Source organism: Archocentrus centrarchus, chromosome 24 (genome assembly GCF_007364275.1).
Source record: "Archocentrus centrarchus isolate MPI-CPG fArcCen1 chromosome 24, fArcCen1, whole genome shotgun sequence".
NCBI classification, from domain to species: Eukaryota; Metazoa; Chordata; class Actinopteri; order Cichliformes; family Cichlidae; genus Archocentrus; species Archocentrus centrarchus.
Window position 1 is genome coordinate 28,167,215 of NC_044369.1, and position 72,089 is coordinate 28,239,303.

Consider the following 72,089-nt stretch of genomic DNA (forward strand, 5'->3'; position numbering starts at 1 on the left):
ATCTCAGCCTAACCAAGGGCTCTGTCTTTAGACCCAATTCATCCATCACTATCAGACCTCACACAGGTTCAGAGCCAGCCTTCACATTTTCAAAGGAAGCTGAGGCTGAGAGCAGCTCAACATGAAAGGAAGTTGAACTTCAAGAAGAAAAGAGTAGTTTTGTTGAAACAATTTTTTATATAGTCAGAGACATCATCATTGCATTAATAGTCAGTTGCTATTGAACTCTAACATTTGTCCACAGTATTTGAAATAGCCCTATGAGTTTGTATTACCTGTATAAAACATATAATCAGAATGAAATAGCTCAACAATTATTGGATGAATTTACCTAACTACTACTACTACTTCTTCTTCTTTGAATCAGCCATTCATGGTCCCCAGGGGATGAAGACTGTAATGACTAACTACTCCTGAGGCATCCCCATGATGTTCTTGGTTTTCAGTGAAATATCTCTACCACCGTTCAAGAGGTTTTTGTTAAAATTGTACAGATGTCCATTTTCACAGGGGATAATCCTGCTGATTTTGGTGGTCCTTTGCCTTTCCTGTAGTATCACCCGTACATCAAAATTCTCAGTTGGTAAAATATCTCAACATTAACCCAGTCAACATTAATCCATGTCAGCATCATGGAGCACAGCAAAATAATTACAAAATTGACCATAGCATTGGGGTCTTGCTGCTGCTTTCTATGCCTTTTACATTATACATATGCCTATGGAAGAGAGCCCAGAACAGAACCATGCTGCCACATATATGAATTACTGCAGATGGAAACATTAATCTTTTGATTATAGTGGTCTTGACTGAACCACAATATTGGTACTGAGAATCCATGCTACGTATCTATCATGTCTATAGCAGCCGTTTATTGCTGTTATTATGTCTTCTTTTCTCATTATTACTTCTTCTTGGCACACAGCTTGACATCAGCTTAATACTGGCAATAGTCTTACTCATGGTCCTCCCATAGCATTTACTTGAGCAATTGTCCTTTTAACTGAAAAACCACTCTGCCAGTCAACAGAGGGAAACAGGCTGATTTAAAGGTCTGGATCCAGGCAAGATTCATTCACCCTCGACCGGATACCACGATCAGGTCTAAATTGTAAATTGGACAGCATTTTGGTCCAAACATTTCAGCTCACGAGCTTCGTGTTAAACCACGAAACCATGCTAAAGATGGTTCTCATTGAAATTGTTAACATTTATTTCAAAAAAACTTTTTTGTCAGATTACAATCTCCCAGTCATTTTAATGGCAGAGTGACTTACTGTAAACCCATCACAGCACACCCACCGAGGGGCGCTCGCTGGACTGTTTTAATCCAGGACTTTTCCCGCCAGAGTCCTTGCTCATTCAAGTTATTGTGATCATCGTATATCTGCTACTTCCCATCAGCATCGCTTCCATTTTCCTTTTTACATTTAACTAAACAACTCAACATGTATTTTTCAAACATGAAGAACTGAGAAAGCTTTCAGCACTTGTGTGACAAACTTTATACTCCAGCCTCAAATATCTGCCATGACTCATACTTAACCTGTCTCTAGGCCCTGATTGACCGCATGCTCTGTCCACTGACTGCTCCACACTGGTCATTGTTCCATAATATAATATACTGTTCTATTCAGGCAAGGCCCCGGTGCCAACAACAAAAGTCTTGTTGTTTTACTCTTTTCCAGCTTAGACAACCTTATCGACCCATGACCTTCTCTCTTCATCTACGCTGCTTTTCTAACTCATAGTCATCTCACATTTCCAGAATAAACATCTTATTTAAAGTGCCGTTGTCTCCCGACCTTGGCAGCAAGTTGATGTCGAGGTTGTGGGTTTTATGGACACCTTAGACGGAGAGCTTCTGGATAAATCTTATGATGATGCATATTTTTAGAGGCTCAATGAAGACGAAATTGGTGTCGTAGGCAATGCCTTCTACGTCAGTGCGGGCCAACCGTTTGTGTGTATGTCTGCAGGTTTGTGCGTAAGAGAATGGGGGAATCCACCCCTCTCTCTAGCTTTCTGTGGTGATGTGAGTGGTGATATACAGGAGAAGGGAGGGAGGGGGGAGAACTGGAGGGTTGAGCCAGGAGGGAAGGGGTGTGCCATTATAAGAAGCCTCAGAGGAGGCATGCATTCATTCGTTGAAACCCTTAGCCTAAGGATACGAGCTGAGCCACCCAAACTCTCCTGTAGCCACAGAAGGGAAGACTCAGAGACATCTTTACACACACAGGTAAGGAAGTGCTCAAGTGTGACTTTTTTATGTGTGTGTGAGCCTACCTGTGTGGAGAGATTGTGTTGTTACATTGCCTGGATTAAAGAGGATGAGAAAAGATGCTTTTTCAGGGGAGAAAATAGTTAATTAGGAAAGGACTTGCCTCTTTCACGCACAATCTACTGTGCATTAATCCCAGGGGAGTGTCATTGTTTAAAGGCAACCACTGCTAGCATTCACCCTCTTTATCCCCCCCTTTTCATTTCTACTTTGTCTCTCTCTGGCGCCGTGATTTTGATTTTGACCCGAGAGGTAATTCTGTAAATAACCCCCCTTCACCTGGAGGATTCTCTTCTTTCTTTCCATTACCCAGTTTGTGTCCCTGTGGCTCTAAAGGTATCACAGTCACCGTCAGCAGTAAAGGTACCACACCTGATTACTACTTAATTAACAAGAGAGAGAGTCCCAGATCGTGCAGGGAAAGCAGTTAGTCACTCAGCTGCACTTTGCATCGGGCTGAGGTGTGTGTGATTTTTTTTAACCTAACACAGATCGAGTAAACAATATAACGTAGAAGTAAGGTGGTAAAATCGATCTGAGATGCAGATTATTTAAACTGTAAAGAAATCATTAAACTCTTTTTTTCTTGTTTATTTTTTGAAGAGAGCACCAGCTGACACTCCAAAATCAGCTTCAGGTTGATCTTCTGACTGATGGGGAAGTTTTACTCCATCACATTAAACACAAAAGCTCAAGTGAAGCATCAACAGAGGCTTTCTGGAGTGGGTCCAAAGTCAACCCATACCAGAGAAAAACCTCAAGAAAAATCAGCTGAACGCGGTTATTATGCCAAGCGCGTGATAATGATGATTTTAATGATAATGGTAATGAATGTGCATAATCTTTGCCTATTATCAGTAAAGACGATACTTGCAGAGACAGGGAGAAAATGGGTGGTTAATGTGCCATTTCCAGATAAATGGCTGCACACTAGGGGAATGTTTTATGACAAATGGTTACAGGACAGAGGCAGTGTTTTAGAGGCACATCAGCCCTGCTGAACTAACAGGTTAAATGCTTTGATTCCTGTTGCTTTTTACCTCCCCCAGATCTCTGTTTATACACTTTGTATCTCAGTATTTTCTTGTTCAAAGATTGTGCAGAAGTCCATGAAAAGTAATCCCATTTCTAAACCTGATGCCACATTTCTTTAAATCTGAGACAGGTTTAATCTACACCTTGTTTTACTGCCAAAGGATGTCACGATTTCATTTGCAATTAATGTTTTTTTTGTTGTTGTTGTTTTTTTTTTAAATGAAGCACCTTCTTGCCAGGGCATCACAAGCATTCTCTCTGTAATCATCTGAAACAGCTTTTAGGATTTCTGCTGCCTACACTAAAGATTGAACTGATTACATGATATTTAGGTGTTTTTTTTTTTTAATTTTATTTCTTGCACTTTTTCATATATAAATATCCCTTCTGATCTGATAAAAACAGCAGGATTACCTGTTATCTGTTGCTCCCACGCTGCTTCTACAACTATTTTGCAGTTCAACACTTTTTTTCTTTTTTGGCCTCACTGTCATCACTTGGACAAAAGTAAGGAGCTTGTCCGGCCGTGCTAGATTGCTTTCCAGGGCTCCATGTCCAATGGATTTGTGCAGGTGTCAGCGCAGCTTAACAGCGACCAGATCAATGATGACACAATGTCATCTGCACAACACTCTGAAGAATTTCAGCTGTACAGTCAGAGCCAGCGAGGAATTAATACTGCAGAACTGAGTGCATCGTTAAAGGCGTAATGTCCCCTTTGTGTGAAAACCTCTTGTTTTCCAATTTTCGAGAGCTGATTCAGCTTTGTGAATTCATTTGATGTTTTCAAATAACTTTTCGAGCGTGTCCATGATTCTTGGGTTGCATCAAACTAAATAACCTGTGCAAGTTTGGGGAACAGAGCGTCCAGGTTTCTTTCCACCTCCCAAAGACTCCCACACATCTAATCCTGCATCAGTCTCAGCCTCCGTGTTGGCTCATCAGCCAAGTGAACAGCCGATGCATGTGCACTACGCTCTGTTCTGCACCGGCATAATATTCTTTCCAGGCTATTAATGCACCTTGATGGAGGCTAAATGAGATGATTGCAGGTGTGATTTCTTTCCCCCACTATGACGGACAAATCTGATGCAGAGACTGATTGCTGGAGAGATGTCACCCAAGTGAGCGTTTACCCCCAGGTGCAAATATATTTCCAATTAAAAGAAACCCTGCTTGAGCGATTGATGGAACAGTAGTAATGATATGCTCAGTTGATGTGATGTGATGGTGCCTGGAAAGAAACCAATAATGAATGTAAGGGGTGCAAGATTCCCCACTTAATATTTGGGAGAATGTTAGTGTAGTCCGTGCAGGATATAAGGAGAAAAAAAAAGCACTGTGATTTATTAATCATTTCTGCTCAACCTGAATGCACTGCAGTCTGCATTAGATAAGATTTCCTGAAGAATAGAAGCAATGAGAGATAAAAATCATGTTGTTTTCCAGCAGCAGGAGTTCTGATTCTTCCAGCAGATGTGAAGAAGCAGAGATTAAGACAAGGAGTATTTCAAAGATAAAATGAAATCTCGAGCGCACGGAGTGGCGCGTCATTACAGAGGAAGCTGCACTCGCAGGATCATCACGACCCTAACGCCCCTTACCCTCATGGGCGGGAGGGGTTAGGGTGGTACTGCACCCTCCTCGTACTCTCCCACGTGACGTCATATCACCGCAGCCACGGGTGTAAAATACAGGGGGAACAAGGTGGTCTGGGACTCTTTCTTTTGGGAAAAACAATGTTGTCTTCATCGGTGCGTCATTGTATGCATTACTAGATCATTTTAAATCATAATGTGCCCACCTTCCTTAACATAAATATATATCTTATTATAATGAGAAAAAGAGGGGTTTTTTTGATAATGTTTTTCACAAGGATGACTGTTTAATGTAAGTGTCCTGACACACACACCTGTTGTTGTCTCCTTCCTCTGTCTCTGCTGTTGCCCTCCTCTTCTCTCCAGGGAGCTCTCTTTGTCTGTCTGCCTCTCTGATGAGCTCCTCCTCGTTTTCCCTTCTTTCATACCACAGGCTACTCTATTATGCTAATTATATCATTCTGTTATGATTAAAAAAAAAAACACACATTTTCCTGTGAAATAAAAGCTTGAAGACCAAAAAGAGAGAAGAGAAAATATTGTTACAGGGCAGCCATTGAGGCAGGATGTTTGTCCACAGTTGAAATTATTACAACCTGCTGATTTTTAACCGACTGTTAAGCGGTCTTGGAGAATTTAATGATTTCTCACAGCCCTCATCGGTCGGTTCTTGCTTCCTCCCCATGCCACCCCATTTAAAAGGTCCTACAAATGCCCCTGCTTACTCTTGACCCCTTTATGTTTCCCATAACCAGTCGAATCTTTTATCTGTGTCACAAAAACATTACTTAAATGGTGCAACGGGCCAGGTAATAGTTCCAATCCTGAAATCTGCTGCAGCCGTGGCAGAAAGTCCAAATCGGATTAAAAGCATTTCCTCAGATTAGTCATTTTAGGATCCGGAAAGGCACAACTGCAAGCACACCTTCTGCGCCTCCTGGTTGTCGGAACGGTCCGCTGAGTCACACGCAGTTTATCTGTGGCTGCGCAGGCTGGATTTTCACGGTTGATGATCCCGTGGCTCCGTGTGTGTGTAAATCCTCCACGATCTGAAGGTTTTTTGGAAGAGGAACTTGTTATCAGTGTTTTAACAGGACAGTGGGGAGCCTTATTTGGTGTTTATTTCAGCGGTATTGCATTATTGTTTGTGGGGGCTTTGGGAGGTTTTTTTTTGAGTTTGGAGTTGGACCAGTACAGCGGAGTGACTCGATTGAAGGGGCCCTTCAGTTTAATTGTTTAACTATTTCATCAACATTTTGTCTTTTCACACCTGAAAATTTGATGCTTTTTCTTCATTTTACATCACAGTATATAGTAAACATTGGCTGAACCAATAGGAAATCATTTTCATTAAGTGAGCCTGGTTTGAATGGGTGCAACTGATAGCACTGGCCAGATTAAAAGCCCTTTGTAGTGTGGGTTTAGTTGTGCAATTGTGGTGTCAAAAGTGGGGGAGTTGTACTTTAAATGGAACCAATGTTCATTTCCACCTCCATATTTTTATTTTTGGATTCCACTAGAGTAGGTTTTCACAATTCATGGCTTTAAAAAAATCTTTACATTATACTGGCCCATGATGAATCCCTCCACAGTTTTAGCTCCTCTGACTCCCTTTAAGCAAGCTTTCTTCTGATTGGCTGCCCCTCTTAAACAGAAGGTTTGAGCAACAAGTGGATGCATGTGAGACTCCACGCAGCTGTTTATTTAACATCAAGATCACTACATGACAGTAAACCACCGTCAACAAGTACTTGGTCTGTAATGCCAAATGCATATGACCATATATCATTACAAAAACTCACACTGAAAGTTAGAAAAACTAAAAGCATTTTTTAAAAGATAAAAACTAAAGTGAAACTAATCTGAACAAAACTGAAAATAAGAAGGAAAAACAAAAGAATGAAAAATAAAAAACTATGGTACTTTTGCTCCAAGGTTTTTATCTGCTGTTTCACGTATAATCAGCTCAACACAACCAAGGTTAAGGACAGTTTGTGCTTCTGATCTAATCTGAAATAGGAAATATGTCCTCAAAGTAACAACAGACTTTAAACAAGTGCCATTAAACCATAAAAAAGTTGACTCGTGTTTTGGTACGAGCTGATCTCATATTGTCACTTTGTATGTTGGTGGGAAGATGAATATAATAAAATGACGTTACGTTCGGTGTAGATAGTTTGCAGCTCGGCAGACACATTTGTAACCAGCTTCTTTTTATGATCAGAAAAATGTCATTCCGGTGACATTTTTATCTCAGCCTCTTTCCTCTATCAGGTCATTCAGATTAGAAAAAAATCCCACTTATCTGCAGCACCATGCAGATAGCACGGCTTTTATTTGCTCAGGTTTTGAGATACACATCTTCACCCTTAATGCCGCCGCCTCGCTACAGAGGAGGTGAATGGCAGTCAATTTGTTGCCTTCACAGGAGGGACATTTGAAAAAGTCAACAGAGGCCTCTCTTTCCAAGATTTTTTTTTTTTAAACTTTCCATTTAAGTATTTGAATTATGATTCTGGATCATCTGGAGCAGCTGACTCACAACTTCTGCTGTTGAATTTGTTTCATGTTTAAAAGTTTCATTCGCCTCAGGTGTAACTGACTACAGGCAGAAATCTCAAAGCTTATAAAAGTCTGTTTTTATATTTAAGCAAAGTGACACTTTAAAATAATAGTTTTTTTTTGTCCAGTTGTTCACAGGCATCCAAAGACATGTATCAGAAGTGAATTTTGAACCAGCATCTTTGTCTTTTCCGGTCTGTGTGCACACACCAAACACACTTTACTGGCTCATTATCTCAGATCAACACATTTTCCAGAAATGATTGCAGAGTGTAAGGTGATAAAACAGTCATGAATCTCGGGGACATGAAGAACGAACCCACTTTCATTAATGGCCCATGAGATTTAATAGGCAGAGAAGAAATTTTAATCATCTTCCCTCTTTTAAGTGACCGCATCTTCATGCAATCCATCTTTGGCGGCTTCTGGCTCCAGGTTGGTCTTAATGACCGGCAGTTACGATCTCAAACCAATGGAAAAGACTGGAAACCTCTGCAATATGTCTCTAGAGATAGCGGATCAGCTATAACTTATAAATGTGGGAAAGGAGAGACAGTGGGAGGTGAGAGGCGGAAGAAGGGGAGTAGCGAAAACTGGAAAGTGGAGAAGATGCAAAAGAGGGAGCAAGAGGGAAACTGAGAGCGAGGGACCCCTGGGTTATCTACGCATTAGCAGACTCCTTTGTGCGCTGCAGCTTTATGCAGACACCTAATGGATGAGATGGAGTGAGTCAGAGCTTTGTCAGAGGAGCGTGGAGCTTTTCTTCCACCCCACTCACATTTATGACACTTTGGACTCTTCTCCGCCCTTCATTAAAGCTGCTAATGCTAAATTATCCCACTGTTAGCTTATTAATTCAGCTCACTTTGCACCTTTGTACACAAATGTACAGGATAAAGCCCCTCTCTGGACGTTCAATGTTTTTTAGAGACTGTATTAAAAGTATTAGCATAAGGAGAAAGGCTGCATTATAGCCGGGTGTCTGAGGGAGTGGTTCTCAGCCGGGAAAGGCCGACGTGCCCACTCTGAGTTGGGAAAAGTTCCTGGGTGATCTACATTCCTGCCCTCACCCCACCCTCACTTATGGCCATGAGATGTGGGTAGTGATCAAAAGATTAAAACTGTGGATACAAGCAGTGGAAAATAACTTCCTTTGAAGGGTCTTAAGAGACAAGGTGAGACACCAGACCTGGTGATATTCTGGTGCATTCAACCCTTGAATTGCTAGTTAACTAGTCTGAAGTGGACTATTGTCTATGTGTGAAAATGGCTCTTGACTTGGAAAACTGTGTCATTCCCTTGCTCATCCTTGTTAGTAAAGTCTATCAGTGAATAAGACTAAAGTACCGTGACTGCATTTTTCTCTTTAGATAAGACTAAAAACACCTTCATGACCTGTTTTTGCCCCTTCACATAAAACGTTTCATAACACACTAAAATAAAAATATATCTGGGATGACAAAAAGTTGAAAGGCACTTGCCTGCGCTCTGAAAAAATTAGATTAGCCTTCCTTCAACAAAAAGGAAAAACAGATCACTCTCCTGTTTCTGACCTCCCCGCTGCCCTTAATAATTTTCATTCAGTTTCTTTAAGGACAGTAAACTGGTGGAAAATTACTGCAGATTTTTCTGCTCTTGCGTATTTTCGGCTCTGACAAGAAACGTACTCAGATAACAAAAGTAAATGCACGAGAGCGTTGGCCCTTTTATGAGTGTTCTGATTGCTTCCTCTCTGATTCAAAGGGAAGAACATTTCTCTTGAGAACACGTAAGACTTTCAGGGTCTTAGTTAACTCTAATGGAAGCACAAGACAATATATTTGTTTTGGAAAGAACTGGGTAAAAGCATTCATTTCAGCAAGACGGAAAGAATCATCTGAAAACGAAGGATGCCAGGCTCCTTCGTTGAAGCCCATTTTTCTTTTTGCTTTTATGTCAGAGTTCATTAAGAACGCCAAGGTTTTCTTTTTTATATTTACGTATGATGAAGCTTTATTTTTGAATGCAACGCCCTGACCAGGCTCCGGTGGTGTTGGGGAAAAGCCTAGCGTGTAGGGGCATACCCTCCTAGCGATAAACATTTCATATATCATCACCCTGCATCCAGTCAACTGCCTTCTCTGTCGGATACATTATGGAAATGATACGAAGTGTTAAGGATAACTGATATGCTATTCAGATTTATAGGTGGCTAAAATGGACCAGAGGCAATATCAAGACAGAGAACTGAATCATTCAAGGAGATAGGGCAGAGAGAGGAGTGTGTAGGGCCATGGCTCAAAGTGTCACGCAAATTGAATTTGATGTGATTGAGAGATCCGGACAAGTTGTGACTCTTCTGGCCCTTGTGCATGATGGCAGGTCCATGTGGTAAGCCACACATGCCAGAGAAAGAGTGATAACCTAGAAATGTTTTAATGTCGGCCGTTGCAGATTATTTACCTGCTTCAATGATCAACTACTGGTGTCTTTTTAAGTGGTCCACAACTGAGTGTTGCTCACTCTGTTGCCAGTAAATGAACAGTTCATTTTGCCAACAAACATTTTAGTGCACGTTATTGGTGCTCATAACTTTAATGGTGTATTATCTTTGTGAGGTTCTTGACCCTGATTTAGGTGCCAAAAGATTTTCTGCTGTTTATCTGGCTGCAGGTTGTGGAGCCACCTTACCCCAGCCACCTCCTCCAGCTGTCTCCTTTCAGTGTGGAGGAGTGGCAGCTCTACTCTGAGCTTCTCAGCATTTCTCTAAAGAAGAGTCGAGACACCCTTTGAAAAAAGCTCACTTCTGCTGCTTGTACCCACAGCTCGTGGCCATAAGTGAAAGTAGGAACACACTATATTGCCAAAAGTATTCGCTCATCTGCCTTCACACACATATGAAATTGAGTGACATCCCATTCTTAATCCAGAGGGTTTAATATGATGTCGGCCCACCCTTGGCAGCTATAACAGCTTCAGCTCTTCTGGGAAGGCTTTCCACAAGGTTTAGGAGTGTTTAGGGAATTTTTGACCATTCTTCCAGAAGCACATCTGTGAGGTTGGATACTGATGTTGGATGAGAAGGCCTGGCTCACAGTCTCCACTCTAATTCATCCCAAAGGTGTTCTATCAGGTTGAGGTCAGGACTCTGTGCAGGCTCGTCCATGTCTTTATGGACCGGCTTTGTGCACTGGTGTGCAGTCATGTTGGAACAGGAAGGAGCCATCCCCAAACTGTTCCCACAAAGTTGGGAGCATGAAGTTGTCCAAAATGTCTTGGTATGCTGAAGCATTAAGAGTTCCTTTCACTGGAACTAAGGGGCCGAGCCCAACTCCTGAAAAACAACCCCACACCATAATCCCCCCCCCTCCACCAAACTTTATACTTGGCACAATGCAGTCAGACAAGTATCGTTCTCCTGGCAATCACCAAACCCAGACTCATCCATCGGACATCCAGATGGAGAAACATCACTTCAGAGAACACGTCTCCACTGCTCTAGAGTCCAGAGGCGGCGTGGTTTACACTACTGCATCCAAAACTTTGCATTGTACTTGGTGATCTAAGGCTTGGATGCAGCTGCTTGGCCATGGAAACCCATTCCATGAAGCTCTCTACACACTGAATGAAGGCCACATGAAGTTTGGAGGTCTGTAGTGATTGACTCTGCAGAAAGTTGGTGACCTCTGTGCACTATGAGCCTCAGCATCCACTGACCTGCTCTGTGATTTTACGTGGCCTACCACTGTGGCTGAGTTGCTGTCATTCCCAATCATTTCCACTTTATTATAATACCACCAACAGCTGACTGTGGAATATTTAATAGTGAGGAAATTTCACAACTGGACTTGTTGCACAGGTATCATCCTATCAGGGCACCACGCTGCTCCTGAGAGCGACCCATTCTTTCACAAATGTGTGTAGAAGCAGTCTGCATGCCGAGGTGCTTCATTTATACACCTGCAGCTATGGAAGTGACTGGAACACCTGAATTCAATGATTTGGATGGGTGAGTGAATACTTTTGCAATATGGTGTAGATCGACTAGTAGTCTGACAGTTTGTTGCTATTAGATTTAATACATAGACCCACACCACATTGTTACCCAAAGATAAAAATAATAAAATTGCTGTTCAGGCTTGTGTGCAGCTCGGTGGCTCGGTACAGATATTTTACATGAAAAGGTTTTGCTGCACAAGTGTTTAAACATAATTTTGTGTTGAATAACTGTTTTCGTTTATGTAAAAGCTGCAATCCTAATGAAGTAGCCTAATAGTACAAAGGTTTCACTCTTAAAATATATTCGAGGTATATAGAGTAAAAGCTACATTTCATCACAGGTCCTATTCATGTTCTCAGTCAGTGGTATTGGGCATTGTAAGATTAATTGGCCCAATGTCTGGGGGGAGGGGGGGGGGGGGTCCTCTACCCTTCACTGTTTCCAGTGAGCAGAGCTCAGTTAATTATGAAAAGTACATTTTGTATTAAATTTGCATTACTATTATTACAAGCCTCGATCCTAGCTTCTTCATCTTCATTTGAATGGGCCGTTTTATGGTGACGTATTGCAAAGTAATTTGTGATTATAAGACAAAACATATTTATTCATTAATCCTTACATTCATTTATAATAAATCAGATTGCTGTATAGTCAGGGCTTAGGCATAAGCTCTGAGGTTCTAGAGAGGGCAGCTAGACTCACAGAGCTGAGCTCACTCTTTGGCTCTGTGTGCATTTGCACACGGCTGCACCAGATCTGTATTTGCTGAAATATTAAGTGCTGATGATTTTATGCCAAAATGAAGAAACAAAAAATTGCACATGAATTATGTCCTACCACAGCACTGGTGTCAATTCAGAAACATACAACATGAAAATGACCACAGAATGGAAATAAAAAAAACAAAACGCCACACTTTGTAGCATATACAATGTGTGTGTTTTCTACCTAACATGGTCAGTGAAGCAAATAATAGCACTGGACTCTCTGTTAATGGGATCAATTACAGGGGCGTGAAAGGGTGTGTGTGAGGGGAGAAAAGAGGTATCCAAGTGATGTAAGAAACATTGACCAACAGCAATCACTTCATCCCTTCTGTGACAACAGGTTGACCAGCACAAATCTTTACAACCAGCTCACTATTATACCGACTATACAAATCTCAAGGCCACAGACTGATGACAGCATAGTCTATTAACTGTTAATATTCACATAGATTGCTTTTTTATAATGGCTTTCATTCAAAATGGCCACAGCAGCAAGCAGTGGCTTTGATCATTTATTCCCTTTAGGGCCTTTAGAAAGAAATCATCATTGCCAATTTATCAACAGACAGGTGCAGCAAAAGGACAAACAATTGTAATCTTGAAAATTTGTTCAAACTCCAGATAAATATTGATTTTAAATATTTCTGTATGATTTTAAATAATCAAGACTAAGTCAAGGTTTGTGGATGAAAACATCCTGTGGTATTCATCATCAGGATAGTTCAAAATGTCTTTGCTGTGTCCACTCATGAGTATCTGGGTAATTCCCTGAAATCCCACATCCTGGGTGGTGCAGAAACATTCATCACATCAACTTTTCAGAATCCCTCATGTGAAATAAGCTGAAATAGCTTCTCTTAGGCTGTAAATGTCTTTGTCAGAGTAGCAGCTTGTCTCTGACTGTAAACGGCTGCTTCACAAAATGCATTTTCAAGGCTTTTTAAATCAGTTTGAAATGTCTTGACTTAAATGAGTGACGCCCCCCCCCCACCCCCCCACCCCCACAGCTTCATGAAAGGATGACTGGCGCTCAAATGAAACTCATTAGAGAAGTTTACCTTATCCAACAATGTCCTAACAACATGATGAAAACACGGAAAACTGTTTGGTGAAATGGAAGTTCTAAAGCTTTATGGGGGTATATTGGATATCTGCATGACACTAATGCTGCACCTCTCTGGCTCAGAGATATTCATGGATCAGTCCCATATTGTTCAGCTAAAAGCCTAAATCACAATATGAGCCTTTGAATGTGTGGAGGCCAACAAATGGAGGTCCATTGTCTAGTTACTAAAACATTTTAATAATTTTATTATTAATGATGTTGATAAAAATGGCCTTAATAGTATGCTCATATTAACACACTGGTAGAATACCATTAATGTGTGAAAGGTGGACCTTTGTGATTCTGGAGCCTATCCAGGGGCTACACCATCACTTACATTTTGCTTGTTTACTCATTTGTTCAACTTACTTAGCAAAAGCCACTTACAGGAGACTCTAACTATCTGAAATGGACTTAGTCAGCAGGTTACCAAATGATCATTGCAAAGCAAACAAACAGGTCCCCTAATGATTTCCCATGAAACCATTTATACTTCTGTAAATGGGTTGGAGTCACACCTGACATGTTTCATATGCTATTGGCTATGAGTGGTAATGTAACAAAATGGAAATGATCATGTTATGCTAGTTTTGGCCTATTTAAAACCCAATTCCTCCCCAAAAAAGCTGGGACGCTGTATAAAATGTAAGTAAAAACAGAATGCAATGTTTTGAAAATTTCATAAAGCCATATTTTATTAACAATAGAAAATAGAATCATATCAAATGTTGTAATGAAGAAATTGTACCATTTTAAGAAAAAATATTAGGCCATTTTGAATTCTGACATTAAAGTCAGAATTCTCGCCCCCCTTTTTTTCCCCAATGGTCCTAATCCTCTTCTGTAGAGAACTGGAAAGCAGCTGCTGGACTTTTGGGAGAACAATATTGTCCCATTTGTGTCTGATAGAGTAGTCTAGCTGCTCAACAGTCCTAGATCTTCTGGGTTGTGTTTTTTCATCCATCCATCCATCCATCCATCCATCCATCCATCCATCCATCCATCCATCCATCCATCCATCCATCCATCCATCCATCCATCCATCCATCCATCCATTTTCTTCCACGGGGTTGCGGGAGCAGCAGCCTAAGTAGAGAAGCCCAGCCACCTCCTCCAGCTCATCCGGGGGGGAACCCAAGGTGTTCCCAGGGCAGCCGAGAGATATAATCTCTCCAGTGTGTCCTGGGTCTGCCCCAGGGCCTCCTCTCGGTAGGACATGCCCAGAACACCTCACCCAGGAAGCATCGTAATCAGATGCCTGAACCACCTCAACTGGCTCCTTTCGATGTGGAGGCTCTACTTTGAGCCCCTCCCGAATGCACTCCTCACCCTATCTCTAAGGGAGAGGCCAGCCACCCTTTGGAGGAAACTCATTTCTGTTGCTTGTATTCACAATCTCATTCTTTCTGTCACTACCCAAAGGTCATGACCATAGGTGAGGGTAGGGATGTAGATTGACCTGTAAATCACGCTCAGCTCCCTCTTCACCACGACAGACTGATGTAGTGTCCACATCACTACAGACGCAGCCCCAATCCATCTCTCAATCTCCCGTTCCCTTTTCCTGTCACTCCTGAACAAGACCCTGAGATATTTGAACTCCCCCACTTGGGGCAGCAACTCGTCCCTGAGCCTGAGTGGGCACTCCATCCTTTTCTGGCTGACGACCATGCCCTCAGCCTTAGAGGTGGTAATTCTCATGCTAGCCGTTTCACACTCAGCTGTGAACCGTTCCACTGTGAGCTGGAGGCCATCAGCTGATGAAGTCAACAGGACCGCATCATCCGCAAAGAGCAGAGATGAGATTCTGAGGCCACCAAGGTGGAAGCCTTCCTTTGTTTCATTCCTTAGTTTGTTGCATGGGGCAGCAACTCTCACTCAACTCAGAGGAAGAAATCTGGCATTTTCTGACAGAACCACAGCCTCAGACTTGGTGGTGCTGCCTGCTGCGTAACCTGTGGACATGTTCTCATTCTGGATCTTGGAAGCATTGTTGCATTATGAAGTGTAGCTATCACTGTGCAGAAATCCCTATTTTTACACAATCCTCAGGTGAAATGACTGTGCAATGTGTAGTTTATAGTGACTGTTGCTCAACAAATCTCTAGTTTTATTCAAATTTTGAAGATTTTTATTACATTGGTTTGTGGCCTTTATCTTACATTTTTTCTCACTTCCATTAGGATTTTTAAATTTTTAATTCAATTCAATTCAATTTTATCTATATAGCACAAAATCACAACAAACAGTTGCCTCAAGGCACTTTGTATTGTAGGTAAAGACCCTACAATAATACAGAGAAAAACCCAACAGTCAAACGACCCCCTATGAGCAACCACTTGGCGACAGTGGGAAGGAAAAACTCCCTTTTAACAGGAAGAAACCTCCAGCAGAACCAGGCTCAGGGAGGGACAGTCATCTGTCACGACTGGCTGGGGCTGAGGGGAGGGAGACAGAACAAAAGACATGCTGTCAAAGAGAGCCAGAGATTAATAATAATTAATGATTAAATACAGAGCGAAGTATAAACAAAGTAAATAAGGTGAATGAAAAGAAACAGTGAATTATGGGAACCCCCCGGCAGCCCAGGCCTATAGCAGCATAACTAAGGGCTGGTTCAAGATCACCTGATCCAGCCCTAACTATAAGCTTTATCATAAAGGAAAGTTTTAAGCCTAATCTTAAAAATAGAGAGGGTGTCTGTCTCCCGAATCCAAGCTGGGAGCTGGTTCCACTGAAGAGGGGCCTGAAAGCTGAAGGCTCTGCCTCCCATTCTACTCTTAAGTATCCTAGGAACCACAAGTAAGCCAGCAGTCTGAGAGCAAAGTGCTCTATTGGGGTGATATGGGACTATGAGGTCTTTGAGATAAGATGGGGTCTGATTATTCAAACCCTAACAGCACTGCAAATAGCTAGATAGAGTTACTGTAAGTATTTTAGCTACTAACTGGAGTTACTAATACCTAAAATTGAAAGGAGACTGAATATTGGACTTTACATTGGCCAGATGGAGAGTGCCTCCATAAAGTTGTGAATAACAGTATTGCCTTGCATACAAAACGTTGCTGGTTTGATTCCAGCTGGAGAAACATATTCCCCTTGGGGCTGCACTAGGAAGGGTATCTGGTGTAAAACTGCCAAATCAAACATGCTGTGGCGACCCGTTGTGATAAGGGAGCAGCTGAAACTAGCTTGCCTATCGCTCAGATGGAAAGAAATTTGAGGAATCAATGGAACATGTTTTTTATGAGATGGATGCAATAATCAACAATCTCAAGCATTTTGGTGTTATATTGATTTTTTTTTTAACTACTCCCCAAAAAAGGAAAAACTGTTTCCTAACTATTCCTTAGCTAACAGGACCATAAGTTCCTTAGGTATATTGCTTTATGTCTGCAGATACAACGTGACATATTTCTAGTGAGGCAGCAGTCGCTGAGCAGAAGCAATCTATGGTGTTCTGCGAGACCATTTTTTCTTTGTTATCTCTGTTATTGGGTGATACAGTGGTGAGTGACAGGATAAATGGGGGTCAGGGAGTGCAGGTCAAATAACACACACTGTGCACCTGGCTCACAAATTTGTGGTTAGAGCCCCAGACACCAGGGTCCTCTAGAGTTTGTTTATCCCACCAGTAATTCTTCCCCAGCTCATGCACACATCTTTTGACACATTTCTACACCACTGGTATATTATTGTTACAACTGGAATTTTTTTTTTTTACTTCAACATTGACCTCGGTTATCATTCTCCGATCAGACTGTTGTGTGTGGATTTGTTGCTGCCACAGGATATGACCCATGTTGTAGTTTCAAGCTAATCTGTTGAAGCACATATCAGCTCTTACTAATCTCCAGCCTCTGGTGTATGATTTGAATCTGCCATCCAATCCTCCAGCCTGCACAGGATGATTCCTGGCCACTAGAAATTACCCATTTTATCATTTATTGCCTCAGGTTGTGCTCTCTCTCTCTGTCCCACCTACACTGTCCATTTCCTGTTATTTGATGAACACTCTCCCACCACCAACGCTTCGACTGTCCGCCCAAATCCGCCCGACTATCCCTATGAATTGGAATTGATGCAATATTCCTGTCAATCTATCTGCTCTCTCCCTGTAGGCTGGACCCAGATCCCATAAGTTTTACCTCCCAGATCCTCCAGCTGTTGACTCCTTATTTTAATCTCTTCTACTTGCTGGGCTCCTCTTTGTCCCTGCCTGTCTGGGTGTGCTGAGCGATGAAGATCCCTCTGTGGTGCCTGGTGGTGCTGCTGGCATGTCTCTTCACCCCTGGACGCAGTGACTGTCAGGGGCAATGTATGGCCTGTGGACTGCTCCTGCAGCAACAGCAGCTGGAACAAACCTTCAACACCATGGTGAGTACGTGTGCGGATCATTGTTAGTCTACGTGAGTCACTGTGGATAAAAACACCCACTGAATGCCGTGCTAACACTGCAGTGTGCGTATCTGGCTGGGTGCAGCTGCAACGAGCTGTCAGCACCCTGATGGGGCCATGATTGCGATCGCCCGAGCGAGTTATTGATAAGGGTGTCTGTGTAATGCATTGTGTGCAGTCTGATAGTCCCCTGTGTATTTTCTTTGCTAGTGTGTAATTAGTTACATTTTCATTTTGTCTGCTGGTCCAGGGGCTGTCAGTGTGCATACCAATAAACCTCTGTGTGCCATCAACCATTCACACGATAAACTTCAAACATTGGAAGGAGGATAGAAAATATGTCTCTTTTTACAAGAATTCAAGTATAAATGATTTTCTAATAAGTCACTAAAAGATTATATAGTTACTAATGTAGGACAGGATAGTGGCGTCAACTTTTTGACACAATAATTGAGAGTAGTAGAAATACAGATTTCATGTCCCAAAGGGATCTACTAGGAATGTGCATTTGCATGATTTTGACTGGCTGATGCAGAGTCTTGATGAAGGACACCATGTTGTACTGCAGCAAAACCTGATTTGTGTTCAGCTTTTTATAATGCAGTCATTAGAGATGTTCTTGGTGACTACTTTACTACCTGGATAGATGAGAGGATAAAAAGTAGACATATCAAAAGTGAGGGAAGGGAGGCACAGGGAGCAAGACGGTTTTGCAGTGGTTATCACTGTCAGAGGATCCTTGGTTGGGACCTTGCGTTTGCTGGGTCCTTTTTGTGTTCTCCTGCTAGATTAACTTGCGATGTGGTTGTGTGACTCAGTGGTTTCCTGTCTCTCAGTGGTAGCCTCTTTATGGACTGGTGGCATGTCCCAAGTGTAACTGAATCAGAATCAGAATCAGAATCTTTATTGTCATTGTACACAGAAGTTGCACAACGAAATTTAAAATGCATTCCTTTTAGGTGCCTCAGACAATAAATAATAAAATAATAAAAATATGAGTGATAAAAATGATTACTAAAATACAGTGCACAATAGTAAATTAAGACGAATCTAGCCCCAATACACACACCAACGCACGCACACAGTCAGCACTACCACCCCACATCACTGTCCAAACCACACAGAGTTCAGTTCAATGATAGCCCTGGCATAAAAGCTGTTCCTCAGTCTGTTTGTTCTGGCCTTCATTGTCCTGAAACGTCTGCCTGATGGCAGTAGCTGAAACAAGGAGTGTCCAGGGTGTGAGGGGTCCTGGAGGATGTTCTGTGCCCTCCTCTGGCAGCGGGCATTGAACAGTTCCTGGAGGGAGGGCAGGGGACAGCCTATGATCTTTTGAGCCGTGTTGATGATTCGCTGGAGTGTTTTCCTGTCTGCTGCTGTGCAGCTGTTGAACCACACGCACAGACAGTACGTCAGGATGCTCTCTACAGAGCAACGGTAGAAGGACACCAGCAGATTCTGGGTCAGATGGTTGCTCCTAAGAACCCTCAGGAAATGCAGTCTCTGTTGGGCCTTCCTGACAATGCTGGTTGTATTGATACTCCAGGTCAAATCATCCTGCAGATGTACTCCCAGGAACCTAAAATCTGAAACCAGCTCCACTTCATCCCCCTCGATGAACAGAGGTTGAATGACATGTGTTGTCCTCCTAAAGTCTACTACCATCTCCTTTGTCTTAGTGGTGTTCAGGATCAAGTTATTCTCACTGCACCACCTTGACAGCCGCTGCACCTCGTCCCGGTATGCTGACTCATCCCCGCCTGATATGAGCCCCACCACAGTGGTGTCATCCGCAAACTTAATGATGCAGTTACTGGCATGTATGGAGGTGCAGTCATGTGTGTAGAGGGTGAAGAGTAGGGGACTCAGCACACAGCCCTGTGGAGAGCCGGTGCTGAGGCTGATGGCTGAAGAGAGGTGGGGACCTACTCTTACCCTCTGGGAACGGTCTGTCAGGAAGTCCTTGATCCAAAGACAGGTGGAGCGTGGTATCCCCAGATCTGACAGTTTAGTCACCAGTCTGCCAGGAAGGATGGTGTTAAACGCCGAGCTGAAGTCCACAAAGAGCAGCCGAGCGTAGTTCCCCCCCTGCTCCAGGTGAGAGAAGGCAGAGTGGAGGGCCGTGGCAATGGCGTCCTCTGTGGACCGGTTGGCTCTGTAGGCAAACTGGTGGGGGTCTAGTCTGGGGGAGAGACTGGAGATGACGTGAGCCCGGACAAGCTTTTCAAAGCACTTCATAACAATTGGTGTGAGTGCTACTGGCCTGTAGTCATTCAAACCTCTGATAGTGTTCTTCTTGGGGATGGGGACGATAATGGAGGACTTCAGGCAGGAAGGGACAGCAGCCTGGCTCAGGGACTGGTTAAAAATGCTGGTAAAAATACCAGCCAGCTGAGCCGCACAGACCTTCAGTATCCGTCCAGAGACACCATCGGGCCCCACAGCTTTCCTGGGGTTCACAGTTTCCAGCATACGCCTCACCTCTTGCTCTTGCAGCCTGAGGATGCTGCTGCTGCCTGCTGAGGGATGTTGGATGGCTGTCTCTGGTTGCTGTACCTCAAAGCGTGCAAAGAAGCTGGCTCCTCTGCCAGATTGATGTTACGCTGATCAACTAACAGGCTGGGTTTGTAGTTCAAAATATGCCGAACCCCTTGCCACACCTGCCTGAAGTCGTGGCTCTGGAAACAGTCCTCAATCCTCCTCTTATACACAGCCTTGGCCTCCCTGATGCCCCTCTTCAGGTTGGCTCTGGCAGCGCTGTAAAGCGCCCCATCACCAGCTCTGAAGGCGATGTTCCTCTCTCTGAGTAAGCTCTGCACCTTTCCATTCATCCATGGCTTTCTATTTGGAAAAACCCGGATATTCTTGTCCACAGTTACAGTGTCGGTGCAGAACTTGATGTAGTCCAGAACAGCCGAGGTGTACTGCTCCAGGTCCTGGTGCTTGAATACGTCCCAGTCAGTTGTTTCAAAGCAGTCCTGCAGCTGTTGAGAGGCACCTTCAGGCCAGGTCTGAACAGTCTTAGATGTAGAAAGAGCAGTTTTGCTGAGGGGGGTGTATGCTGGAATCATAAGCAGGGACAGATGGTCTGACTGGCCCAGATGTGGCAGTGGCACAGCCCTGAAACCCAGCTTGATGTTAGAGTAGACTTTATCCAGTGTGCTGTTCCCTCTTGTAGGGCATTTAACATGCTGATGGAACTTGGGTAGAACAGTCTTTAAATCGACATGGTTAAAGTCTCCTGCAATGATGTGTACAGCCTCAGGATATCTGCTCTGTTGACTGCAAACCGTGTCATGTAAGAGACTAACAGCCGAGTTAGCATTAGCATCAGGGGGAAGATAAACAACAGTGATCAAAACAGCTGTAAACTCACGGGGCAGATAGATGGGCCTGCATTTAACAGTCATGTACTCCAGGTCCGGAGAGCAGTGGCTGTTCACAGTCATACTGTCTGTACACCAGCTGTTGTTTACATACAAGCACACACCCCCTCCTCTGCTCTTACCGGAGGTCCGCATTCTGTCATGCCGGTGCGTTGTCCTGCCGGCTAGCTCGATGGCTGCATCAGGAATGGATGAATGAAGCCAGGTCTCAGTGAAGAGCAAAACGCAGCAGTCCTTCACGGTCCTGTTTGTAGCCACCAGCAGTCTCAACTCATCCATTTTATTCGGGAGTGATCTTACATTGGCGAGGAAAACACTGGGTAACGGAGGTCTATGAGGCCGTTTACGTAGCCTCTCCAAAACGCCAGCTCTGCCGCCTCTTTTCTGCCTCCTTTCTCTGCGCCGTCTCCGTCTGCGACCCCCCCCTCACAGGGATGATGAACCACAAAGAGCCAGGTGGTCTGGCGATGTCCACCGGGATGTTGTGAGAGTGGAGGAAGTCAGCCGTAACCGCCTGCTCACTTTGTGCTCCTATATGTAGGAGTTCGTGCCGTCTGTATGTTATAATGTCCGCCCGACATAATGGTGATGTGTTGAGCCACAGTTGAAGCACACATAACAACATACACAATTTCACAGAGCACCGAAAAGGAGAGCACTGAGCCGCTGCGACTATGCGCGCCGCCATCTTGTGTGTTCACAGTTTGATTCACTGTATGTGTCATTTGATAGGTGGTTAGGAAAATGGACAGATGAACATCAGGAGATCACCAAAGTTCTTGCAAATCATGATGTGGGGATGGAAAGTCTGTAAAAACAAACAAACAAAAAAACCCCAGGAGATTTCAAGACATCCATCAATCCATCCCTTTCCTTTCAATTATCCAGTTCAGGTACACTCTGGACAAGTTGCCAGTCTATCACAGGGCCAAGACATAGAGACAGACAACTCACATTCACATTTATGGCCAATTTATCACTGGTTAACACGAATGCTTTAGAATGGAGTATGCAGAGAGAACCCACGCAGACACAGAAAGAACATGCAAATTCCACAAAGAAAGGTCCCAACTTCCTGGTAGTTTCAAACACAGAACCAGCATGCTGACCTGACCCAGTGGTCAAAAAAATCAGTCATCCAGCCTGCAAAGCTATAAGCATAAAACTTTACAGATGATTTCTAATCCAACAGTATATCCTGCGGTAGGGGCGATATGATGGCATGCTGGAGATACATACTTTCATACAGAAGGAATTGGTGTTGTTTCTTTGTGATTTTATTTGAGCCTATGAGTATCTACAGCACTTGTGCAATTCTTGGTGGCCAACGTGAAATGCCAGCCTCTGCTCTGAGAGGCTGTGATTGCGCTCCAAAAGGAACCCAAAAACTTCCACATGGCACAGAATCTCATTTTCAAACCGTTCGAGAAACATCAGTTGGTAAAAATAGTCCGTGGGTGTCCATGAATAGCCATAGGACGGCTAATTTAGCTGATAATGATGCAGAGAAAGACAGCTGGGACCTTTTGGGGAGTTGTAATAGAACTATGTAATTGACTGCCTCTCGGTATCATCAGCCTGGACTTACATCAGTGACTGACACATTTTATCAGTACCTCATTGTGTTTGCCGCCATCCCATTGAGCCACAGATGGAATCCACTGAGCAATTCCATTGTCTCCCACTCCAGACAGAGAGTGTGTGAGGCTGCTGTTTGTTATAATGTCAGGACCCATTGATTTATTTGTGTGCACACCTACACACACACACACACACACACACACACACACACACACACACACACACACACACGTTCTACCATTCTCTGACTGCATTCATTACTTACTGTTATTTTTATAAATGCCAGCTTTTGTTTACATATGTGCTAATTATCTATGATGTGGCTCTTAGTCACACAGTTTCTTGCCTGCTTTCATTTGTTGTTCTGTGATTCTTTATCAGTTTATAAAGGTGAGAGTGTAACCAGTGTTGGTTTTTCTGTGCTTGACATTAGCTGCCAGAAGAGACTTATGCCCAATTAAAACCATTACCCTGACTCACTGCTCCCTACATGTGTGGACATTAGGTATAAATATAAATGCTTCCCTTATGATTATGGGCTGGCAAACAATCACAGCTCAGCTGGATCCTGATACATGCTGGATTGATTATTGCACTTTTAAGCTACCAGCACAGATGTGTTATGAGACTTTGGGCCCCATGGTGAAAACTGCTAAAGGTCCCACACTCCCCAACAGTTTAAACTGGACCATTAGCTAAATTAGCCTCGAAAACCTTTCACTGGTTTTTGCACTTTTAAAAATCAGCCAGCACGGGTTGGTATAAGTAAAGAAGGTTACGAAAGTAAAAAGAACCAGGCATATAATGATTTAACAGTTTACCTTCAGTTGGTCAGCTGATAGGTCTCCTCTGGCCTTGCACTAGCAGTGGTTTATATGAAGTCTGATGTAGTGAGAGCTGTGCCTTCACAGCACAGCTGTTCTGACTTTGACACACAGCATGTGGTGTCCCAGGTTGGTTAAGAAACAAATAGCCATCAATAGTGCTGCTTTTTCATAATGGAAAATACATTTTTACTTAAAAAAATGAAATTATATGAAAATATTTTACATTTTCTGTGATAATTTTACTCTCTAGATATGATGTGAATCTATTTTTATCTCACTGGTCCATTGGTACCCCTTTGCGGCCATTTGTGTCATCGTCTCATCTTTTTGCATCTCTTTATAGTTTGTAAATTGTGAATATCTTAACCAAGAAAATAAAGCGGGGCAGTGGGCCTCATTTATTAACAGTGCCTACGCACAAATCAGTGTGAAAACTGTGCATACATTATTTTCACGCACAAATGAGTGATTTATCAATATTTTTATACCGGAATTTAATAATTATAATCATTATTATTGCCATTTGTTCATTCTTCACAGTTTTAAAAATACTGTAAAACACAAAATGTTCAAAATTAAATTGAATTTAAATTTAATTTTTTAAATTTTAAATTTAATTATATGTAAATAAAACAAATACTAATAGAAAGGTCAAGGTTTAATCTTATCTTGCCGGAGAATCTGAATTTTTTTTTATTGCAGTGGGTTTCTCATCTGGGGCTGACAGATCACATGCTCCTTAACTACTACCTGTTTTCTTCTTTTTCTTGTACTCTGTAAATCTTTTTCACATAAACTTTGATGTCCAAACTTTTCTTTCTTGAGCCATAGTAGCATCTCAGAGGAAATGATATTCAGAACTTCGGCCATTTCAACCTCGTTTTCTTTTCTTTTCTCTTTTTAAAACATTGTCACTCTGGTGGAAACAGTTTGGAAAGCTGTACCATTTCTGGCTTCCTCTTTGGAAACAATTGTTTCAGTTTCTCCCGTTTCTGACTTTCTCCTGCTTTCTTGCCTTAGAGGTGCAGGCTTCTTTCTTGCAACATTGAATTGGTCTCTTTAGCTCTCTGCCATGTACACTCTTTTCAGTCACTTTTCACATGAATAACATTTTGGATGTTTTCAAAGATAGTTTGTGAACATAACCTGATTCATAACATGGCCTTTGGTCTAATGGAAGGCATAAAGTTGGGCCTGAACCTCTGATCTGTCCACTCCAAGATATCAGTAGATAAATAGAGGCTTTTGTGCACTCTGATTTAACAGTTCAAACAAGTTAGTACATCAAAATCTCAACACTGCATTTAAGAGCCAACCCTGACCTACCTCCTCTGTGAAAATTAAGCCTTTGAAGCAAGCTCCTCTTAGAGAATTTTCTCAACCATTTTATCTTCTTGTCCTCACAAGTATATAAATGCTGGACTGTGTGCATGCACACATCTCCTCTCACTCATAAACTCCTTTAGATTGCTCCATTGATCCGCTGAGGAGAATCCCCTGGTGTGCTCATTTCATTTACGATGGATAATTAATTTCCGTTGATAGATTCACAGCGGAACTCCCTCTTCTCTCCTTCCTTTGATGTGAGCAGGTTTCTGATAACAATGCAGTTTATCTCGTTTGAGCGAGATTTGACGAGTAAATGGGATTTGCTTCTTACCTCAAACTCAAATCAGTGGGCTCGGGAGTTTAGGAAAGGAGAGAAAGGAGAGCTGTGAATACATAAATCTATGTGGTGTAGCAGCTGTAGCCTATTTTCAGTTATATATGGATGCAAATATAAATAATGAACAATATATAACGAACAAATATAAATAATGAATAATGAACTGGATGATACATTTATGTATGGTTTATTAAAGAATAAAAGGTATCGATGCATTCCAAAAGAAAATTAAAAAATCCTTCTAAAAAAGTCTTAAATGCACTTCGAGTGTTCTTTATATGTCCTTGAAGTCAGACTATCAAGTGTCACGGTGAGGACAGGAAAGTCATTAAGACTTTGCAATGAGGCCGTGATTCAGCACTGACAAAATTCATTCTATATAGAAAGGTTCAATTCCAAAACATCATAGGTGTCATTTTTAAGAGCAGAAACATAATTTCTTGAAGTTGAAGAGTCATTCAGAAATAAATAGTTGTCAGCAAAGGACATAATTTACCCGCTGCCCTTCAGACTGCTTCGCAGTTTTCTTCAATTTTGTGCTGTCAATCATTTTGCAATAGTAGATGTCACATTTGTCAAATTATGGATGTGTCACACTGGCACATAACTTTCCGTATATGCTGAACACAGCAGGAACAAGGCTCATTAACTTTTGTGACACCCAAGTCATCAAGGTTAAAAGACGTCTTTTTCAGCTGGGGTCAAGTACTGTACAAATGTATTAAAGTGTGGTGTAATTGCATGCCATAAAATTACATTTTTTGAAAAATGTGTGGATATTTGACTAGAAGAAAAGATATTTTATTAAAACAATTGGCCAGCCTTTATATTTTGCTTCCTAATTGGCTATAAGCTCATGCCATATTTTTACAATTGACTATTGAGCAAAGAAAAGGTAATTAGTATCATTAAGGCTGCACTAGACAATTTTTTCATATGAGAAATACTTGAATTCACTAGATGTAATATGAACCGTTTCCCTTGTATTCAAAACCCACAGATAATTAGCACGTGACTCCCAGTTATATGGAACTTCTTAGTATTTTTATCCCTGTGTGTGGGCCACATAATGTTCTGTCTCATAAATTTAACTTCAGTTTCTTTTTTTTTTTCAGTAAAAACATTCAGTGAGTGTTATATTCATAGGTAGTATAAAAGATGGATGCAGCCACTGTGGCTTCTCCCTCGGGATTTGGACTCCTCCTTTTCACGCTTCAACATTAGCGTTTTGGCCACTATCGTGTTGATCTTTTTGGAGCCAGAGGTTACCTTATATCAGGGATGTCAAATGCAATCACAGGATGGGCCAAAATTGCAATTACAGAGGCCAGACATTTCCTGTAATTCTTGACCAAATTTGCACACACTGCAGCAGGGATTTTGGTCCACTCCTCCATACACATCTTCTCCAGATCTCCAGGTTTCGGGGCTGTTGCTGGGCAACATTGAGTTTCAGCTCCCTCCAAAGATTTTCTAAAGGGTTCAGATCTAGACACTGGCTAGGCCACTCCAGGACCTTGAAATGCTTCTCACGGAGCCACTCCTTAGTTGCCCTGGCTGTGTATTTCGGGTCATTGTCAAACTCGAAGACTCAGCCATGACCCATCTTCAATGCCCTTACTGAGGGAAGAAGGTTGTTGGCCAAAATCTCACGATACATGACCCAATCCATCCTCCCTTCAATATGGTGCAGTCATCCTATCCTCTTTGCAGAAAAGCACCCCCAAAGTATGATGTTTCCACCCCCATGCTTCACAGTTGGGATGGTGTTCTTGGGGTTGTACTCATGCTTCTTTGTCCACCAAACACAGCGAGTGAAGTTGATACCAAAAAAGCTCTATTTTGGTCTCATCTGGCCACATGACCTTCTCCCATACCTCCTCTGGATCATCCAGATGGTCATTGGTGAACTTCAAACGGGCCTGGACATTTGTTGGTGTAAGCAAGGGGACCTTGTGTGCCTTGCAGGATTTTAATCCATGACATTACAGTGTGTTACTAACACTCATCTTTGAGACTGAAGTGAGATCTTGCATGGAGCCCCAGACCAAGGAAATTTGGCAGTCATCTTGTGTTTCTTCCATTTTCTAATAATTGTGCCAACAGTTATTGCCTTCTCACTAAGCTGCTTGCCTATTGTCCTATAATTAATGCAAATTAATTATTTCAAAATCATACAATGTGATTTTCTATATTTTTTTTTAGATTCTGTCTGTCACAGTTGGAATGTACCTGCTATAAAAATTACAGACCTCTCAATTCTTTGTAGGTTGGAAAACTCGCAAAATCGGCAGTGTATCAAATACTTATTCTCCCCACACACTCTGCCTGCCACACCACCCGTTTTATGACACTAACCTGCTGCACATCCTTTCCAGTTTGATCCCTCTGCCAAACCAATCGATACAAATCCCTTTCTCCTTCCTTAGTGTCCAACCTCACTATAAGCCTTTTCCTTTCCCACCTCTTTCTTTTTTTCCCGGGCCTCCCAGTAGTCCTGTCCACTTTTTTCATCTCCCTGACTATCCCACTTTTCCTGTGTACCTTCCTTTGAATAATTTCCTGCACTTCCTCATTCCACCACCAAGTCTCTCTCTTACCAGAAGATACACCAAATACCTTCTTGGCAGTTTCCCCTCAGCACTACACTGTACTTTGCCAGTCATGTGGTAGCTCTTCCATACCACCCAGAGCCTTTCTCAGCTCCTCCCTGAACTCTGTGCAACATTCTTCCTTCTTCAACTTCCACCATTCAATCCTTGCCTCTGCCGTTCTTTACTTCCACTTCTTGATGTATAAAGTCTTCCTACAGGCTGCCATCCAATGCTACCTAGCTACATTCTCCCCTGACACCACCTTGCAGTCTCCTAGCTATTTCAGATTACACCTTCTGCATAGGATGTAGTCTACCTGTGTGCATCTTCCTCCTCTCTTATACATCAGCCAATGTTGCTCTCTCTTCTTGAAATACATGTTCACCACCACCAAAGTCCACCACCATCTGTCCTTCCACATCTCTCCTTAACACCATACCTCCTCATCACCTCCTCATTACCTCTGTTCCCTTCACCTACACGTCCATTCAAGTCCACTCCAGTCACCAACCCCCCCGTCTGACACTCTTTTCACCTCTACAACCCTTCCTGACCCAACAAGCCAGTTATACTGCAGGGTGTGTAAAAAATGTCAAACATTTTGCTAACATGTTAGTCATATGACCTTGATAAGTTCATGCCAAATATAGGTATTTGATTCAGTTTGTTGTGAGAACCAGACTTGTAGCTGGCCTTGGAAACATGCATGCAGTGTTAATAAATATAATAATGTGAGGTTGATGCTGCTCCTAACTCCAGCTGCTAGAAACTATAACAGCAGTGTTTGTTCTTTGAAGAGCAAATCAGAACTATCACACTGCTGTGGTTTGCTAAGCAGCACTCTAATGTAAAATGTGCAAACCAAACAGTAAGATATCAATGGGAATATTTACATATTCTGTCAAAAACAACACGCACATGTTCAGTTAGACAGCTAGTTTATGTGTGCTAGACACTTTTTTAAGACTTAAAATATGCAATAATAATAATAATAATACATTTTATTTATAGGGGCCTTTCAGGGCACTCAAGGTCGCCTACAGGTAAAAAACAATCAAAATGAAAAAATGAAAACAGCAAAAGAGAAAGCACAATTACAATTACACAATAAACAAAAATTGAAGAAAAACAAAACAATAGTTAAGACCAGGATAAAATCCAAGAACCCACCGAGTCATAGGCCGAAAGCTTGTTTGAACAGATGGGTTTTTAAAAAGAGATAAGCTGTTTATGACCTTTAATGGTTGCGGTAGAGCATTCCAGAGATGGGGTGCAATATGACAAAAGGCTCTAGACCCCATAGTTGCTAAACGGACAGAAGGTATAGTGAGGAGCAGTGACAAAGAAGAACGAAGTAGGCGTGAGGGAGTATAGTAATGGATTAGAGCAGCAATGTAGGGGGGAGCAAGGTTATGAAGAGATTTGAAGGTGAGAAGAAGAATCTTGTATTTGATACGGTAGTCTATTGGAAGCCAATGTAGGTCCTGAAGGATGGGAGTGATGTGTTGAGTAGAGGAGGTTCGGGTAATGATACGTGCAGCAGAGTTTTGAACCATCTGGAGTTTACGGAGAAGTTTGAGTGGTAGACCAGCAAGAAGTGAGTTGTAGTAATCCAATCGAGAAGTGACAAGGGCGTGGACAAGAGTTGTAGTACTGATAGATGTAAGAGAAGGACGGAGACGATTAAAGTTACGTAAGTGAAAATAAGCAGACCGAGTGAGGTTTTTGACATGAGCCTCAAAAGAAAGAGTGCTATCGAGGATGACACCCAGACTCTTAACTTGGGAGGAGATGGGGACAGTGAAATTATCAATGGTGAGTGTGAGGTGATTGGATTTTGCAAGGGTGGATTTGGCACCAATCAGCAGGATTTCTGTTTTATCATTATTCAATTTGAGAAGATTGTCAGAAAACCAAGATTTTATTTCAGAAAGACAGTCAGAAAGGGAAGGCGGGGGGAGAAGAGCATTTGGTTTAGAAGAGACATAGAGCTGGGTGTCATCGGCATAACAATGAAAATGGATGCCGTATTTCCTAAAAATATGTCCTAAGGGTAATAAGTAAATAACAAAGAGAAGAGGACCAAGGACAGAGCCCTGAGGAACACCGGAGGAGACTGGGGTGATGAATGACTTGGCAGTTTTGAGCTGTACATATTGGGTGCGACCAGAAAGGTATGACTGAAACCAAAGAAAAGGAATTCCTGTAAAACCTAGTGAAGCTAATCTGTGAAGGAGGATTGGATGGGAAATGGTGTCGAAAGCCGCACTAAGGTCGAGAAGAATGAGTATAGTTAAGAGACCAGAGTCAGCTGCCATTAAAAGGTCATTTGTGATTTTAACTAATGCAGACTCGGTGCTGTGTAGAGGACGAAAACCAGACTGAAATTCCTCGAAAAGATTATTATTAGAGAGGTAATTGTAAACCTGGTTGGCTACAATTCGTTCGAGAATTTTAGCAAGGAATGGAAGACTAGAAATGGGCCGAAAATTATTCAAATTACTGGGATTTATGCTCTAAGGAAAGAAAAATGGCATTCTAGAGAAGTGAGGTATTTCAGGGCTCGCTCTGAGTACTTGTCAGTGCCATTACCTCCATGTGTTTCATTAGACCTTCATGTTACTTTTCTATATGGTCTAAACACCTGTAATTATTTGCCAGTGTCTTTCATTTTGTTGCTCTAATGAGATCCTGGATCCAGTATTCTCAAATCAAACGGCATGAGGCTCAGCAGTAACTCTTTGAATAAAGTCCTCACTCACATCTCTGTTCTTAGACCTGATTACTAATTGAATCACTGCAAGTAATTAGGGGACTCCAAAGTCTTTTGGATGGTTGTTATCAATTAAACCTAAAAAAAAAAAGAAAAAAGAAAAAAGGTTTGGATTATTTCACCACATTATTATTTCTTTTCCCTCTGCAGGTGTGTTTGTTGGAGTGCGAGGGTCATGTCTCCTCATCACTCACGTGGGAAGTGTGTAAACGTGCTGTGAAGCTATCGCTCCACCCTACACTTTCTGAAGGAGGTGCCCTCTTCAAGAGAACAGGAGAGGAGCTGGAGCTGACCTCTCTTGACCTGAACTCTGACAGTGAACTGCTGCAGTCTACAGCTGCAGAGCGTTTCCAGGAGGGGGATCAGGATGAGACACCCTTGGAGCAGCGCAGTGTCCAGTATGACTCATCACTGCTGGGCTCCTCGGAGGAGGGGGAAGGTCTGCAGAGCCTGGATCTCAGTCTGACAGATGAAGAGAAGAAGCTGAGGGAGGACAGGGATGTGGAGAGTGACGGCCAGCTGGAAGCTGATGAGGTTGACAGCTCAGAGGGCATCACCTTATCTAAACGCTTTGGCGGCTTTCAGAGGGGGCGCCATGGATACAGGAAGCTGATTGGCTCATCCATGAGGCCACTACAAAAGCGCTACGGTGGGTTCATAGGTGTCCGGAAGTCTGCCCGCAAATGGAACAGTCAGAAACGGGTTAACCAGCTGCTACGGCAGTACCTGGGCATGAGGAGCAACCGCAGCGGCAGATTCAACACCGTCCCCGTGACTCGGGTGTGGAGGCGAAACAAACTGTAGTGTATTTCTGTGGCGCCAGCTCTGGTTACCTCAACCTGTCAATCATTTTTTTTCCCCCCTGCAGCTCGCTCCAGTTTGAACTGTGACGTCATCAGAAGAACAGACTCCGTCATCTTGCTGCACCTCTCTTTGTGTCTCTAAGTAACAAAGAATGTTTTGACTGTGATGTCCTTCTTATTAAACCCATCTACATGCCATTCTTTGAAATAAAAGAATTCGAGAAGTGCAATTGAATATATTTTTGTGTGTCAGTATAATAAAAAGTGGCCAAATGAGACTGGAGAACTGATTTAATTTAAGGGTTTGAAAATCATGTTGAATGCACTTTCATGCATGTATGGCTGGAACCTAAAGTCGTGGCTTCACCAGTTTTTTTTTTTTTTTTTTTTTTGTACTCTGTATTTTGGAACAATAGACTACTATAAAAATTGTATTCCTAGATTTGGGAGCCTCCACAGCTCCTATACAGCAAATATGTCTTTAACTGCTAAGCTCTCCAAGTAGGAGCAGACACAAGCTGTAGAATCATATGGTAAAACACAAACTAATTAATTAATGTGTAAGAATTTAATTTCCTGCTTAAGAAAATTAAACACAATGGAGTTAAATTGGCTTTCTTAGCTGAAAGAGATCTCTGCATCTTTTTTTTTTTTAAGTACCTGCTGTTTTATTAATACTGACGAAAAAAAGAAACTTTTTTTTTCTATTGTATTCTGATTTTGGTGCCATCAGCTGGAAGTACTCAACGCAAACTTTGCTAGTGATGAGTTTCTGGAGAAATGAGCAGCAGGTTTGCGCCAGCTCCTGAGGCTCCTTTCAGTGGAACAATACTGCCCTCTAGTGTGTGAGGAACAATCATGCTGTCCTTGGAGGCTGGCTTTGATCATGTCCCAAGTAGTGTAAGGAAGTATATGGGTGTCTTGGGTTAATCCCATTTTCCTGCAGTTAGGACTGACTAGTAGCCAGCAGTATTCATATTTTTCTCATAATTCATCCATTTTAGCTTCAATTTTTGGAGAGATTTCCACACAATAATCAAGTCTACGAATAAAACATTTCATATTCTGTATAGTTTGGTTGCAATGCCCTCTGAGGCAAAATTAAGAATTTGAGAAAATTCAGCTGAACTATCAAATTGTTAGTGTTGGATGGAAGCCAACTTTACCAACAATAACTAGAAGAAAGGAATGCATGACGAGCTCTACGTGAACACTGAAATGTGAAGTCACTGTGAAAAGGACGATGGAGCATCCGTAGCTCGTGTGATTTTGCCTTTAAAGAGAGCAGGGTGGAGGTTAGTTAGCAAAGGGGTTCAAATGAAATCCTTTACATATGATTGGACTGCTGAGAAGCACAGAGTACAGGATGCAACATCTAACAAGACACAGTGAGGATAGTGGAGTAGAGCTATGTTTTATGTCTCCATGATTCACTATAAGCCAAGTTTATTGGCATCTGAAATGGAATTGTGAATATCAGTAATAATGAGGAGCAGTCGTTCAGTTCTGCCACTAAATGAACTCCTTTTCTGCCTTAAACCTGGATTTCAAATGTTAACCCTCCCTGCCCCTCTAACAATCCCAGCGTTCCCAAACTATCCTGTTAACATGTAAAGGAGGGAGCGCGTATGGAGCTAAAAAAACAAACAAATCCCCAGCCTGTTGTCAAACCCTTCTCCACCTGGGGCTTTTTCTCAGAGCCGTTCATGTCTGTTTAGTCTGCACTAAAGTGCATGAAGATGAACCCTGTCAGGGATCATTGGGTGTCTACGGCACCGTAGAACTGGAGAGGAGGTCCAAGGAAATGACTCATAGAATCCACTTAACACAGAGAGGGGCGGGATGAACTGTGCATGTCACCTGTGGTCATTATTACACAGAAAAAAAAAAAAAAAGAAAAAAAGATGTTTGGGTGGGGAAAAAAAAAGTGTTTTCCTCCAAAGGCCGAGTCACAGCCGTGATTTTGCATCTTAATAGTGTTTAAGTGTTTACTAGTGTTTGATTAAACAGTCATTTCTGCAGTGTGTGGCTGATTGCAGAGAGGATGCAGGTGTGCACATGCATGTGTGTTTCTCTGTCAAACAACACAAAAAAAAAAATGTTATTTGTGAACACAGTGTACATTTCAGCGCACATTTTTAACATTTACACCATTGTTCTGAGTCTTCATATGAGATGTGTATAGCAAAAAGTAACAATAAAATAGTTTGTTATTTCTTTCGTGGACTGTCATGCAGAAGAAAAAAAAGGAATAACAAAAAGCGTCTCAAATTCTCAGTGCTTTGTTTTAATGTGTCTGACAATATATTTCCTCTCTTTTTTTTTTTTATTGCTATTGCAAACTCATTCTAACACTCGTCCCATTGCCGTGACTCCACGGCTTTAAGGAACAGAACCATTAACACTGGTCGTATGCCAACACACGGGCAGGAAGGAAATCCATTTCCATGGAAAGAACTTTTAGCTTATTCTCGTGAGTTTATATTCCAACAAAGTGCCAAAAAACATGAAAATAATTAAAAAAAATTGCCCAATTCCTGGGCTGAACCAGACGATTAAAAAAAAAAAAAGGTACAAAATACTCGTACATAACTCAAAGCACACAATATAATGTACATCATAACCACTGTGTAACCACTGGAAGAGAGGATTGGAATAACGAAAACAGCCAGGTCTAATACAGTGGAGCTACAGGAGTAGTAATATGACCTTTGGATAAAGTAGGAGAGTATTGTAGGCTTAGCACATCACATGGTCAAAGTCAGTCAACAGTTAGCACCATCGCAGACTTCAGTTTTCAGGATAAAGATACAAAGATACAGAAAAGTCCATTAGCATTCCTTTAGGAAAGAAACAAAATAGGCTGAAAGGAAAAAAAGAAAGGAAAAAAAAAAACCAAGTAAAACAACTGATGGCTCTCAGGCCCTGATTTATATTCTCTTTTAGATAAAAGTCTCTGTTGCCACGCATCCATCCGTCCACGTCTCGCACGCTCTTTCTCTCACCGCCGCCGAGCCGCCTCTAGTCCGGGAAGCGCTGGCAGGCTTTTTTCCAGCGGCAGGCAGTGCACCACTGATCCTTGTGCTCCACTCCGTACACCTTGCGGCACTTCTTGGCCTCCCCGCGGCCCTTCCTGCAAAAAGACACGAATCATGAGGATGCGAGGGGAGACCGGTCTTTACAAAAAAATGGCTCAGAGGGATATCAAATAAAGTAGTTTTTTCTCGCCAGGAAGTGGAAATGCGATTTAAGGATAAAAACGACAATGTCGAGGAAGAAGCTAGAGGACGGATACCTGCATCAACACTTGAGAAAAAAGAAAGACTTCTGATCAAAATACTAATCTTCATCAATTTTTAGCAAATGTTTAGCAAATGTTAGAATGCTAACATGCTACATTAACATAGAAAGTACCGTTCAAAGCACTGTACACAGAGCTGGTGGTGTGGCTGCGGATTATTAGCTCTGTTTAAATTTGAACCCCATGAATGAGCATGAATGCCTCACCTGAAGGAGCAGTGAGTGCGGGAGGGCGACACACTCATTGGCTGCAGCCTGTTCTGCTGGAGCCACTGTTCCCCGACGCTGACGGATCGGCAGCGAGGTTTCACCATCTGAGGACACAACCAGAGACTGAGCACAGTAGCAGTCTTAAGTGTGGCCACCGCACATGTCGGCGACAGAGATGGAGGCAACGCTCAAAGATCAGACAGCTTTAGAAGCACCCTCCCCACACTGAGAGCAACATTATCAAATATCTAATATTTAAATCATGATAAGTCTCCAACCTTAGAGTTAACTGAGCCCTATCCAACCTCCTACTATATGTAAAAATAAGTGTTAAGGCAGATTAAAGGCTCACCGGAGTGTTACTGTGGCCAGGGCCAGAGGTGGAGGGGGTCCAACCGTGACTGCCAGGGCTTCTGGGGGCCACCGATATCTGGACAGGGCTGCAGGCCTGGAGGAAGCAAAAAAAAAAAAGTGGACCCGTGATTTTTCACATCAGCAGGATCTTAAACTGTCCAACAACCTGTTTCATACAGAATGTGAATTTAATGTTGGGCAGCAGAGACAAGCAGGGAAAACATATGACAGCACAGGATACCATCACATTTCCCTTTAATATGGCAATGTTAGGAAACACTGGTTAAGCAGACACACCTGCAGTGCATTAGTGAATTAAATCAACCTGTCAGACTCCAGTGCTCTTACATTATAATATGAAGCTAACACAGCCAGCTGTTACTAACTTAATGGCAACAGGTAAATAACGCTGCTTTTCCCCACTGGAATAAAATGCGGCATGTGAGGCATTTGGAGTATCGCCATGGCAGCACCATAAAAAAACGTGATATGGGTGTCACTGACCTTTTTTTTTGGTCAAAGTGACTTACAGAATGTGTGTAGCATAATTCAAGCACTTCTGAGAAACATCTTTTGTTCTCTACATATAAATTTTTGTTTCATTCTGTAGGGGGCGCTATTGCACCAATTGCTCTATTTCCCCAGTTATGGATTCAGGCTGGTTCAGTACATAAGTGATTAAAATTTCAGGCCAATCGGACAAAGCACGTGCAAACGATTGCAGAAAACGTTTTGCGGCGAGACCCAAAAAATGAACGCAAAATCCGGTGCGCTGCTACGGCAACATGTGTTTAACGATTTTTAGAATAGAATAGAATAGAATAGAATGCCTTTATTGTCATTATACAGGATGTACAATGAGATTGGAGGGCCACTCCTGTTCAGTGCCATGTAACAGAAAATCAAACTCTCTAAAATGAAAATAAAAATATTATAATCTAGTATTCATAGACAGAATATTTTTTAATACCTGGAGCAAATGCACTTTCATCACAGCTATGATAGCACTAGATTGAGCTTTCACTGAGTCAGCTAAACACTGATCACAGTCCTAAATCAAATTAATTTTTTCTCCTGTCCTTGATCTTTAAAACACTTTTTCTGCATCCTCATCCTTCTCCTGCCTCCTGCTCTGTAAGCCCGACCACACTGCGCCACAAGATTTTTCATAGCTTTCTATTAATAGTTCTTTTAAAGTCAGGCTATCAAAGATGGTGTGATTGTTTTTTTCATCGTAGGTCATATGCAGGGGTCTGTGTGCTGTTCCACGAAAGCCCACGCTGATCCCTCCTCACAACAAGTCTGATTGAAGGAGGAGGGGGTGCCTCAGACACTAGGGAGGTGCAGGGAAAATACATCCTGCAGTTTGGAAACTATAAACCAGAATCTTTCCTGTGGCTTTTGGAGAATGATGTCATTTGGTAAATGGACTGGTTCTTATATAAAGCTTTTCTACTCTACATGAGCACTTATAACACCTTATACAGCATGTCTCCTTCACCCATTCCCACAAGCACTTTATTCCTACATCTAAATGCTTTCTATCTAACATTCACGATCCAATGAACGCATTGGGAGCGACTCTGTGTTCAGTATGTACCTCCTGAGCTTCAGTATTAACTGTACAGAAGCTTTAAATGCTACATAACATTGCTAAAATGCTTTGCTATAGGTGTGAGTACATTTCTTTAAAAGCTGACTTGTAAAACATGTTAAATGTTTTTGTTGTCTGACAGTTGTTTAAATTATTTACACTACAGTTTTTTTTAATGCATTTTTATATCCTCTGTGAAATCTGTCGAGACCTTGATGTGCGTCTACAGTTCTTGTGTATTCTGTTTATTTTATAGTGATGCTTTATTTATTGAGATACAGAAATAAATGAAGCTACTTGGCAATCAGTTATTTTTATAGAGAGATGTGAATCTTATTTTGCTCCTCTTACTGCTGTTAGTTTAGGCCCTTTTTTTCAAATTATGTATTCAGTTGTTTCCTACAAGATGAATTCTTTGCTGCCTTTTGGACGTCTAAATGGTTTGGTGATGGCTTTGCCCAACGTGGAGAAAAACCTGACAATGGCACTGCGCTTCTTTTTTGGTTTGATACAAGCTGAGTGCTTTCAATTTAATATTCACACACACTGCGTCAGAGAGCAACTTGGGGTTCAGTATCCCAACAACACTTTGGCATGCAGACTGGAGCAGCCAGGGATTGAACCACAAACCTTCCAATTAATAGGTGATCTGCTCTATCTCCTGAGCTACAGCCACCCTGTGGGTCAGGTGGGTCAGGTATGTCCTTCAATGCACATATTAAACAAATATGTAGGACCGCTTTTTTGCATTTCTGCAATATTTCTGAGATTAGAAACATCCTTTCTCAGAGTGATGCTGAAAAGTTAATTCATGCATTTATTACTTCTAGGGTGGATTATTGTAATTCATTATTATCAGGCTGTCCTAAAAGCTCCCTGAAAAGCCTTCAGCTGATCCAAAATGCTGCAGCTAGAGTACTGACAGGGACTAGAAAGAGAGAGCAGATTTCTCCCATATTGGCTTCTCTTCATTGGCTCCCTGTTAAATCTAGAATAGAATTTAAAATTCTTCTCCTCACATACAAGGTCTTGAATAATCAGGCACCATCTTATCTCAAAGACCTCATAGTCCCATATCACCCCAATAGAGCACTTCACTCTCAGACTGCTGGCTTACTTGTGGTTCCTAGGATACTTAAGAGTAGAATGGGAGGCAGAGCCTTCAGCTTTCAGGCGCCTCTTCTGTGGAACCAGCTTCCAGCTTGGATTCAGGAGACAGACACCCTCTCTATTTTTAAGATTAGGCTTAAAACTTTCCTTTTTGATCAAGCTTATAGTTAGGGCTGGATCAGGTGACCCTGAACCATCCCTTAGTTATGCTGCTATAGGCCTAGGCTGCTGGGGGGTTCCCATAATGCACTGTTTCTTTTCATTCACCTTATTTACTTTGTTTATACTTCACTCTGTATTTAATCATTAATTATTATTAATCTCTGGCTCTCTTCGACAGCATGTCTTTTGTCCTGTCTCTCTCCCCTCAGCCCCAGCCAGTCGCGGCAGATGACCCCCCCTCCCTGAGCCTGGTTCTGTTGGAGGTTTCTTCCTGTTAAAAGGGAGTTTTTCCTTCCCACTGTCACCAAGTGGTTGCTCATAGGTGGTTGTTTTGACTGTTGGGTTTTCTCTGTATTATTGTAGGGTCTTTACCCACAATACAAAGCGCCTTGAGGCAACTGTTTGTTGTGATTTGGCGCTATATAAATAAAATTGAATTGAATTGAATTGAATTAGCTTTATGGAGGGCTTTTTTTAAATAGAGCAACAAACTCTTTTTCCAGGCTAAATGAAGATGTTCTAAAAAGTTGTAGCACTCTCGACTTTGGGAACCACTGCTCCAATATCGCTATTCAAGAGAACATTCACTGGCTTACAGAAACATGACTCTAAGCAGGCATGTTTTGTACTTGAATCAAGTCCTCACATCAGCTAGATTGCCAAATAGAAAAATAATCAGTCTGAGGCTTTTTTTTTTATTCCAACTCACTGCTGTAACAATCAACTAAACTCCCACGTGATAAATGATCTTTTCCGGTCAAGCTGTTTCCACTCCCTCTGGCCTATTTCCCCACCTCGAGCAACCCTAAACCATCTGAACAAAGCACGTGTTATTTCATCCCAATCCATCCAACTGTGCAGACAGAAGAAGATGCAGAGGGTAGAAAATATCTGATGGTGATGATGATGATGATATATCCACTGCGTTAAGCCAATCAGTAACAGTGGGAGTGACTAGGAAAAAAACCACACCTGCGTGAGTGAACCGCTGTGAACAGACATTTCGAGGCGCCAGCAGCTGTGACACACATACAGAGGCACAGCTCCACCACCACCACCAGCACTGACCCACAGTTCAACCCACACGCTCGCTCACACAGAACTCTCACTTGAATTTCTGCCTGCTTAAAGAAAAACAAATGTGGCACACATACGAACATTTGTAGCAACAGAAAAATGCCTAAAATTGTCACAGTTATTGCTTTTCTTTCTTTTTTTTTTTTTAAGTCTGGCAGGAATATTTTTCAGAAAGTTTATAAAGCTGAAAAGTTACAAAGTGTACGTCAGGCTCTAACTGCTGTACAGGGAGATTTTATGTGGTGTTTTTCTGGGGTTTTTTTGCAGGCTGGTGAGAGTCTAGTCTCCTTGGGAAAGCGAGCAAGCAGACAGCTTGCTCTCTCACTGTCACAAAGCATCCATTTACAGGCTCGTGGCGCAGGGTAAATGCAGGTCACCAGTGAAATGTGCTGCTTTGTGATGCATAAACACAGTCGTAGCTCGCTTGCTCGTTAGACGGGGTCTCTGCTTGGGGGCCCTGGGTAAAGAGGACTTCTGCAACAAGACCAAGACCGTGTAACGTGAGACTCGCGCAAAAAAAACTGCGGTAAAATGAAGTTCACTTCCCAGCTGAGCTATTTCGCAGAAAGGGAATCTAGACTTTTTTTTTTTTTCTTCGTTTTCATACACAGCCTGAATTCCTGGACAAAAAAAAAAATTGTTCTGAGGAAAATGGGGAAAAAGTGACATTTGGAATGTGAATTCTGGTGCTCATGCACTAAAATCTGCGCCTGACATTTAATAATTCATGCTAACAAGAACCGTGCTGTCTCCTTTCATTGCCCTCAAACTATTTCATTCGCCAGAATGTCGTCTTCTTCTAGTTCTGGGAAGTAAACAAGTGATTACTGAAATAATAACTAACTGAACAAGTATTTTGTGACAAAACTTCATGTGACTGTAAAAAAATTCCCCTGAAGTTACAAATTTAATGATGCAGAATCATTTGAAGAGCCTACAAAGATTATTTAGGCAATTATAAAACATTAAAATGTTTAAATTTAAATTGGGGCTAAATTATTACAGGCTGACAAGGGTTATTCTACGTTTTAGAGCTGGATTCATACAGCTACAGCCACACACCATATGAAAATGAAAGCTAATAATATAAACAGCTCGCTGGAGGTGTAAAAAATAATCTGAAAATATTCTGTTGAGCAGAGATGTTCTGTGAGATGAGGTTGAAAGGCTCTTTAAATAAAGGACACAAGCTTTAAAATATAATATTAATTGTTCTCATTTGAATTATTTCTGTTAAACTGTGGAGCATAGCTTCATTCATTGATTCATTCATGAAAATGATGAGAGACTTTATTAGTTTACTTCAGCTTCTCTTAAAATATGAGTGATGAAGCCTGGAAACGTGGCGGGAACAGCTGGCACAATCAGCTCCTGGAAATTATATTAATTCATATATTTTCCTTGTTTAAAGTGCATAAAAAAGCTACTTCCATGTTTTTAGCATTTATGCTAAGCTAAGCAAGCATACAGCCAGGACTCTATGCTTTCCTGTGCACATCTAAGTCACTTCAGTTCATTGAGGTTTGCGGGCATTCATTTATGCACAGCTCTATGAAGGTCCCACCACAGAATTTCAGTCAGGTTGAGGTCTAGACTTTTACTGGGCCACGTATGCAAGTGTTTCACAGGAAGAGTGCTGTTACTTTATCTACTCTCAATATGTTTCTCAAATGTCAAAGAAATATCCCATCTGTATGCAAAGTATTAAAAAAAAAAGGTTACACTGTTTAGTGATACTAAATTAATTAGATATTAAAGGGAACCTATTCTGCACATTTGAAGCTCCGTAGTTTTATTCTTGGACTCTACTAGAATAGCTTTGATTTACAGTTCATAATTTTTATTTTCAGTTGTATCTTTGTGCAGTTTCTCAGTTCATCTTCTGTCTGGAAAAAAAAAAAAAAGTAAATCTGTTTTTAGCCCGTTAACATTCTTCTGATTGGCTGCCCCCTCACAAATACAAGGTTTGAACAGCAGGTGGGTGGAGCTTCTGTACTCACACCCAGATCTGTGTGCCTGAGATGACCATATTAGGGATATCCCCTCTTAGTGACATCATAGAGACCCAAGAGGAGAAAAACCTGCTTAAAACTGAGTGTTCGGATGAGTCTGAAATGTGAGCTTCTGGCTGACAGAGATTACGAGTACAAACGCTGAAGTCATTATTCTCCTTTTTAACACAAGCATCTACCATTTTAGCAGTGTATATGACAAAACAAATAAAAAGCATGACAGGTACCCTTTAATAATTTTCTTTGCATTTACTCTATCTTCAAGCGCTTCATGCTCTTCCCGGTATGCTACTGGAAACTGATAGCAACACTGCTGCACCAACCTGATAGAGATGCTCTGAGTGAATCTGCCAAAAGCTGCTGGGGGCCGACTGGCTGAGCTGACTGGGCCTGCTCAGGCCTGGCCCAGAGCTGGAATTGGACCTGGGCCTGTGAGCCGGGGGGATCTGGAGCTCTGCGCCTGGAGGAGAACCACAGGACGCCCAGCTGAGATGAGAGGACGAGGCCTGGCCCAGAGCCTGCTGGGCCGGAGCTGGGCCGGAGCTGGCATCAACGGTCTCACAGGATATCTTAGTGTAGTAGAAGTCCTCCTCTCGCTGGGATTGGTCTGACCCACTGCTGTGCATGTGCAGTAGGGACACATCAGTGGATACACAGAGAAAAAGACTGACTTGTCTGTTTGCAGAGTTACTGAAAGCAGCACTCACAGCGGCCTAACCAAGCAGAGCTCTTCCACAACCTGAAATTTTTATTCCCTCTTGTTTTTTTAATGTTGTTTTGAAGCTGAGAAATGTTCCAAAAGGCCGAACTATCTGCATTCCAATTTAACTCAGACTACAGCGGCCAAACAGTGTACACACAAACCTGACAAACTAGAACGTCGTACATAATCACACCCTTGAAGTGACCAATTGATAAAAATCAACCAATTATGACTTAATGTTCTCTATTTTTAGTGCACCATTAAAATTGTGACATATGGCAGAAAAATAAATGTTTTATTGGGTTATGTGTGAAACACAAGGAGCACCAGGAAGTGCTCCCTACATCATAAAGAACACACTTATTTCCAACAGATATACAATAAAACTAACAGCTACACTGTGTTATCATCAAAAATAATGTATACAGATTTTAATACACAAACACACTATATATATATATATATATATATATATATATATATATATATATATATGCAGCACACATCCCCCCAGAAAGGCCAAAGCCAAATAAAAATCTGCAGCATTAAAATAGCAAAAATGGATGTTAAAAATAGACATTTTAAAATCGAATCCAGTGTTGTAAAAAAAAACAAAACAAAAAAAAAACAGTTAAAGTAAATAAAACTGGAGTTTCGTTTACACAAGCATAATATTGTGTTGATTTAAAGCTGCAGGAAGCTGCACGGATTTCTGCCAAACGAGGTTACACAGACTCACTGTCTTTACTGTTGTGCACAGTCATCTCCCAAAGCTTCATCCTGCGCCAGGAAAAACTCTGCTTTACTTTTTATTTTGCTCTACTCAAGGGGATTCAGCGCCCCTCCCCACCTGTCCCTAATTTAGTTAAAAAAATAATAAATTCTAGTTTTACACGTCAGCACAATTGTTCCTCATTTCTGCTAAGAAGGAAAGGGATTGCACATGTAAATGAGAAGATTCAAAGTGCCAGCTCACCCCAGATGCAGCACACGGATGTGTCTTTTTATTCCGACTGAAGACGTGAGAACTTTGCCGCAACTGGGCCACAGGCATTTGTACACACTTCTGACGGAGCTCTGCGAGAGACAGATCACAACGGAGGTTGAGTAAGGACAGAAAGTACAGAGACTTTGCTGATTCCAGAGACTTCTGACGCGGCAATTTCCACTGTGAGTTGCGGAAGCTGTGCACCTTTGGCTTTTTGGCAGTGAGCTCCTCTCCCTGCTCCAGCTCCATGTGCAGGCCTTCGTCGGGGCTGCTGTCCATCTCGGTGACGGACGGAGAGGGCGCGGGGCTCACGTTGCCGTGGTCCCAGCTCCAGTAGCCGCTGCTGCCACTGTCAGAGAGCTCGCCTCCACCGCATTCCATGTCAGCAGATGAGGACGACGAGCCAGCTAGAGGAAGATGCAACAATTTCTTGTGAGCCAAAGAAAACTTACAGTTTGTCACAGAGCTGAGGGGAAACCAGTTCGTGCACTAACTCACGTGTCTGTAAAAAAAAAATCTTTACCTTCTGGCTTAAATATCAAATACTCTCTGTTCCTTTTTGGGATGAAAATAGCTACTCATGCATTTGGGAATGCTCTCTGCTGCTTCCCCTCTGCCCATCCTACAGAGAAGAGCAGGTGTCCCGTGCTGGTGCCAAGGTTGTGATGCGGTATTTAAGACAGCTTTACCATCATTTCAGCACCTATTTACTAACTCCCTGCTCTGTTCTCTTTTCACAGATATTTTCTTTATTGCTTTGCCAACACATTAAAAACAGTAACTTTTGTTTTTGCTCTTGCAAATTGTTTATCAAGTTAATAAATATGTCGTATGGAATGGCTTAATGGACACAAAGGGGCCTCAAGTGGGTTGAGTTGAGCTTTCTTCATGTCCTGCCACATTTCACCAACAAAAACCAGAAGTCTCACTTTTGAACAGCAGAAAGCTATGCTTCTATACTGCAGCTATATCTGTATTTCATACAGTGCCGTGCAAAGAGCCATCCCTCACTTCTTTATATTTTGCTAGGAAACCACCAAACGGATGCAGCAATTTAGTGACCCGTGTAAGCATCAATGGAAATACAGTAAACAAGGCAAAAACAGAGTTTGAAGAATTCTAATAAGTTTGAAAGTCAGTATTTGGTGTGACCACCTTTATTCTTCAGCACAGTCTGAACTCTCTGAGGCAGCTTCCTTGTCATTCCTTTAAGTAATCTCAGGAACAGCTCTCCAGGCTTCTTGAAGGACATTCAAAGCTCTTCTTTGGATGAAGAATTCTTAGTCAGGATGATCCCACATTGCTTCAGTAATGTTGATCTCCGGGCTCTGGGGAGGCCAGTCCATGGCTGATGGTGTTTGGGATCATTGTCATGCTGAAAAATTAATCCGTTGCCAATCACATGCTTTCCAGATGATGCTGCATGGTGGATCAAAAGCTGATGGCACTTTTCTGGTTTCATAATTCCATCAATTTTGAGAAGATCTCCAATCACCAATGGCTGAAACCATGACAGAGCCTCCACCGTGTTTTACAGATGGCTGCAGACACTCACTGTTTGATCTCTCCTGACCTCCTCCATACATACTAACAACAATTTAAACCAAAATTTTCAAACATGGACTCATCGTTCCTTCAGACCTGTTGCCACTGATTTTCAGTCCAGTTCTCTTGTAATGTGGGATACCTCAGCCTTTTCACCCTGTTTCCCTTCATTAAGAATGGCTTCTTAACAGCCACCCTTCCACTGAGACCATTTCTGATGAGGCTTCAGCGAACAGTAGATGGATCAACTGAAGGGTCAGTCTCTTTCCTGTTTCTTATGGACACAGCTTTCAGATACTGTTCATCTGCTGTAGATCTTTTTTTTTTAGGCCTGACATGTCTTCTTTGGTCCTCCACTTGCCCAGTTTCTTCAAAATCTTTAAGGACACACTGCAGATCATGCAGAGTTATGCTAAGTTTTCAGCTAATAGCTCTTTGGGAATCACCTTGTTATTTTATTGTTAAACTGAGTTATCTTTGGTAGTTTTGTAGATTCAACTAAAAGTAACAAATTACCTAAAGATACAATTTAAAATTGTTTTTTTGCTAAGTTGTCTGTTATGTGCCTGGTACACTGGTTCATTCCTTCAGTTTGGTGCCTTTCTTATGCTTGAATGATTCACAAGTCAGTGTCAAGAGACTAAAAACATTCCTCTGAAAAAGCAGCCAATGTCCAGAGAATAACTTTGAAAGATTTTCAGAAAGCCTGAAGAACTGTTGCTTAAGACCACTTAAAAAAAACAAAACAAACACACACACACACACACACACACACACACACACACACACACACACACACACACACACACACACACACACACACACACACAAGAAAGTCTGGCTCCATGGAAGACTGAAATGAGGGGTGGCTCAAGACTTTTACACATACTGTACAACAATAAGATCACTCAAATCAGAATAGAACAGTTGAGTGAATCAGCTGTGATTGGGAGTAAGCTGGGGTGAGTCCAAAGAAAGATGACCAACATGAAAGGACTGCAGTCATAACTGTGGTGATGGTGCTCTAGTATTGTGCAGCAGTTCAAAGTTGGTCACACAAAGAATAAAATCGTGTTTAGTCACTGGAGGTAGCAGACGCTTGCTTGCATGTGTACTCCAGCTGCTATGCAGCCAAATTGGAAGCAGCATAAAAACAAACAGCAGAGGAATTGCTACTGTGTGCAGTAGCCCGGGATACTGTATAATCAGCTGGACAGTCAAGATCACTAATTGGAAACCAGGAGGAGACACGAACCCAGCCTCACAAGTTAGTGAACTCATATTGGCAGATAAATGGGAGGCTTGTATCAATAACAGCATCTAATGTAAAATCTATGCCCAATCAAACATGGTTGATCAATCCACTGTGGCCACCCCTTTGGAAATAAGCCTACTCTGTCTGTAGATAGAGTAAGAACAGAATTACTGATCAAATTGGCTGACTTTGCCCCAAAGTTAATGTTTAAAAAGCTTTTCCCCTGCAAATTAAACTTGTACTCCACACGTGCAGCATTCCACAACACTGCAGCTTCATTAACAGCTTAATCCAGAGTGTGTGTCAGTGTGTCTGGCTCATCCCACCACAGCACTGAACAAACATCCGTAAGTACACTTATCTTTGCAACAGTAATGAGCAGATACAACATATCTGACACCACACAGCTTAATCTGTGGTGACTCTTAACTGTTTGTAAGCATCAGCGCAACAACACGAGTGGCTCATATGTGTCCCAGTTTGGCCGTTAAAGCAGGTGACTGGCTATTTGGGAGAAATGGGGAGGACAAGCACCGCCTTTGTCTTCAAGGAATTTCTCTTCTTGGCTCTTATTGTCATATCTCTGCTCTGTAATGTCTACGTTACAAGTGGTAAAGCCACAAATAATTTAATAAAACTTTTGAAGTTATAAACTATTAATAGGAACTATCTTGGGGGGGGGGTGCCGTGATGTGTCAGACTACTGACCGCCATATATGTGAACATATGTGATTGTGGTGATACAAACCTGGTCCAGGATCTGTTTGTGATGAGCTCTGAACCACGGGGCTGCAGGACAGACTGGTCAGAACCATGGCCGCCATGATCTCATCCATCTCTACCGACTCTGGGCTGCGGAAGCTGGAGACAACATACAGAAATATTCTGGTAAGATCAAGTCCACCCTCACATACTCCTACCAAGCAGCAACACCTGGAAAATAGAGCCAACACAGAAGGTCCAAAAACTGCAGTTCCTCTACTGGCCACTTGAGGCAGCCTCAAAAGAGTGACTCCCCATAGACTCTCATGATAAAACGCTCAGCTTTACCACAGAAATAAACATGTACGAGGCTGGTGCAAAAAATGAATTTAGCCTCTGGTGGTTGGTTGGTTGTTGGTGCCTTTTGGCAACAGTATTGGCTGCTTTGTGGTTCAGCCCATCCAACACGTCTGCTCCGCAGTTTTGGAGATTGAAGTTCTAGTGTTTTATTAGTCTGTTGCTTACCACTTACCACCAGACACCCCACAATATGATATTATCACAATACTTCACTAATGATACAATATTATTGTGAGTTTGAGCGTTTAACGACATGCTGAGTATTGCAGTAACATATATTGTATGGTATGTATGGCAATTCCATGGGATCTGTTTAATTAACTGTGATAAAATGTTGAAAATCACATATCTGTTGCTGTCTACATAAACAGAAATTCACATTTAACTATTACATTTGCCCTCAGCAGCCTTCCTGTTCTATAGAAATGTAACCAGAATACAAACAGCTGGCAGCCAGTTGAGCTGAGTCTCCTCGAGTTGTGCTCATTGACAAATGTGTCTTTTCCACTAGTACCTACTCGGCTCGACTCAACACGACTCTACTCAGTTTTTAGGGTTTTCCATTAGGTGGTAGTACCTGGTACCAGGCACTTTATTACTACCTACTCAAGCTCTGAGCAACCATTTAGTCACCACAAGTTCCAATCGGTCGCAGAATGTGAAAAAATTCAATAATGACTGGGCAGCCATTTTTTTTTTTTGTAGCTGCATGGAGGTTGCTGTCCTGTTTTTGCTCATGTGATTGAGCCATTAGCTTGCTCTGAACTAGCAGGTAGCTTTGTCAAGCTCAGTGTGTCCAGTGTTGGATGGTTTTCCGGTTGGGCTGATTTCATGTAAGTTTGCTCAGCTAATATTATCTCAGGGTGGTGGTGCATGACAGGAACCCTCTTGTTTATAGTATTCCCAGAGTATTTTAAATTATTTTATATAGTATCAATATTTGGCGTCCCTGTATCGATAAAATATTGCGATACTATGCTGTATCAACACCCCACCACCAACAACACCCGTCCCCCAAAATCCCTACTGGCTGGGATGCAGCTTTCCAACTAATCGGTGACATCATGTGGGTCCATCTTTTGTATACAGCCTGTGGTTCCTACAAAACTACAGCACCTGCAGTGTCGCTCACCTGTATGGAGCCTCTCTGTTGCTGAGGTGCACTGCGGCTCCCATATTTTGCAGCGAAGCAGCCCGGTTGCTCTTGTAACGTCCACTCTCAGCCTGGACACAGCTCTGTGTATATACCTTCAAAGTGAGGCAATGACACAATGAGTTCCTGATCCCAGCCTGGAAAAGTTGTCCGTTCAGTGTCTTGCTCTGGTTCACTTCAACATAAACCTTCCACTCAGCTCATCAGTGGACAGACAAAACACTGTTCAGGCCTTATATGGGTTAAGCTGTTTACATGCGTCTGTGATACCCTGCTACTGAGCCTCACTGTGACCATGAATAAAGCAGTTAAGAGAATATTTCCTGTCCATCTGTGGCGTCCTGCACGCAGACAGCATAATCTGCCAGTGAAACAGTGTGAAAAGAAGTGGCTGCCAGCCTCTGACCAGGCAGTGCATTACATCTAACACAGGGGAAAGAAATAATGATCCCATTTCTTGAATTTCTTTTCTCAGTTATGGTCTGAACTTTCAGGAGTGTGGCCTTTTGCTTACTGTAATGATTTTTCTTGTGATTTAAATGCGCCTGTAACGCCATGCAAACCTGAAATGGGAACTTGAGGGATTTTTTTTTTTAGATGTATGAATCAGTAATTCCCCCAGAAAACAGATGACTTTCGCGGGCCTTAAAGGGAGTCTCGTCTCTGTCAGGCTTCTCACCAGAGCGTGCTGCACGCCGGGCCCGTTGCTGCCCTGCGTCGTTGTAGAGAAGCAGGCTGCCGTCCCGCCTGGCTCTGCTCCAGCTCTGGCCTCGGGTCCCGTAGCTGCCATGGTGCTGCTGCACACACTGAGGGGACTCAGCACAGTGTCACACCTTCCTGCAGACAGGACGCCACAGACAACGTGAACAAATGAAAATATGTCCCAGCATTATTAATCTTCCAGCACCCCAGCCATGCTGCACTGCAGTGTGACTTCACTGTAACATTACATCAAATTTCACCACGAACGTCCTTCGGTAACTTTGGTTGTAATCTCTGCCCAGCTTCCTTCTTCAAAGGATTCAACGATGGAGGTTATTTTCAGCTAGAGAGAATATGCTCTCAGTGAACCACGGCATCAGATGACAAATATGCTTGGTGAATAAATATGGGGATCTAAACAGACGGCAGCTTTGCTGACGAGTGTCTGTTGGCAAACACTTATTCCATCTTGCATCTCTGCGTCTGACAGCGCAGCGCAACGACACCACAGGAGATTTGAAAATTATTGCAGGCATGTGAAGGGAACGCAGACTTGAGTGGATTTAGATCGGATCGCAATCTTGCTGTAGTTTTGCTGTCTACTCTGATAAAGTACGAGACTCATAACGCCTTACAAAGACCTAATCTGGCGTTTGGGTACATTCACTGTGGCCTGTAGCCCACAGAGGTAAAATGGGGGCAATGCTGCATTCAGTAGACTCAGGAATAATCCCAACACAATGGTGACTGTGCAGCGTTGACAAACCGTGATTCACTGTGTTTCTGTGTTCTGGCATTTATTGACGGTTAATGACTGACATTTTCTGAAGAGCCCATATTTTGGAGTAGATTCGTGTTTACATTACATAACATTACAAAAATCTAAACTAAACGTGTAAAAGATCAGAAATGATGACTTTTCTCTGCTCCTATTTTACCCAGATAGTAATAAATGTTTGGACCACTTCTGCCCGTTTCTTTGGGACAGTGTTGGCCCAGAGATTCAGCATTGATCCAGGTTGAGTCTGGCTGTCAGAGCTCCACCACAGGACCACCTTATGTGGGCCAAATGGTGTGCCATGACATTCTGCCCACATCTGGCTCACATAACACAGCCGTACTACAAATACAAAAACAATACACTGGCACAACACTAAACAATAGTAACCTCACAAAACAACACATAAAGGAAGCTGTGTTTTAAATGGTAATTATACAGTGGCACCACGTTGCTGTATCAAACCCCTCTTGTTCATTTCAAGAAATTACTATTTTTTACTGGCTTCCATATACAAGTTATTTCCTACTTGGAAACCTGCACATAAGGGATTCTTCGAGGAGATAGCTCATCTCACCCATTCTTTTTTTGTGCACCCAAACACAGCACAAAGCCCGATTTCCCCCACCTTTCCACCAATCAGCGCCAAGCTTCAGTAGTAAACAAGCGGCACCGTGTGGGAGTGCCGCCGACGCTGATTGGCTGAGCCCTGGCTTTCAGGAACACACCCCCGTTCTAACAACGTGTTCAGACACGAGCTTCGCCGGGAGGGACTGAGCCGGACCAGAGGATCCAGCTGAGATTAAACTTATTTCTAACACAAAGTCACGTAAAAACACATTATAATGATCCAGATTTCACACAGCACGCGTCGTGCGGCGATGAATTTAAGGCTGGAATGTGCAAACAGCGACGTGAAAACAACAACAAGGGCAAAAATGTAATAAATAAGGTCATTTCCGCAGTCTTATAATGCAACTGGGCTCATGCTTTAGACTCAGATGGAGATTTTTCATGCGTTTTGTCACCAGGTAGTAAAATCGGAGACTCCTTGTTAAGCAGGCTCCTGCAATTTGATGCACACGCTGCAGAAGCTACAGATAAAAACATTGCGCATGTTTCCAAATGAATGCAATGGCTGTTTGGGCTTCTTTTATAGCTGCGCTGTTTATGATCCTTCAATTACATTACTGATCTCCACCCGGCAACGCAGACTGAAATCCGGAGAAACACCCCCTCCCACTCTCCCTCCCCCAGCTTCCACTGCACAGAGAGAAAACTGCATTTTCGCTGTGTTTTCTGCAGAAAAACAACCTCTTGGGTTCTTAAAAACAACGTATTTTACTCACTCCGTCGGTGGAAGTCCTCCGGTCAGGGCTGCAGCTGCGGGTCGTCGCTGCCTGGCCGTCCCGCCGCTCGCCGGCTCGTCAGTCTGCCGGAGGAAAAGGGGGTTGGGTCGGTCGGATACGCGCCTACGTGTGTCTGTTCGGTGGACCAATGCCGGAGGTGACAGCTGGGCAAAAGCGCAGAGATATGAGCCTGCAGCGCGCCGCGCACAAAAGGATGATCTAGGTGAGGGGTTACCAGAGCATCACCATCATCAGCATCATCATTCAGTCTCTGTCTGTCTGTCTGAAGCACACACAAATCTGTGTTTATCTGCTGTGTCTCAATCACGTCAGCAGCAGAAGTGGACTATGTCCTTAGAAAATAGAAATAGCAAACACGAGTGAGTTTTTAAATAGATTTTTAATTATAATTAAGCACTGCATTTAATGCAATTACTCTGCATTGCAAAAAAGATGCAAATAAGAAATATCAAAAATGATTAAAAACAGTCCACAAACCAGGAGGTCAACTAGACTTCACTCCACAGAGTATTTATTTCTCTCAGGTGTGTCAAACATATGGTCAGCGGGTCCAGTCAGGCTCACTGGAAGGCTTTGCAAAGAGTGACAAACATTAGCACTTTTCACTGCATCTTGCACGAGGAAACGTGCTGAGAGAGTTCAAAAGGGATCGTGTCTCTTTTAAATGTCTGTTCATTTCATCCAGGCCAGAGCCGGAGGTCTGAACTGCTGTTTTGGGATGCTGTGCTGGGACGTTTCTGGTTTTCAATTTTTGCAGTGTGAGTGTGGAAAAACTGACGAATCTCACGTTGTTTATGATTTATTTTGTCATTGGTTTGTTCATTACATGTGGCTATAGCCAAAATTTAAATATTATTATTATTATTTTATTTATCATGCACATCCGTTGTCTTTTACTGGTCCGGCCCATGAACTAAAACGTCTCCATGTGGATATTTTGTTTGGATTTTTTTCTGTTAAATGTAATCTAGCTGCTATTAATCCACTTTAGTGAAAGAAGTGTCACACAGCTCAGTGATCAGACCCCCTCACTGACTGTTTATCCAAATGAAAATAGCTGAAAAATACAATAGTAAAGCTGCTCACATAATTGCATGCAGCATATCAGCTACCAATATCACATGATGGCGTGCCAGCTCAAACGGGACTTACATGTGTGTTTTAAGTGTGTGTTGCAGATCCCGTGCCTGTGTGTGTGTGTGTGTGTGTGTGTGTGTGTGTGTGTGTGTGTGTGTGTGTGTGTGTGTGTGTGTGTATGTGTGTGTGTTTCCCTGTGTTTGAGAGGCCGGATTAGTGTCGGCTGTCTGCACCCTCTCCACCAGACATCCAGTCAGCAGGGATTTTAGGGTCTGAGCGCCTACACAGTGAGAGAGAGAGTAACCCACTCCTATAGTTCCAATATGATTCCCAAACCAGACAGAATTCCTTCCCTGCTTATTTTTGTGACTAAAGCTGCTGCGTTCCCTTCAGAGGCTGCTAGCAGCTGCCTCTACTGGTTAGGCAGACCAAGACCAATGAATAGTGAACAGATTACATAGCAGGAGGTACTGAGTAAACAAGTAGAGCAGCGGGATTTTAACAGTGTGCTGCTGTGCAATGATATGAATGATCTAAGGGCAGCAGTCAGGGAGACAGTGCTGGAGGCAGTAGGTGGTAGCAGGGTCTGGAAATTGGTTGAAATATCAGGTCATCACAATATGCGAACTCCTCAATTTAAAACAGTGGTGCCAAACAAGGCTACTTGTGCCATGCTAGCAGATGACAATGCCAAGATTCTGCTGTAATGTTTACCATCTTCTTTTTTTGCCTGTCGGATTGATAATATTTGCTAAATGCATTTTAAATCTGTTTATCAGTAAATGATGTACTGAGGGTTGCACCGCTGGCCCGGTCTGTGGTGAGGACTGTGTTAAAAATGCATTCCCCTGGACAAAGACGCCACAGGCCCACCTGTCCATGCCCCACAGGTCTGCGTGGTGTGGCCAGCACACACACACATGCTCCACACCGGGGGCTCAGACGCACATAATAAACTGCATATTATATTAAGTACAACTAATTACCTACATTCTGGTGTGCTGGTATATATTAGGATCAGCTGCTGAAGGATTGTTGAAAGTACAAATAAAAGCTAAAAATATGTCCATGATATTAATAAGAGCTTAATGCATATCAGGTGTGATTACATTCCTAAAGGGGACATGAATGATGTTTTGCTGTGTCTCCCAGCAAGAGTGTGGAGGGGATAGCAGATGAGCCATTACAGGAGGACAGCTGGTCAGGACCATAGACGAACATCAACCCAGGAACATGATCAGCAAAAGGAGAAAGGAGGAGGAACAGGAGGAGTTCTGCTACAACCCTACAACATGACCTCCAGCGGGCTACTTAGGTTTCTCTTTCTGACCAAACTATCAGAAAAAGATTATAATACGAGTCCCAGAAGTATTTTAGTGGGACCTGTGCTCACAGCCCAGCAGGGTGCGGGCCGGTTGGTATCCCTCAGAGAACACCAGGCACTGGTGCACCATGCTCGTCACAGATCAGAGCAGGTTCACACTGAGCACATGTGACAGACGTGAAAGAGTGAAGATGCCAAGGTAAATGTTATGCTGCCTGCAACATCATCCTGCACGCCCTGTTTGGCAGTGGCTCAGTGATGGTCTGGGTAGACATACTGTATCTTTGGACGGAGGATGAACTCCTCAGACTCGGTATCAGACCTTATGCTGAGCAGTGGGTCCTGCTTTTCTCCTGGTGCAGGACTACTGCTCGGCCTCATGTTGCCAGAGCAGCTCCTGGATGACGAAGGCATTCATTCCAGTGACTGACTGCTATATTCCCCAGACCCAAATCCATCTGAGAACCAGTGGGAAGTTACGTATCCGTGCATTTGAAGTGCCGCAGAGTTTCCAGGATGTCACAAACCATCACCTGAGAGGAGGACCCAAAACGCAGACATGGAGGAGGCAGACTGATTGACACTAAGCAGCTTCATTTACAAACAGAGCAGCATGGACAAAAACAACAATGTGAGAGGCAGCATTGACGGCTGTCTTTAATGATAACACTGGAGAAAAATTAGAGTATTAAAATATAGAAGCTTCCTCATAGAACAAAAAGGTCTAAACAGACATGTCATGCATTTATTGTCCCTCAAGACAGTAATCATCATCCCCCTCAGGACACTGTTAACATTCACATGAAAAACACGCTCCGATGTTCTTCCATGCTACCAGGAGTGATAAGGAAACTAGCACAAAACAAAACCAGAGAAAAATCAGAAAAGACCAAAGGTTGTTGGACACCAACTGTTTTAGGTGTTCTCTTCTTGCTGCCTCTCCAGTGCGCCTGTTGTCCCTTTCATTTGCACCAGAGCAGGTGAAACAGATCCACAGTGGTTTATGCTTCCTAACTGGACAGATCGATTCCCTCAAGTTTAACTGGCTTTGTGTTATGCTGTAATGATTTAGTGTTCTCTTAATCTTTTTGATTGCTGTTCATTACAGGGTTACCTACAGAGCCTGGACTCTCCCACTAGTCCCCAACCATCAGCTACAAAGCGGGTTCTGCACATGGGTGTGCTACAGCGGGGTTTTTAAGTGCACCCCGACAATCTGTACTGGTGGAAAACCAACATCATAATCTAGAGCCAAACTGCTAGCACTGCCAAAGCCGTCAACTATCTTACAGCATAAAGAAACCAGCCATTCGAGAGAATAGTGACTGTCAAGATCCCTTAAAATTGTAGTCATAATAACTTTAAGCATTAAGCACCAAAACCACCGAAGATACTGAGGAAATAAAATATTCACAAATAATTAATAAAATTCAAAGTTTAAAGTGGGAGGAAGCACCACCCTTTTGGCTCGCAGACTTATTTTACTTAAATGGAAACTAAGCATCCCGCCCTCTCATGACCGCTGGGTGAGGGAAGTTCTCCACATCCTGAAGCTGGAAAAAGTCAGATTTTCACTGAAGGGCTCTACCAGCAAATTTATGGAGACTTGGAGACCTTTCCTGTCTTTAGCAGGCGCAATCACTACGCTCCCTGACACAGAGGCAAATTAGACTATTTGCAGGCCCTTTTACTCCCACGGTGGGGGGGGGGGGGTTTGGGAGAAACCAGCCTACATTTTTCTCTCTCTTTTTCTCATTGTTTTAATGACTAATATTGTACGTTAAGCTGTTAAAAAATTCAACAAAGAAAGTTGGAATAAAGTGGGAGGAAGAACTTATATAGTAGAACAAGTTTTGCAGGCCTTTAATGTACAGTGGCAAGATAAGGAATATCACTGACGCCAGCGCCCTCACTTGGGTGTGTTTCATTCAAACTTTTGAGCAGATTTACAACAACAGGCATTACAAGAATGATAACTCCACCCTGCTGTGGTTGTGCAGCTGAATTGTCTGCAACCACAGGTGCAAATCGTATCAGTCAGATCATATCACTCCCTTTGTTGACAGAGCAGGGAATACCACAGCACTGACTTTAACTGCATCAGCTGAGCAGAGAAAAGAGTTTTCAGGAACAGAGAAATACCAAAATACAAATGAGAACAGAAACACAGTCCCTTCAGTGACAGTAACAGGTGAGAAAAGCCCCTTCTTATCACAATGCAACATGTGCACAGGAAAAAAAGAACCAGAAGTCACTTCATGCCTTTGTCTTTTATGACTTTAACATCATTCATTTGGAAATAGCTAACAATAATATTAACACAACAGTTTGACAACTTTGCCTTATTGTGAAATATGAAGCTGGTTAGCTTAGCTTAGCATAAGGAAGGGAAATAGTTAGCCCCACAAACTTTCCCAAGCAGAGGCGCCTTTTTTCATATTCCTAACACACATTTAGCTGATTTGATCTCAGTCACACATCAGTGACGTCTGACTCAAACATTTGCTCACAGGCTGGCTAATAAAACAGGAGCCTGCTTGCACCTTCACAGTAGACGGTGATTTCATGGTGGGATAGGCCTCGTTATTAAACACAGATTTAACTGGTTTGGTCCTAGTGTCATTTGACACAGTGGACTAACTCAAATATTTAACACAACCACTGGTTAGCTGGCTAAAAGCTAAGCTATCCAACAGCAGCAAAGGTTTTCTGAACCACGAGAGAGGAGAGCGATTTCATGAGTGACTAACTTGGCAGGGATAATGAACACCTTACACTTCTTTAATTGGCACAAAAGATTTCTATCTTTATGCACTTTTTAATGATATTGCATAAGCTTATGATTTACATCAAGCTGTTTTGCTGCCCTTTAGGCAATGAGTAGCAGACCCATAGGGGCAGGGTGACCAGATGACCCCAACTGTGTGGGACTGCACAGCATCATGACTGGTTCTGCAGGACATGCCCTCTTCTAAAATCTGGTTTCGCACAAGGGGAGGAAATGGCATATAGTGAAACAGTATGTGTGTCTATAGATACCTGTAAACTGACACCAGAGAGAGGAGCAGCTGAAATAACAGCAGGATAAATAGGAGGGTTGGAGAATATATTAAAAAAAGAACAAACTTAAGCTTCAATTCACCCTTATAGCAAGAACCTGTACATGCTATATGACAATCCACTAAGATGCACAATTTATTGTATTTTTATTTAAGTTGTTTATTAAAATTCCAGATTACCTCTCAAGGATTGTTGACATGTCTAAATTTGCCCCACACAAACACAGTGTTTCATTGTTATTCTATTGCTAATGACAGCACTAGACCAGGCCAGGAAATCTGTAAATCCGCAGATTAAGCAAATGTGATATAATCTGTTATTAGTGAGCTTTGGGGGGCCTTTTTGTTTCCTCGAGGCCTGGTAAATCTTTATGTTAAGCTTAGCTCCATGTGAGAATGTGTGGATAAGATTTGATTTCAGTGATTTCAATCTTCTTTGCTTATTCTCAGCAAGAAAGTACATTTTCAAAACTAATAAAGTCCAGTATAATCTGCGTTAGAGAAACTAAAGGTGCCACTGCTATGAACCTTAAACCAATCAGGGAAGAGCTTTGGGACAGTTACACAGTTTGGTCATACATCCTGAGGCTAATTAAACATCAACACCAGCCAGCGTTAAATAAGCTCACAGACTTGGCAGCTAAGCCTGTAACTGACATTTTTAATATCTCAAGACCTTGTGATTGCAGATTTTTACACTCTCATGGTGAATCGATCCAAGTAATTGTTCATATTTTCTTACTAAGGTAAAGACAGGAAAGATCAACTTACAGAATCCAGACTCTTAAAAAAAAGTTTCCTTTAACCAAATGAAAAACTAAAGGAGATTAAGTGAAAAGTTCTTATCAGGTAATTCAGAATCCATAAGTTCGAAGGCAATGAGGGTCTCAATCTGCATCCAAATAAGCGAAAGTCTGATTTGATAAAGACGAGGCGTGGATGGTAGTTCGAGCTGGCTGAGGACAGGGCCAACTTTCTCTCCTACCCTTCCTCTCCTTTTCCGTCCATCTGTCCATTTGGGACATTATCAAGAGTGGAAAACTGGGGTTTCTTTGCAATGGGATGTCGAGCATGATTTTTCCCTCTTCCCAATTCTTGCCTCAAAATTTGGGAGCTTCCGTTTTCAGGGGTGTGTTGTGTGGTTGGGGGTTAGTGTTCAGGACTATAGCTGGCCGTTTACTGTGTTCCTGCGTTAGACCTCTCCAGTGTGTGTGGAGGCATGTTTTTGTGGTTTCTCCATGTGGAACCCCCTGCGTCTGGAAGATTTAGATAAGAAAATATAAGTGAAAATGTTCATTAACATGAGACTGAAACGTCTTTTAATATGCAGTGAACTCACCAGTTGTATCTCCTGACTTTCTGCCACTTGTTCCATTAGATCCTCCTCTTCCACCTTCATTCTGTGATGGAGTAAGACCAACAGGGTTAGGACAACAAGGGCATAAGAGAGTGATCCAGGAAAGAGTCCTAAAATCAGGAAATGAGTTAACATTTTTGCACTCTGGTAATTCTTTTTGAATGTTTTGTTTTGCAGCATAAAAACACATTAGAACAAAAATGTAATCTCTATGGTCCTGTGGGTAAATGGTAAATATAAAGCTACAGCTGCTCCACATCTCTGTCATCAGTATAACACCTCTCCTTTTATCAATACACAAGAATAAAGTTATAACACACTTATTAGAAAGTTTTAACTTTACTATAACTTTACTGGATTTAATAATCTAGCATAATAATAATCCAGTCATGTGAAAAAGTACGGACAGTCTTTCAAATCCAAGGATTTACTAATCACCAGGGTCTGAAATGATTTAAACACAACCTCAGCAACAACAGTGAACAGCACTCCGTGACATATTTCACCCTGTCATTATTTATTAACAACCACTAAACCAAAATGCAAAAGCAGTGTGTGAAAAGCTGAGCACAACTGGCCAAGCTGCATACTTTGGTTCACAGAGGAGTTGACTCAGGTCCTGCTGCTGCAAAACAAGCCCGAATCATCACCCCTCCGCCACCGTGCTTGAAAGTTGGGAATGAGGTTTTTATGCTGATAAGCTGTATTTGGTTTTGGACAAATCCATAATACATGCAAGATCTCCGCTTATCTGTCCAAAGGACGTTATTCCAGAAGTCTTGAAGTTTGTTCAGATGCAACTTTGCAATCCTAAGCCATGCTGCTGTGTTCCTTTTGGAGAGAAGAGGCAACCGTCCCAAACAAACCACACATACTCAGTCTTTGTCTAATTGTGCTGCCATGAACTTCAACATTCAACATGCTAACTGAGGCCCGTAGAATCTGAGATGGAGCTTTTGGGGTTTTTGCAGTTTCTCTGAGCACTGCACAGTCTGAGCTTGGGGTGGATTTGCTGGGACATTTGTGAATAATCTTTCTGCCTGGAGAATATTATCTAGAAATGGCCTAATAACTCTATAATATTTAGAGCATGGTCTTGTGAAACTTAGTTTCCTTGAAGCATACTGAGAAATTTAGAATCCTTGCTGAGTTGATGAGTCACACTGACAGCTTATCGAGAAGGCTTGCAAGATTTTGGAATTCGCTTTATGCCAGTTATGCACCAGCAGCTATCAAACTCAGAAAGACAGATTGCTGGACACAGCTTAGAAAAGTGACAGCAACCAGCCTGCAACAAAACAACTTTTAGTTTATTTCTATATAGGGACAAGTATGTTACATGAACCAGGCAACCCACCACAGCAGTTGTAGCCTAAGCGAATTTGCAATGGCTGTCCCTGTTCAACAACAACAATGGGTTTTTCCATTGAGACCTCATGATGGCTGCTTGACCTTTCATGGTAAATTTGGGTGGTCCGAGAACTTCAAAATGAAGTTTTGCCCTTTCATTTCCCCAGTGTTTCTGCTGTCAGTTTGGTCACTCAACACATCAGCCCATATGCATGGTTTAATATGTTTTCCTAAGCTCATGGCAGCATATCATATTGAAATTTGAAACATCCTAATCCAATCAGGAATTCGCAGGTAACACTCACAAAAAGGCCTTTACAGAGGAGCCCTTCGTGAGAAGCCTTACTAATCTTAATCTCTTCCTGACGATGCATAACAGCAGTCAGTCCTAATCCTCTGAGACAGCACTGGAAACAAAAGGTCAGTGCTTCCTCCTGTCATTTTAAAAGTTTGACTTCCCTTTTACCTCACCTGAAATAACTCTTCAGCACTTTTTTATTGTTGCTTATTGTTCAGAATAGCGTACCTGCAGTTGTGTCTGCCAGACTGCATTTATTAATTTTTTTGGCTTGAATTTTGTATCCCACTCAAAGTCTTAGTTAAAATGAAGAGTTTGCCCTCGGAGTCCTTTCCATAGAATGATTACCATTCAGTCATTTAGGCAACGTTCTACAAATGCAATAAATAGGCAGAGCTACTGGATATGTAAAAGTTATTATCTTAAAAATAAAAAATCATCATTATTGTTCTGGATTATGGCGCAAAGTTTTTTTTTCTTGTATTATTAATTTTATACTCCACGTGTAGTAAAACACTCATTGACCAAAACGTCACACAATCGATCATTTTCATTTGTCAACGGCTCTATTGAGGCACAGTATCATAATTTCTACCATCTTCCTGTTGATTGCTGATAACCAGCCAGTTATGGCTCCTAATTGGAAACTAACAGAACTGTAACAGGTGCTACATGCTGCTGATAACGGGAGAGAGGGAAACACCTGAAAGAGAGTGAGAGGATGATGAAAAACAAAAGGGGAAGTACACACCTTTGTTCCGCTCACGTCGTAGGCGTTGTCACTGCTCCTGTGAATGACAAGAAGGTAAATGGGAGGTCACTGAGGCTGAGGATGGTGTTCTGTATGTGTTTGTACTGAGGACAAAGGAGAAGAGTCCAATTTACATACCAGTATGGTATGTAAATTTACATACCATGCTGGTACATACTGGAAGTTTGAGGATTTCTTTTGTCATCTGAATTCTAATACATTGGTTTAGGGTTATGAGGAGTTGGACCACAGCAGGTTAACCCTAAACTCAGCTGAGTGCAGGATAAATTTCTCATTTAACTGCTTGAATTTGAGTAGAACTCAGCTGTCATTACAAAACTATACTTTAGCCTTTTGCTGAGACTGATAAACTAATTGGAAATTTCCCCTTTTTTTGTCAAGACTTAAAGATTACTTGGACTGGTCTCAAATTGCAACGAGAAAAATTTAAGGTGAACTCCGAGAGAGGAGACTCCTCTGCTTGCAAAAAGGCTTCTGGTTGTATCGAAGTCTATAGGAAAATGGCCCTTAAGTTCTCCTGTTATTAACTTATTAAACACTTTCACCTGAGTTTATATGTTCTGTTGCTGGTGACAGCAAACATAGTCAAGGCTTCCCAGCAGCACTTCACAAACGCTTATAAATAGCCGATGGTGATATGATGGTTACTTAGACGAGACTTAAGGCTAGATTGTGACAGCTTGGATGCCCTTTGGTAAGACTGGAGTCTGGCCTGGAATGTGGAGCTCGAGACTGCAGGTAATGAGACTGTTAAGTCACCCTGAAACTCCTCTGTCCTGTCACTGGTATGTTTGGCATGCGGACCACTGCGATAAGCGATAAGCATTTAAACAATAACACGAATGTGTGTAAAACACTCTTATTAATGTCACACACACACACACACTTAAAAATCCCATCAGGACAGTGAAGTTTAATGAGCCAAGCCCATTTAGCTCAACTTTCCAGGTGGCAGAGTGATTTTTTTTCTGCTTCTTTCTCTTTAAACAGGCAACACCCTTCAGAAACCACCCATCGGGTCTAACGAGCTTTTGGATAGTCATGAATAGCCAGTAAAGCCTGCAGAAAAATGAATCAGTGATGTGTTTCAGAGCCTGTCCAGATAAAATAAGACTAGTTTATACTGGGTGGCAGTGTTGGTCACACTTCCTAAAACCTGTGTCACAGTTCCCGGGTCCTTTAATTCTAAATGTGTCAGTGTGTGTCTTAGGTGAGTAAACGGCAGGAAAACAGACGCAAAAGCCTCAAAATGGACATCATGTTTCATCGTCACATTTCCCTCACCTGTGGCACTTGGCGCAAAGAGCGACAAGAGTGATGCTGAGTACGAGGAAGGCAATGAGGGAAATGATGCCCACCTCTGGGGAAAACCAACCCAGGACGCCAACCATCCCAACTGGAGCCATTCTCAGTGTCCTGTGAAGAAAAACAACGAAGTTTGTAAACATGCAGCATTTCTTATACTCAAGTCTTTTCACTTTAACAGATCCATACAGAACCATAACTATACACAATAACACAGAGTAAAAAATAAAGCGGAGGGTTCATAACTCACGTTATCTGCTGCTCTTTAACTCTGTCACCAGCTGCTCTGAGTGATTCAACTGCCTCTGCTTTATTTGGCTCAAAGCATTCAGACAAGTTAGGGAGGGACCAGCATCCCGTCTGTTATGAAGGAGGTGCTCACACAAGCCCATAAAGAAACCACTGTCTTGTTCATTATCTCTGAATCACATTTGCACCCGTCATGCCTGCGGCTTCCAGAAAAGTTGGAATGCACATTTTATCTGTGTGGAAAAAATGCCTGTTTGAACAATGGAAAAATGATAAATGAATCAATACATGGAGATGTAGGAACTGCTCAAACAGGTGCAGCAATCTCCAAGTAATGAGGCGAGATGAAGCAGATTAAATTTCTGACATGAAATTCTGGGGTTATCAGCTGTGATGTGATAATGTGTGTCAGCACACGTTTTATAAAAAGACTATTGTATGACTCTAGGGTCATATTTTTAAATGTCTTTAAGCTCATTAACTGAAGTGATACATTCTTCATTTGTACAATATTAAACATTTCATACACATATAATGCAGTTTTACTTAATTAAAGGTGTGTAAAAACTGTCAAGAAAAAAAGACTGAACATACCATCTTTATTAAATTATTACATAACAATCTTCACATTTTGGGAACGAATCTTTTTCTGGGAATGTTCCAAGACGCCTACAGAACACACACACACACACACACACACACACACACACACACACACACACACACACACACACACACACACACACACACACACAACCACACACACACACACAAACACAACCACACACACACACACACACCACCCCTGACTCGCATGTCTTTGTTAGGAATGACACTAACACCAAGTATTGCACCCACACCCATTACCTGTTTAACAGCCCCATCCTGTCATAGTCACCTCCGGAAGAGCAAAGCGAAGTGATGAAAGTTGCTGAGGGTGGCATGAGGAACGCTCAGGGACACAATGTGAAATCTGTAGCGGCACTTCCACAGCAGGGAAACCTGCAGGCGTCACGGCCAATTTCAGATATTTGTACCATAATCATGAAAATACAATTTGCCCACATGGCAATGAATGCAGAGAACAAATAACTTCTGTTTAGTTCAAACTGAAAAAATAATGAGCCTTCTGATGGGGGTCGAGTTGTGTGTCTAAATTCAACAATATGAGTCCCAGCAGCACGTTCATAAACTCTATTATGAACATGCTGCTGGGACCCGTATTCATAAATATACACTTAATCGCCTTCTTCCTGAGACTTAAACCAGAAAGCTAGTTATCTAGCTAGGTTTAATTAGCACAAAGACCAGAATCAGAGGGGGGAAAATGATCTGGCTCCACTCAAAGGTTAAAAAAAAATCTACCCAGTAGCACCTGTAAAGGTGTGTTCAGTCAGAATGCAGTATGAATTTTAATGTGGAGCATGTTTCCTGTGCACATAAATTAGTCTATGTGAACAGACAAAGATCCATCTAAGGGACAAATTAGCACTTAGTCTGGGGATTTATTAATCTACTTCAGGACATAGAAAGAACCAGAAGAAGCAACATATAAAGTTACATTTGGAGGTGCTGATAGGTGACTTTTGTCACCTTTGGACAGTCGGATTAGTTCTCTTCCTCCTCTTCTGGGTAAGCTAACAGTAATGAGAGTGGCATCAATTTTCTGGTTTAACTGGAACACGAGAGTCTCAGAAAATGGGGAACTATTCCTTTAAAAGGTGCCCCGACTGAGGCGCTGGATACTGGGCCATGCTGTAAACCGTCCCGGAGGACTTTTCTTCACATATTAGAAACAAAAGGTGTGGCTGCAGTCTCAAAATGCATGAAAAACAGCATGGCTGGTGCAACAAAGAAGGGCTGAAACCTCAGAGACAATAACCTGGTTTCCTCAGTGGGAACGAACAGGGTCATCAAGATATACGGTATTTATCTTTAGCATTAATGTCTATAAACACCCATCAGCCTGGTCTGGATATCCAGCATTTCCAAGTATTTGCACTTATTTTCAGTTCATGGCTGTGCTTTCTCATGACGTGAACGTCAGCTCGTTGCAGTTGTAGCTTTTTGGCCCTCAGTCCTCTTTTTCAATCAGTCAACCTAAATCCTGCTACATAGATAGACCAAAGATTGGAAATTAATTGTCTTTAGGGGCCACATGAGAAACTGGGACTATTGTGGAGGGCAACACCAATGAGCTGAACTCAGTGCTGCTACCAGTAAAATAGACATCACAGTAAGACAATGAAAATTGAGTTGCAGGTTTATTTTATTTTGCATCTGTTTCAAACATTTGACATTTTTCCTGATGGCCATCGATTGCATCACCTGCACGTTTGTCCCGTTTTCAGCCCCAGCCTGTGCAGTTCCCTCGGTGAACAAATCCCTCCCCAGCATAGTCCCTTTCATTGAGCGCATCGCTGCCAGCTCCTCTGTAATCTCAAACGTTTTTGTCATCCCGCGCACAAAGATGAGTAACTGGGCTGTGTGGCATCACAGCTCTCATCCAGAGCCAAGAAGAATAAATTCAAACCGTCTGCTTTGTTTTTCTACTGAAGCGTCAGATGTCCCACAGTGTCCTTGCCCCCCCCCAATGCTTATTGTATGTTTGGGTTTTTTGCAGTTTTGTTGGAAATCACAGAGTTGGTTGAGATGCTGGTTCCCGCTCTGCATCAGTCAAGTTCTTGTATTTCTCTTTCACCCTTGAAATGGTGATTCAAAGTGTAATATTTAAACACAGCAATCTGCTGTCCACAAACTGAACACACGGCTTCACCTCTGACTTCAGTAAATGCTTGGAAGTCCGTGTCGTGTTAAAAACTCTACATTTATTTTTCAGGGCTGGCAAACTCCCATCTCACACACACGTGGTGGCTGAAATGGAACGGACTGCATGATTTATAATTCTTTACATTTAAATCCTAATTTGACCTCACGAGGGACTACCAAAGGGCCGGATGTGGCCCGGGGGCCGTACAATGCCCGTGTCTGGGCTAGAACAATTTGGTAAAAAGCCAAATGTTGCTGTAAACAGAAATGTCAAGTTTAAAGCTTGAGAAGCAGGTTTGTTGGGGCAGCCTCTGCACTTGACACAGTTTCTGTCAGATGAGGATAAAGGGCTTAAAGTTTTATCTTCTCTAGAGATATCTACAATGTAAATGTTTATTATTCTGGATTCATTCCCAACAATAAGGAACAAACACATCTAGACACTGTTTTAGGTTATTGTCCTACAGTATTATCTGCAGAACAACCTCAGCAGAAGCAGCAACCGTTAAATGGGACGGTGACTCACTATGGAAAACTTTACTCAGCCATAGTTAGCAAGCTATGGTGTCCACAGAGCCAAATATTTCTTTTATGAATGAGCCGTTAAACTCTTCAGGCATACCAGACCAGAAGTTGTTACAGAGTATTTTATTGTTCAAATATTTTAGGTAATAATATTTTTGCAGACAAGACTGTTAAACTAAAAAAAAAAAAAAAATCCATCCATCACACATATATTAAACACCTGGCTTTATTTTAATATTAAAACTATTATGATTGGGTCATTTAAACCCATCCCTTTTCTTTTTTGCGCTCTCACTTGTCTTCCTCTTCTTTACTCTGTAGTTCCTCGCCCATGTGTCTCATTGTGATTAGCGCAGTCAGGATGCAGCATACGAACAGGGTGAGGAAGGATACGCACGCCCACCACAGCTGCCTCTCTCCAAATAACTCCACCACTGTATCCCTCCGCCGGGCATAGTCCTGGAACAGAGCCTCCAGCTGGCATACAGTGCACAGGGACAGAAGCAGGTGGAAGATTTGGTGACCCTGGCCCATAAAGTCACAGTGGCCTGGAAAGAAGCACTCAGGGATGGGACAAGAGAAGAAGATGGCAGACAAGAGGAAGCAGACAATCTGGAGGGCGTGAAAAGGCAGTGAAGGCTCCTGTGACCACGAGACAGTGAGCAGGCGGTGGGCTATGGGGCTGATATCCAGCACGTAGGCGAGGCTGGTAGGGATCAGCTGGCAGATTTTACGCTGAGGTGGATATGGCCGCCTGTACCTGGACTTGGCAAAACAGCAACCGGCACAGGAGAGCCAACCAAAGAAGGCGGCACCAGGCAGAAACATCAACCCGATGCTTTCTCTCCACGTTGGCTCAGATGCGTAGAAATAATGGCCAAGCGAGCACCCATACTGATACATGGCTACACCCACATAGTCCAAGAAGAAGAAGAAGTAGTGTGCGTGTTCAGAGTGAGACTGCAAGAGATGAGCTGCTACACTGAGACACAGATACATGAGAGACGACACCAGGAAGAGAAACAGAGGTAGAAAGGCTTTGTCCAAGGTGTACCCCAGGGTGCCTACATTGGTCCACCAGCAGAGCAGCAGCACAGGAGCAGCCAGCAAGTGGGTCCACACATTCAGGGATTCATTATGTTTCTGAAAGAGGCTGAGGAGGTAACAGCGCCAGTCTTGCCGGACAGGACGGTATCCCGACAAGATGTAGGGTTCCCGGAACAGCCTGGGTACCTGGGAGGCAGTGACAGTGGGGCTGGGTGAAGGTATGGAGAAAGACAGGAGGTCTGAGAGGTGAGGGAGGCGATGTAGGTGCTTGACGCTCAGTGTTATGGTGCTGAGCCGCTGCAAGACCTCAGCTGACATCTTGTGGATGAAGAACCGCTGCACAGAACACCCTGTTGGAGAGATTAGATTAGAGCAGGACTCATTACCTGACAGGAGCACACAGTGTGCTTTGAGGTTAGATTCTGAAGACAGTTTTAGATGCATCAATCTGCAGTGTGAATCAGTGGCACAATGGTGGGGATAACGCTAAGCTTGAGGAAGGCTCCGGGGAGTGAAAATGGAGGAGAAAGTTCCTAAAATCTTACAAAAACCAGCCAGAAACATGCCAAAGAAGTTCTACACACAGATTAACAGAGACTGCTTTAGCTGAAATAAAGCAGCTGCAACTCACTGTTTTACCACAGTTGGCCCAGGTTTGGACTTGGTCTTTTAGAACATTACAATTAAGAGCTTGTAGTTGGCAAAACAAATACATGTAACATTAATTACTTAAGCAAGACAGACATTCTTCTCTTCACGCGTCTCGTCCACCGGAAAAGCAGTCATGCAGTCAAACCTGTAGCCATCACCCACCTGTCACGGGAGGAATGTTGTCACAAAGTAAACTCAGCACCTCCAGACACAATAGGCACACCCACCCATCCAAGCAGCTTGTGGATCTCCTCCCAAAGGGTGCATTCCCCCCTCTGTTTGGTGGAATAACAACATTTTTCTTTCCCCGCTGACCATGAACACCAGCACACATGCATACCTTCTGGAGGGAATTTCGACTTTAGCTGCTTGTAGGATTTATGTGAGGACTCCATTCAAATTTGTCCAAGGCAACCCGGCAGCACGTGCGTTTTTACGCATTCAAAAAAAAACAAAAACGGGGTGGTGGCTTCCATTCATTGATTTCAACGTTACAACAAAGAAAATGTATCAGCCGCAAGAATCAATTCTACGCAGAAAAATACTGTTTATATATTTCATCATATGTATGACCATTAAAAGAAAAGAAAAAACGGGTAGGAAGCAGAAGATACACACCTGTATCGATAGGACACCTGTTGCGCCTCTGGAGTCGCGCGGAATAAGGCCTGTGCACCTGGGCTTCCTCCCATACGAAGTCCAAGCCTGGGCAGGTAACTATAACATGCTAGCTTAAAGAGACGTTTGTGAGGCTGCAGGGAGGAAAAGGGCACACACCGCGGACCCGAGGACCCGGACAGTGGGCGGGCTCAGCGTGACCTCAAATGCAGTCAGCAGTGCGTTTGAGGGCTGTGACTGTTACAGACCTGATTACACTGTGACCGCAATGTTTGCATTCACCTTTACATTAAAAGGCTGCTTCATTAAGAGAAGTGTATAATTTATTATTGTTATTTTTATTAGGATTGTTTTTGTTTACATTTTTTATACTTCTTTAAGTTTTACACCGCTTTAAGTCTTTGACGATCCGGATGCCGGTGTTCACATTTTGGACCGGGAGGGCAGATGGTTTGAAAGAGGAGTAAAAGAGGTCATCTATGTCCACTGTGAACAACCATCACTGAACAGAGGAGGTGGATTATGACACCAAATACAATGCAGTCTTGAAATCCCTTCCCAGACGCCTCAACCCCCTCTCATACCTTATTTCAGGTGACCTCAGTTGGGTCACATGATAGGGTGGAGCAAAGTCTCACAGTGCTTTCAACTGAAACCCCTGCTGGTAATGACCCACGCCCCTCCCCGCCTTTTTTCCCCCACACCTTGGCTCATATAATACTACACATGATCAACTCCAACTCCAATGGGGACAACCCACTCTAGGGTTTAAATACCAGGGACTCTCCACCTTTTGGTTTTAGAACTGAAGAAGCCTCTTGGATAAGAGGAGAAACATCTTCAACAACTTAAAAAAGTCCAGGTGTCCTTTTCAAGCTCTTAAGACTCCTGTATGTATGGTTGTGTATGTGTGTCTCCATCTACTGTTCTGAACTGTCCACTGCACCCACACAGTTGTTCCTGTAGTGTGCACTCTGTCATCAGACACGACGATAATGTGATCATTTCCTGGTAATTTTAGGGTGACCAGGTGTCCCACTTTCATGTGGTCAGCGTGTTCAACCAAAACCTTTCTAGAAGCAAGTCATATTTGCCATTTACTTCCAGTGATTTGGGTAGTTGTTGTGATTCACTGATCTAAATTCACATTAATTTCAGCGGTCATCAGGACATAACGCTTTGCTGTCTATGCTGGTTTATCAGCTGACTGTTACCCTAACAAGACCATAAGACCAGTGATATTTATTCTGATTACTTGGTGAGGGAGGTGAGAAAGTTGTATTCAAGTTAAATGTGTCCTACACAGGATCAGAGCCGAATCTGTTGGCTTTTAAGTTATAATCAAGTTTTTCCACACCTATGCCCCTGAGCATGGGTGTGGAGCATACAGTGCTATGAAAAACTATTTTCCCCCCTTCCTAATTTCTCATATATTTGCATTTCGTCTCACAATTACATGTTTCAGATGATCCAAATAATTTAAACCACACTAAGATAAAGAGTAAATACAAAATGCAGTTTTTAGTGATGATATCAGGGACCAAAGCAGCCAAGGACAGACACAGGTGTAATTTTCAAAATGTGGTTTATATATATATATATATATATATATATATATATATATATATATATATATATATATATATATATATATATATATATATAAGAGGCTAACTAAACAGAGGGGATGTGAAGCTCGATGCAGAGGTTTCCACACTGGGTCGAGTTTCTGAAGCTCCGAAGTGCGGTTCAAAACACCCAGGTCACGTGACCGTGGCTAAGCGAGGTTTCGGTGCGTGTCGCCACAGTTTGGACAGACCTGCTGTTCGTAGGCACCAGGATTCCCATTTTTAATGGCCTAGAGTCATTTTTTTTTATTACCGTCACAGCGTGCTGCCTTTAACAGTCTGTGTTTTGGGGATTTCTCCAAAACACGTGTTGATCATAATTATTGATATTCTGGTACAATAAGCAGCTTCGCTTTGTGCAGGGCTTGTCTGCGTCACTGTTTTCATCGCACAGCATTATCCGGATGTGCTGATAGCTTAATTGGTCAGCACGCTGTGGAGACGCGATACACTTCCGGTGTGGTGCCAAAAAAGTGATCGTCTGCCAAAAAATGACTGGCTGTATTTGAACTGCTGTAAATTACTTTTTTTGCCCATAATCTGTGAAACATGTGTCAGACACATCTCATTAATGATTTTATTCATGGTTTTTCATCTTCAGCCAGATAGAACATTCCTGTCACAGGGTAGAAGCTGCAAATGTTTCATATATTCTTTACATATCAGGGTGAAAACTGTCATTTAAGGTTAATATTGTTTGTTAAGGTTAATATTGTTTGTTAAGGTTAATATTGTTTGTTGATTTTATATATATTCTTTTCTTAATAGTGTGAATTATTATATCTTTATTTATATTTATAAAAACTGCGGCTGCTGTTACACCCAAATTTCCCCTCTGTGGGACAATAAAGGCTGTTTCTTCTTCTTCTTCTTCTTCTTCTTCCTGAGACTACTGACGCACGAACATTTGACTTCCCCAGACAAAAGACACAAACCCAGCCTGATATAAGAGGGAACGATCAGCTCATTAAACTCTTTTTCTCGCATCTAAAACCAGGCAAACAAAAAATAGGACAGAATAGTAAATCATGTTTGCTCAGGAGGGATAATATTAAATGAAAAAGACGGAGAATCATCGTTCAAAAGCAGCACAGAGTGCATGAGAGGCTGCATTCACTGCTTTATGCTCCAGTATGTTTAACTGTTACCTGGTGCAGTTTTTAAAAAAATCTTCTTCTTTTCATAAAGACATTCCCACGATAAAGCGAAACATACAAAAATGTATCAAATTCACCAGAAATTACATGTATGATGCTCAGAATTTCCTGGGGGATGATCCCCGGAGGGCTTACTTGGTGGGATCTGGTCAGCCTTTGGTAATTTGACAACATATTAAGCAACAGAAATAGACTGAAATTTGCAAAATCGATAATCACTCATCCCAAAACTTCTTTTCAAAAATTATTTTGGTGAGGAAATGATGATCAATTATTCTGATTATAATGCTGATGAGATATTACTGATTGCAGGGTGGGGTAAATATAGCAGGTGAAATGAAATTTGCAGGCTTCAGATGTGTATCAGTGCTGAATTATGAGATATAAAACGTGTTATTCAAAGAGGAAACACACTGCTCGTGACATTTTTTTCCACTCGCTGCAGGGGAAATGATTAGTTACAATGTGAATGGAAGTAGAATCCAAATAGACTCTTCATTAGATGCGTGAAAGTGTTCAGATTTTATGTTTGAGGGTTCTGTTGTGATGTAGGGTCACTCCATAAAGAACCAGTCAAATCTGACTAAAGTTCCCACATGACTCCGAGAGAATGAGCTGATTTTTAGTACAATAACTTTAGCATATCAAATGAAGCCATGTAAAATTTTACCTTCATACCTCAACGTGCGTAATGTACAGCCAAAGCATGAACATTATGCCAGTCAGAACAAGTTATAACCATCTGGGAGGTCTCTTTTTTACCTACATTTTGTAACCAGCTTCCTCCTCTAGCCCTGATTCCCTCTCTATCCAAATCATTTTCTCTTACTTTCTTTTTTAACACTCGCTTGATGTTAAATTTGAGATTTTATTTACTAAGAGATATGACATCATGATTATGCTGAGTTCAAAGGTGCCACGTTTTGACCCAGTCCTATGTACTTCAACTTCCAGTATGATTTTTTTGATTCTGAGGGGGTCAGGTGGGAGGCACTCAGTGATTTCTCATGGAATGACCCCGTATACATATACGCTCAGGCCTTTCTTTTTAAATCATTTTTTAAAATTAGAACTTTGAATTAAATGCAGATTGTCTGGAAGGATGTTCAGTGTTGACAGTTCAAGAAGGAAATGTGACTTTACTTTGAAAGTCCACAGACTGTGTTTGACGCATGCTCAGTAATCCAGGTAAGCAGATTCCAGTCTTTGTAATCTTGACCACACACATACTTCATTCGTCTTTCTTATTATTGTTGATGTTATTTTATATCATCATTTGTATCTAACAGGTTTTCTTCTTAACCTGATTTTTAAATAAAGGAAAACTAAAAAAAAAAAAAAAAAAAAGGTTAAAAACTGTAAATGTCGCCATCTCCTGGGCAAAAATTTAAAAGACCCATGTATTAAGCTTTTCCTCCTCCACCCCCCCCCCCCCCCCCCACCCCCCCCACTAGGTTTTCGCGGGAGTTTTTCAGCTAGGCGGGGATCACGTGGTAACACGAGGACCGTATTGGCGCAGCTGCGCGTTTACCCGCCGACTATGCAAAGCAGTGCGTGCCGCGTTGACCAATCGCACGTCACGCCGTGCTTGCAGCCGCCACGCAGTGGCGCGAAAATCCTTCAGTTGTGCTGCTTGGCTGAAGCGGAACACTGGGTGCAGAAGGCTGTACGACATTTTAGCAGTTTTTCAGTCGGAATAACTAAGCACACACAATGGCAACCGACATGGTAGATGACCGGGAGATGAGGGAGGCTCAGAGGGACTACCTGGACTTTCTGGACGACGACGTAAGTCCGGCTTTTATTCGCTTAAACTCTTTGGAGCCGAAACGAGAAAGAATGCGGTCACAACAAAAGAGCTGCTCGTTATTTGACTATATATTGCAAGAAATGTTGCTGCTCTCATCTTGCAGATATTACTGTTAAGTACTAAAACTGTTGCGTAAAGGCTAGTGTCGTTTACTCATACTCATAAAGCGAGGTCCACTTTACACTTTACTCTCGATGGTTTGAGGTTTTAAGCATTTTTTCTGCTCCTGCCTGCAGCAAGACCAGGGCGTCTATCAGAGCAAAGTCCGGGACATGATCAGCGAGAACAAGGCTCGGCTCATCGTCAACATCAACGACCTGAGGCGACGCAACGAGGCCCGAGCAGCAAAGTAAGAGAGGAAAA

The 72,089-nt window shown here is 42.3% G+C and overlaps 4 protein-coding genes across 6 annotated transcripts in view; 2 read left to right on the plus strand and 2 right to left on the minus strand.

The window, feature by feature from the left end:
• The first annotated feature begins 2,154 nt into the window (after positions 1–2,154).
• On the plus strand, positions 2,155–31,524 carry pnocb (prepronociceptin b). Its single transcript, XM_030721499.1, has 3 exons — positions 2,155–2,239; positions 17,449–17,704; positions 30,703–31,524. The coding sequence occupies exons 2-3, from the start codon at positions 17,567–17,569 to the stop codon at positions 31,354–31,356; spliced, it is 792 nt and encodes a 263-aa protein (XP_030577359.1). The 5' UTR covers positions 2,155–2,239; positions 17,449–17,566; the 3' UTR covers positions 31,357–31,524.
• Positions 31,525–33,638: 2,114 nt separating this feature from the next.
• znf395b (zinc finger protein 395b) lies at positions 33,639–50,822 on the minus strand. Of its 3 annotated transcripts, none has more exons than XM_030721498.1 (10): positions 50,710–50,822; positions 48,560–48,717; positions 47,860–47,975; positions 46,414–46,526; positions 43,070–43,272; positions 42,854–42,954; positions 41,498–41,789; positions 35,218–35,313; positions 34,863–34,969; positions 33,639–34,488 (listed from the first exon to the last, which is right to left on the minus strand). In XM_030721498.1, exons 2-10 carry the CDS (start codon positions 48,668–48,670, stop codon positions 34,377–34,379), a joined length of 1,251 nt encoding a protein of 416 aa, XP_030577358.1. In that variant the 5' UTR covers positions 48,671–48,717; positions 50,710–50,822; the 3' UTR covers positions 33,639–34,376. The 3 variants fall into 3 exon arrangements, with proteins under 3 accessions (XP_030577358.1, XP_030577356.1, XP_030577357.1); XM_030721496.1 differs by having other exon boundaries at positions 41,498–41,792; XM_030721497.1 differs by having other exon boundaries at positions 41,498–41,792; positions 48,560–48,713; positions 50,710–50,809.
• Positions 50,823–65,042: 14,220 nt separating this feature from the next.
• Positions 65,043–67,305, minus strand: paqr8 (progestin and adipoQ receptor family member VIII). The gene is made up of 2 exons (XM_030721980.1): positions 67,132–67,305; positions 65,043–66,212 (listed from the first exon to the last, which is right to left on the minus strand). Exon 2 carries the CDS (start codon positions 66,178–66,180, stop codon positions 65,107–65,109), a length of 1,074 nt encoding a protein of 357 aa, XP_030577840.1. The 5' UTR covers positions 66,181–66,212; positions 67,132–67,305; the 3' UTR covers positions 65,043–65,106.
• A 4,217-nt stretch (positions 67,306–71,522) lies between these two features.
• mcm3 (minichromosome maintenance complex component 3) overlaps positions 71,523–72,089 on the plus strand; it is a 7,949-nt gene continuing 7,382 nt past the window's right edge. Inside the window, exons 1-2 of the mRNA XM_030721402.1 lie at positions 71,523–71,704; positions 71,963–72,075. Of these exons, the coding sequence (XP_030577262.1) occupies positions 71,630–71,704; positions 71,963–72,075 (188 nt within the window). The 5' untranslated portion in view covers positions 71,523–71,629. The remainder of the gene's footprint in view (positions 71,705–71,962; positions 72,076–72,089) is intronic.

Coding starts and splice junctions, on each gene's coding strand:
- pnocb (XM_030721499.1), top strand. CDS start 17,567: ATGAAGATCCCTCTGTGGTGCCTGGTGGTGCTGCTGGCATGTCTCTTC. Junction 17,705..30,702: donor AACAAACCTTCAACACCATG/GTGAGTACGTGT, acceptor TTCCCTCTGCAG/GTGTGTTTGTTGGAGTGCGA.
- znf395b (XM_030721496.1), bottom strand. CDS start 48,670: ATGGCAGCTACGGGACCCGAGGCCAGAGCTGGAGCAGAGCCAGGCGGG. Junction 41,793..42,853: donor ATCCGTGTGCTGCATCTGGG/GTGAGCTGGCAC, acceptor GCACATGCACAG/CAGTGGGTCAGACCAATCCC. Junction 34,970..35,217: donor CTGGCCACAGTAACACTCCG/GTGAGCCTTTAA, acceptor TTGTGTCCTCAG/ATGGTGAAACCTCGCTGCCG.
- paqr8 (XM_030721980.1), bottom strand. CDS start 66,180: ATGTCAGCTGAGGTCTTGCAGCGGCTCAGCACCATAACACTGAGCGTC.